This window comes from Trachurus trachurus (assembly GCF_905171665.1).
Source record: "Trachurus trachurus genome assembly, chromosome: 16".
In the NCBI taxonomy this organism is placed as follows: Eukaryota; Metazoa; Chordata; class Actinopteri; order Carangiformes; family Carangidae; genus Trachurus; species Trachurus trachurus.
In genome coordinates this window covers 30,379,494-30,443,614 of record NC_139902.1, presented here as the reverse complement: position 1 = coordinate 30,443,614, position 64,121 = coordinate 30,379,494, and the positions used below count along the sequence as shown (strand labels likewise).

General features: G+C 40.7%; 2 protein-coding genes across 2 annotated transcripts in view; one reads left to right on the top strand and one right to left on the bottom strand.

Moving 5' to 3' along the window:
• Positions 1-9,181: 9,181 nt before the first annotated feature.
• sh3bp5b (SH3-domain binding protein 5b (BTK-associated)) lies at positions 9,182-50,352 on the bottom strand. The gene is made up of 9 exons (XM_083988844.1): positions 49,937-50,352; positions 48,159-48,221; positions 37,504-37,632; positions 17,712-17,876; positions 17,040-17,170; positions 15,855-15,897; positions 15,531-15,750; positions 11,674-12,060; positions 9,182-10,103 (listed from the first exon to the last, which is right to left on the bottom strand). The coding sequence occupies exons 1-9, from the start codon at positions 50,012-50,014 to the stop codon at positions 9,850-9,852; spliced, it is 1,470 nt and encodes a 489-aa protein (XP_083844970.1). The 5' UTR covers positions 50,015-50,352; the 3' UTR covers positions 9,182-9,849.
• Positions 50,353-63,192: 12,840 nt separating this feature from the next.
• The window catches only part of LOC310999067 (uncharacterized protein), a 1,251-nt gene continuing 322 nt past the window's right edge, over positions 63,193-64,121 (top strand). The window contains exons 1-2 of the mRNA XM_083989377.1: positions 63,193-63,317; positions 63,613-63,951. Of these exons, the coding sequence (XP_083845503.1) occupies positions 63,242-63,317; positions 63,613-63,951 (415 nt within the window). The 5' untranslated portion in view covers positions 63,193-63,241. The remainder of the gene's footprint in view (positions 63,318-63,612; positions 63,952-64,121) is intronic.

The window sequence follows — 64,121 nt, the reverse complement described above, 5'->3', positions numbered from 1 at the left end:
AAAACACATGACCACATGGATTGTGTGTGTGAGTGTGTTTGTGTGTTTGTGTATTTAAAGGAGGGTTTAAAACCAACACCTGCGAGCTGCCTGAGAGCGACCGGTTCTGTTCAGGTTTCTGTTTTTGCTGCAATGAGCACCTCGACACGGACGAATGTTACGGTACTTCTTTAGGTTTTATTCTTCCACATAAAAGGTTGGAAATCACTTCTGGTCTGGGATTTATTTTTGGCTCCTAACAAATCTCAATATCTGAATATAGACGAAACTTTTTTTCACATTGAGGCCCCAAAACTTCAACATTTTTGATCAGATTTTGACCCAGTGTTTCTCATCTGATCTAGATATTTCTGACTTAAATGGTTAAAACTCGTGAAAGTTTGTCAATGTGTTCCTCAAAAATGGAAATATCATGAAAATATATAACTAATCTTTTATTTTTTTCTTGGGAAATCGAGGGAGATCCCCAGCAGAAAGTACTCAACTTTCAGAAATGTCTTAGAAAAAGAAGGTAGTTTCCTACTTTACAGCAACATTTCCTGTTTCATCTTAAAGAGAAGTTTTTCCCAGTGTTGTGAACAGGAAGTGGTCTGGTCAGCACTCCAATGTCTCAGTGTCTTTTTTTTTTTGCCAAGTTTTCAATCTTAGTGGATGAAACTGGACCAACGGTTCAAGGACGTCTGACAGCGGAGCCAGCTAACGACCCGCTTCTCCACAGGAAGCCGAAAGTCCAGATGTTAAAGTTGCAGGTTAAATAATCAGAAAGAAACCTGAAGAAACACACGTTGACATCGAATGTCTGAGATGCTCATTACTGCAAAGCTACTTGAATATGAAGCAGCCACGATACAAAAAAACAAAAACAAAAGCCTCATAATAACTTTGCCCAAAGCCTGATCCGATGTCTTGACATTTAGTTCGTCTCCGTGGAGCTGATCAGTCCAGACACTCAATTAATAAATGCTGACAGGTTGAATGGAGAAGAGAGAGAGAGGGTGAAAGTTTCTATGAAGGTCTTTATTTTATTTTTTTTCTTCTTTTGATTGATTTTTATTGTTTGAAACTCTCAGGAGAAGCAGCAGCAGCAGCAGCACAGGGAACCAGTAACGGCAGCAGCTGAATGACGTGTCTTCATGTTGTCTGTGGATGTGATCGGCCTGATCTCAACGACAGGGCTTCACGTCGGCACTCGGCACCGCTCGAGGCAGGTGTCACACACCGAATGTGTTATACCTGAGTGTGTGTTTGAGTGAGTGTGAGTGTGTGTGCATGCAAGTGGAAAGTTTGACTTTCATTCTAAATGTTTTTAAAGTTAAAAAAAAAAAGTATATGTCTTGCCAAGTACACATCCTCTGTTTACTTTAGTATTCCCAAACTGCACTTTTTTCTAAGAAATCATTTCTCTTCCTGTTTATTGTCAAAACACAGTTCATCATCAGTTGTCATCAGTTCACTGAGGCAAAGATGCAAACATGCTACAAATTCATCTGCAAAAAGCTCAAACAGGAAGTGTTTCCAGGGGACACAATAAAGTGACGGACCAAAAGGCTAATGCTGAGCTAACAGTACATATTATCAATAACCTGATATTGACGTTCTAATAAACCAGACTCCACACAAGAAGCAAGAAGCTTTGAACTAAAGCACCCCAGCCTGGTCCGTCACTTGTATTGTGTCCCCCCCAGAAACACTTCCTGTTGTGTTTTCTGAATGTTGACCTCTCTGGGCCACCGTGCCATACTGAACAGTTAAAGGGATAGTTCAACATGTTGGCAAATTGGCCCATTGCCATAATCCCTATAGTCATAGCAGTAGGTTTGTTATCTTTAATTGTCGGTGCAAGCTATTTTTAGAACGGCAGAGCAGAGCCGTGAGCTGCTCAGAGCTACGCTACGGAGGCTCATGGGATTTCTTGGTTTCCCTCAACAAACTCATCAAATACACAATCCAACAACTCCACAACGCTCTGGTGGACAAGTTGTGAGCTGCACATTCACCACGCTATGAGATAAAAACACAACGTTACCAGACAGAGTTGTTTTAGAGGTAAATTCATGCAAAACCGCTGATGTGCGTTGCCTTCAGGGACAGTTTTTCAGCAAGCAGTCTCTGCATTTGCCTTAAACAACTCTGTCTCGTATCGTTCCGTTATTATCCCATAGTGTGGTGAATGTGCAGGTCACAACTTGTCCATCTGCGGCGCAGAATGAAAGTACCAAATCCCATGAGCCTCCGTAGCGTAGCTCTGAGCAGCTCACGGCTCTGCTCCGCCGTTCTAAAAATAGCTTGCACCAACAATTAAAGGTAACGAACCTACTGCTAAAACTATAGGGATTATGGCAATGGGCCAATTTGCGAAAATGTTGAACTATCCCTTTAAACAGTTAAACAGCAGCAGCTCAACCTCAGTTCACCTCCTCATCTTCCAAGTGTGACGTCACCTGGCTGCGGCGCCTCACGTGGAGTTTTGTTTTTCGAACTTCACGACGACTGGAAGCTGAAAGAAAGAACCGGTTTGTTTTGGACCTGGAGCTCAGATTAGTTCGGTCACCTCACATCAGTGTGGCGTCCGTTCAGTCACACACGTGTTTCCATGTTAGTGAGGTGAATGTGGAAACACAAGGTAACGCAGTGTCGAGACTCGTCCTCGTGTCCTCGCACAAACCTGAACCTGAACGCTGCAACCATTGGTTATTGATTTATTTTTAATCCACTATTCAGCTCATAAAATATAAAAATAAATATCTTGAACCAGGACCTGAAAGTTCACAGTGACATAAGCCAACACGTTTCTGAATCTGGAACCATCACAAGACATAAATAAATCAATTTGGATGTTGGCTCTTCTGCATGTGTCCAAAAGCAAAAAACTTAACATGAATAAATTCTGTTAACGACTTTTGGCTTTTGTTTAACAATTGTCGATGTTAATTTAAATAAAAAAGTGAGTATCCAATTATCACCTGTCAATCACTGTTAGGAGTCTTTCACAATAAAACCAGAGCTGACTGTAATGGAACTAACGACGCTGCTGTGCTAAAAGGTTGAAGTGAAAAAATAAATAAAATAAAATACATATAGAGCTACTGTATATCCATCGCCAAACACGTCACATGTCAAATATCCACTTGTTCATCTGTCCATGTTGATGATTCTGACCTGTGTGAGTAACGAGTGATCGATCGTCTCTTTGTGTATGTTTTTTTTTTTTTTAAAACCAACAACAAACCAACTCATGTAAAGACGCAGCAGGACAATCGTGCAGCGGCCTGTTGTATGAACGATGATGTAATGTTTTGCAGAACTTGCACTAAATGTTGGGTGAACTGAAGTGTTCAAACTTTGAATACAGAAAATGCTATAAATGCTGCCCGCCTCTGTCTCTTCTCTTTATTTATTTATTCATATATGGGAGGGGAGAGGACTTTTATTTTCCTTGTACATCTCATTTTTGTCAGTGAACAGAAAAAGTGATTGGGGCAAGTAGATGTAAATATGCTAAGTGGCTAACAACATTCAGACCATACAGGAGAACTGAGGAACTAATTAGCCAATTCATTGATTATCTAATGAATTCATAAGAAAAACAACCATCAGTTCCATTTTGCAAATTGAAAGAGAAAAGATTTTTTGACAAAAATTATTATTATTTACAAAAAATAAGATAAATACTAATAAAGTTATCTGTAAAGATAAAATACTTAATTTTCATGGCAACATTACAGTCATATTCAACACATTTGACTACACACACTAGGTAAAAAAAAACAACAACAACAATAATGTTGCTTTATTTTTATTTAAAAGTTGGAAATAGGAAATAAAAAAGAAAAATTGTATAAAATTACTTTGTAATACTTAAAAATATGGACTAAAAAAGAAAAATATGATAATATTTATTATTTATAATATAAATTGTATGTATTTCTTTTCTTTTACCTTTATTTATTCAGGGAGAGCCAATTCAGAGCAAGCTTCTTCTTTTTTTCCCCAATGACGCCCTGATTACAAAGAATTCATCAATACAATACACATGCAAAGTGTAAACATAAAGCAGTAACACAAAAACCAGCCATTTAAAAAAAGTATTGTACATGTGCATTCAGAATGCATGGAGTCCATGATAATATGCTTGAAATGATTAAAGCAGAAGTGAGTGATATATTTGTGTTAATAAGTCTTAAATAGTTATATCTTCCGATAGCAATCACTTAGAGTGTTTGGACTGAAACACGGGTCTCTCAGTCCCTCTGCTCTGCTCTGAGCCGAAGAGAAAACATTTATCGTATCCTACAGTTTTTATCCAATGAGGAGAGAGAACGGCATGCAGGGCTGTGTGTGCAGCCAAGGAACGCTGTGAATGTGGTGACGTAGCGACGAGGACTGTTATGGTGCGTTCAAGGAAACTCGTATTTTTCCGACCGTGAAGTTGTACCAGTTCGATCTGGTACGAGTTCACCGGTCGGAAGTTACGAGTGGCCGTTATAGTGACTTTCACCGGTAAAACAGGTCGGAAAAACACGAGTGGGTTGCCTGGAACGCTACAAAGTCGTAAGTTGTGACTTGAAGCTGTAATTTACGATTTCAAAAGCCTGCCTGGAACGCAGCATTAGCGAAAACGACCGGATCACTCACTTCTGCTTTAAAGGGAATCAGGGCATCCAGCTGGAGCTGTGACAAAAGATTATTCCATTTAAATGGTGCAAAATACTCCAAGGCAATATTTCCAACATCACTCTTAACATTTGGGATATTAAGAGCCAAGGGATTATGAGCATCGAATACCTTTAAAATAAGCAAGTTTGTTAGATAAACATAGTTTGTGACAAAAATCCCTTTGACATTGAAATAAACAGTCAACAATGATGTTCTCTTCTCAGAACCAAGGAAGTCCAGCCAAATTTCAGAAAATTAGAAAATTCAACATAAGAGTAATACAAGTCACATTGTCAATGTCACACTAATTCTATTTATAGGTTTATACTGTGTCGGCTCATTAGTCGGTGAAGAGGTGAAAGATCAGAGGTCACAGCAGCCAGTTAATTATGAACAGAGAAGCTGTTTCCTAAGATAGAAACTAAACCCAGTCGTCGTCCTCTGGCTCCAAACACTGTGTACAGATGTTTAATCTTTATTTAAATCATTGAACGTGAGAATAGAATTTGTTTTTGACAGAAGATCAATAGACTGAGGCGACTTATTGATGAGGCGTAAAGGTTAATGTGATGTTTGCATCCCCCGGTGACTATAAAGAAAAAAACACAGGAGAGGCTAAAGGGTCGATTTAAAGTGTGTAAGTGTGGAGAGGGTCATGGGAAAACCAGTGAAAGAACAAGTTGTGTAAATGAATCAGTGCTGAGTGTGCTGCTGCTGGAGGCACGTGGACGACAAACAACACAACACACGGTTGCACAACATGATGACAACTTCAACATAACTAAATATCACATTAACTTTTATTTTGTTTCATGTGATTTTTTTTTAAAACATCAAATTGTGCAAATAATTCTGTGTAATCAGACAATAACTCCAAGTATGTGGTAGAGAGAAACATCTGGATTTGACAAAACATGTCACATTTTCTTGAAATCATCTACATATTCTTAGGTCCAAGAATTAAACAACCCTTACAAGATATAGGAAGGATGTAAAGGCTGAGCTGAAACATAAAGATAACACAGAGCTGCAGTTCCTCTTCTGACCACTAGAGTGTGTCTTCAATATGGCAATGTCCCAAAGATTAAGGATGGTTGTAGACTTTAAAACCCTTTTAACGCAGAAAACTACTTTGGTTTAACTAAGGTTTATGAATGTTTGTTAAAGGTGAATATGTGGATTTACTTTTGGCCCTTTTCCACTAGCGCTACTTGACTCAACTCGTTTTTTTTTTAGTTTTTCCACTAGGGGCACTACCTGTTACTTTTTTTGGTACCACCTCACCCGAGCTTCCAAACGTTACGTCAACCGACTGCAGGCCCCTGATTGATGTCCAACACAAGAATCAAACCCGCTATTTTTAAAAACACATCGGAAACAGTGCCTACTGAGCTGTACTGAGACTGCTGTTGCGGAAAACCACAAGTGTGTTTGGACGAGAGGACCCAAAATAGAGCAACTGTAGCAGCCGTGCTTTGTCAGTTGTAATGGGAAATGACGACATCCGAGTTGAGTAGAGCTGTAACTGTGTAGAGGAAAAGGGCCGTTTGAGTACTTCATGGACAATCAACAAATATCACCAGCTAGAAAAGTTCTTGCCGACAGAAATGATCCATTGCAGTGTTTAGATTAGTTTTTGTAGATGGTTCAAAGTAAATATTTTTCGATTATTTTGTTGTTGTTCTGTACAACTTTAGGCTTCTCTCTGTTTCCTCAGTCCAGATCATTCAGACTAGCTTCTCTCTTTAGTTCAAGATAACTCTTAGCTTAGTGTAAACCCTGTTTGTGAAACTGCCTCACAGAGTCTCACCAGTTCCCTGAGCCACAGTTTCAATGTTAGGACTTGTCTCTTTTTCCAAACTAGTACAAAAAGTTTCTTTACATTTGCATTTAGTTTTGGGAGATTTCCCCCCAAATTATTAAAAACTTTGTTTGGGTTGTGTTTGAACCTTCAGGACAAATGACAGAAATACAAAGTCATCCCTCCAGCAACTGTCTTATTTTCTTCTGGTTCTGTCTTTTTTGTTTTCTTGCAGGGATTTCAGTTGAAACAACAAAAGATTTTAGAGTTATTCAGTCGTCTCTCAGTTCAATTGATTTGCTTATTGCTCCGTTCACACAGGGGCATGTTTTTGTATTGTTGCTCCTTGTAGAAACTGTAGGACTCCTGTCCTTTAGATTGAGGATGCATTCAAGTCCAGTTCTGCTGTGTAGGAGTTATGAACCCTGCAACAGCTCAGCAGCTTCTCTCTTATCCGGTCGATAATGTTTAGACAGAAGAGAGAGGAGGAAACATCAGCTCCGGAGGTTTTGGACCAAAACCAAAACCACAAAGAATCATGGCCATTAGTGGCCTCAGTCTCAGTGTAGAGATAGGTAGAAGGATTTTCTTAAGAAAAGTAACTAAATTAAACAGTTGCATCTTTACATTTAAACTATATGCTTTATAAAAATAAGCTTTGTTATGATTTGTGACGAGATGATTATCACATTAACTCAGGAAAACAAAATATCTAGGTATAACCAATAACCAGGTTTTTCAATCTAAGGATAATGCGATAAAAAAATATTTGCAAATATGGCCCTCCTGAGCTTCCGTACACATGTTTCTATGGTCAAGAATTAAGTTAGATGCTCAGTTGAAACGACCCCTTGTCCTTTAAAATTCATGAAATAGATTTAAACAGCAGATTTTAACGATTTTAACTCAATCTGAAGGATATAGAATAAAACCTTATTTACAACCAGTGATATTTCACCTCCACGACAACAGACTCTCTCTCTGTCTGTTGGCGCTTCCTCTTTATTGGGAAAATGTGACGACCATTTCAAACAGTTACAGCTCCTCTCCACGGATCCAGTTGATATTGGTGGAATTCCCATTGGCCGTTAAATCGAGCCAGATAATTAGCTGATAATTGATTGCCTTTCATTCACTGAGCAAAACATCACGCTGGTAATTTAAAGAAACCACCAAAGAAAGTTTCCTGGAGAGAAAGAGCTGCTTCGTCTCTAAACTAATCCGGGATAAGAGTTTAAAAAGCAGCTACAGAGCTTCAAATGGACCAGAAGTTAAGTGAACATCCATTTATTTAAGTCCCAGATCTAAAAAACAAACAAAACCTGCATCAGAGAGTGACATAAAGATACAGAAATATACAAATAATGTCACAAGTTGTTCATACGCATGTAACACTGATAAAAGGCTGAAAACTGATGCCTCCCTACAATACTTGTGTTTCCAGTCACTAATGAAGGATTCCTCCAAATTCATAATACATGGCAAAAAGAAATTTACTTAGTTGATACTGTATCTTGTTGCTAAATTTCTTTTGTGGAGACGGTGCTTTAAATTGTAGCCAAAACACTGAATTTAGATTAAGATAAAAATGAAAAAGTATTAAACAAATTAAGAAATAAAGGAATGAGATGGATAATCCAAGAATATTAAAGGATTAATCAATGTTTCCTTATTTTTCAGATAGCTACAAACAAATTCTGTGACAAAACCCAAAACCAACAATAAACACATTGTTTGTCGAAAGCTTATTCTTCTCAGCTATTAAAAATTACATTCATTGAACCACAGGTCCACACATACAGTCCCTCTGCCTCAATACTCACTAAAGCATCAGACATGGATTCATCCAGAAAATGCAACCTACTGTGACCAAGAAACACATAGTGGTTCAGTTTTTTTCCACAGAATTTGTTCACATCAAAAACAATCATTGTTAATCTTGGGGAATACTATAAATATTTTAAAGGCACAAAAATAGCTAACTAAGTTAAATATATTAAAAACATTCTCAGTGAAAATGTCTTTCCTTTGGCTTTTTAAAGAAACTTGAAGTGTTTCTATATGGAGGACCAGTGATGCCACATTTAATATTGTGTGTTAAAAATGGGGAATGTGCTGTCAGATGTTAAGATACTAAACATTTCCTAATTTAATACCTTTATATTTATCTAAAAACTACAACCAAAAAACGTGTCTTTAGCTAACGTTAGCCACCGTTAGCACAACATGGTCCCACCAGACTTGACCACACTGGTGGTTATAAAGAATTATTTCATTATCAATTAATGTTTCATGTTATTTCTTTAATCTTGCTCCAGTTGTTAGCCACCTAGCCATAATTAGCCACCTTATGTTAGCTACTCTAGGTGGCTAACCAGTTCTAGCAGACCCAGAAAGGTTTACAGCAGCAAAACACCAGAGTGTTGAATTAAATAAGAGTTTTTTTTATTTATTTATTTATTATAAATTTAACATTTAATTTGTAAAAGAAACAATGTTTTTTTTCTTCTTTCTTCGAAAAGTCACACAGCCTCAATTCAAAGCAGAGGACAACATAACAAAAGTTTTCAGCTCAGTGACGACAGGTAACACTTAATATTTAGCATATTTAGCATTTATAAGTTGAATATACTAGTATCTGTCAACAATTATGGATGTTTGACCACATTTTTATTTATCTTTTTAATCAATTATTATTTGTTTACTCATCATTATGGATGACTTCTATTCTACGGCTTCAATTATAATGTGTTTATAAGCTGTTTATAAATGCTAAATAGTGTGACCTGAATTAAAGTGCTACCTACTCACATTCAGCTGTTTCTATATGTACAATGCTACTGCTTCTGATCTGAGACCCAAAACTTAAAAACACAATCGTCACAGTGACAAACACCAGAGTTATTCCAGATGTTCACATATAGTAGATAACACAACATGTTGGTGTAGACCAGTTGTTTATTGAACATTTCCACGTTGAACGCAGCTTTGAACGTCACCTCGCTGTGGTTTTACAAACATGCTCAGCGCCTTTTTTTTTTCAGCAGGAATAAATTCTCAGTATTTTTTTTTTTTTTTTTTTTTTTTTTACAACGACAGAGCATTTTTCACGATGATCCGAGGTCGGTCGGAGGTCGTCTGCAGGCGGCATAGTGTACGTGACAGAAGCTTTAGAAGCCGTTAGTGAGAACAACAATAAAAAATAACATTAATAATATTTTCTAACAATCGTTTCATCGTCCATCACCCGTCCACCCACCCAGCAACAGTGGAGTGCAGTGCAGTGTAGCTTATAAACAGCCCATAATAGTCCCATGACTGGGTCCCAATGGAGTGGAGACAGAGTGTTCAGAGTCTATAACCAGTTCAGTGTTCGTTCGTCTCCGTCCGTCTCACACTCCTTTGACCAGGACGCTCGGCTCGTTCTTCTGGGAGCAGTTGTCCAGTTTTTTGTTGTTGTCGGTTCGCGGGCGCCGAAGGTTCAGGAAGCTGAAGCGAGCCTCCAGGCTGAAGGGTTTCTTCACCGCGGGGACGGAGCCAGAGGTGGAGGTGGAGGTGGAGCTGCTGTTGTTGTTGTTGGAGGTGGAAGTGGAAGTGGAGGTGGGAGCGTTGTCCAGATCTCCCTCTGCACCTTCAGCTCGGTCACCTGCAGCAAAACAGGAAGAGAGACGGTCAATGAAGGGTTAATGTTTACTTCTTTGTTTTTCTTTTTTTTTTTAAAGGTATTAATTATTCAAGAGAAAGTTTTAAGCTTCACTGAACTCATTTTAAAAAGTTTTGATGAAGAAGCAGAAAAAAATGGAGTAAAAGTCCCTGTTCCTGCTCTATACTAATTACTACAGTTTCTTTTCAGATGAATGAAAAATAGTGATTATTTTCAAAATACAGCCATTTATTTCTTTGGATGAAAGTAAATAACACTTCATGGCATTAGATGTTGGTAGATTATATGTTTTATTATTTAAGAGCAGTGGTAACACTTTATAATAACTACACACTATTAGGCATTAGGTAAGCATTAATAAATACTGAATTCCTCATAACGCATGGATACTTATTTGTATGTGGTTTATAAATACAGTTAGTGCTTATCAATGATGAGTAAAGCATTTTTGACTGTGTTTATAAACTTCATACTAATGAGTATTCATGTGTTATAAATGATGAATTCAGTATTTAAAGCTTAACTAATGCTTAATAGTGTGTACTTATTATAAAGTGCTACCCAATAATTCTTAATATTCATTGTGATTAATCCTTAATTTAACACAAATCTGGATGTTCACCACTTATTTGACTTTCCACAAACTATAACACATTTAAAAGGGTGACACTTGTTCCAACAGGTCTGTATAAAGTGTATTTATCTGTGATTTTAGTGAAGAACATGACAGTATAATGAAGCTACAGAAAATTTAGAAGTTCATGAAAACATTGAAGGCCAAAAATTGTTGTTTAAAATTTTTTTTTTTTTTTTTTAAAGTCTGTCTAATGTGCGGTTTGTTCATTGTCATGGATTTATTTAAATTTCAGTTTGTAAACTTGTAACTGTATTCGTGTCAAACATTTAATAAAAATCTATTTCACTATTTATTTCCTGAATATTATTGTAAAGTGAGATGAAGTCTTTCCTTCTTTGTTGTTATTAATGAAAACAGGAGTTTGTTTGTTTTCAAGAGAATAAATCTGTAAAAATTAAAAATAAAAAGATTTTACACTCGTAAAAAAGCTACTTTGTCTGTCTTCTACTGTGTCACGTGATATATATACTGTTATAACCTACTATATTAGATTAGATTATGTTTACATTGCTCTCTGTTATTAATATTATTGCCATAGTCAATTACAGGAAGAAGGGAGGGTGAGGGTACAGTAATTAATTGTTTTCTTTATTAATGAGCACAATCTTTCAATAATTTAATATTATCAACTTTATTATTTAAAAAAAAGCTACTAAAACTCTTATTTCCTAAAGATACTGATGCACAATAAAAATCTATTTTACCCGTAGTTTCCTATTTATTTCCTAAATCTTATTGTAAAGTGAGATGAAGTCTTTCCTTCTTTGTTGTGATTAATGAAAACAGGAGTTTGTTTTCATGAGAATAAAACTCTAAAAATTAAAAATAAAAAGATTTTACACTGATAAAAAAAAAGCTACTTAAACTCTTATTTCCTAAAGATACTGATGCACACATAAAAACTCCACCACCCACCTCTCTCCAGGTCGCACTCGGGCGACGACGCCCCGCTGCACTCGCTGCGCGGGCCGAGCACCGGGGAGATGAGGCTGAAGTCGGACAGCGACACGGTGCTGGGCAGGTCCAGGCTGCAGGGCCGCGAGGGGGGCGCGGGGGAGGAGGAGGACGAGGAGGAGGAGGGGGTCGGCGACGGAGATGGAGACACCGAGGAGGACGTGTACGAGGAAGAGGAGGAGGAGGAGGAGGAGGAGGCGAAGGGGCAGGGGGACATCAGCTCCTGGGGGCTGCTGGGGGTCGAGCCCAGGCTGCAGGTGGAGCGAGTCTCCGAATCTTCTTCTGACATCAGGCTGCCACCGCCGCCGCCGCCGCCACACGGGTCGTCATCGAAACACACCGACGCCACTGCAGGAGAGAGAGAGAGGGAGGGGGGAGGAGTTAGGGTTACCATGGAGAACCACAGGAAGTCGGTCCCTCTAAAAGTGTTGATTGATCGATCTCTGGACAGTTTCACAATGAGCTTCAATAACTTGCATGTATAATAACTAATTTATGTTTATATTGATTATTATTGAGAGGGTGTATTCATATTTTTAAAGGGACAACGAGGAGTTTCTCCATCGGCAGAACGAAAAATTCCGCGACAATAAAAAAGTCTCACGTTAATGTGGATGAATCTACGCTACCACTTGTTAATGGGTCCATTTTCGATAAATATATCGTTTTGTCTCCATCGTTATTTTGTTATTATTAGTGGTGGAAATGCTGGTCGAGCCGACCAGCGTTTCTTTACTTTTGGTTTCGTGGCGAGTCATGAGAATAACACCGCCGAATCGGCGTTTATGGTCGGAACTACGACAGTATCTGATCATCTTTGAACCTCTGACTTTAATTCTTGATGAATGAAAACATGAGTCTGTCTTGCGCCGGTCAAAGAATTTCACGGTGCTGAGGCTCATAAATGTAGTGTGAAAACGCTTCGCTTTTCCAAAACTCCTCGTTGTCCCTTTAATATTGTGAACATGGGCATTATTTTATAATTTTTATTCAAAATGTTTTTCATATTACTGATTTTATTTGTAGATATGAAATGAAGCACTGGTTGGAAAAGATAAATTGTGATTATTATGAAATGTGGAAGGAAGAAAAGAAACAACAAGAAGAAAACCAATGAGAAAAAGAAAGAAAGGGAAGAGATAAAGGAAAAGAGAAGAGAGGAGAGGTGAGAGAGGGAAGGAAAGAGGAGTAAAAAAAGAAGGGAGATGAAACGATAAAGAGAAAGGCAAAACTAGAGGATGGAGATAATAGGAAGGAGTTAAAAAAGAGAAAAGAAACGGATCAGAAGAGGACGAGAGGTGGAGAACAAAGGAATAAAATGACAGAAAGATGGAGGGAGGACAGACAGAGACAGAGACAGAGGGAAGAGAAGATGAAAGGATGGATGGATGAACAATGGAAGAGGGAGAGAAAAGAGGAGTGAGATATAAATAGAGCTGAGCTCCGACTGTCACATCACGTCCAGCTGAGGTGTTTCATTTCTCCCGACTCAAATCAGAGCACACGAACGCACCATCGTCACTGTCTGTGTGTGTGTGTGTGTGTGTGTATATTGTGTTGTGTTCACGTTCCCTCCCTCTCTCCTGAAAATGAGTTGGCAAATAACGTCACCATCATGCCACCGTTTCTCTTTTGACTGCTCCGTGGTTACCATGGTAACGCCACCCTATTAATCCCTCCATCAAGGCCGAGAAAAAAAAAAAAAAAAAAGGTAAGATGTGTTTGTTCAGGTGGACAGATGTGTAAAAAACATCTGTGTCTTTGATGAATAGTCAAAATTAGAGGAGTCTGTGGACGATGTCATGATGCCAACAGCAGCCGAGGATTGTGGGTAATGTAGTGTATGGAGCAACGTAGGAATAAAAAGGGATATAACATGATTTTACAGTAAATATAGAAGATGGATCAGAGATGTAACTCATTATTAATTGGATAATTATTTTCTCAAATTAAATGTCAATTTAATGCCAATGCCAAGAATCTGAAAAGTTATTTTTCTAAAACATGCTATCCTGAGTTCTTCAGACAATCCAGAAAATTTACTTTTTTAGAAAGAGTTTATTAGTTTATTCTAAGGATATTTCTGCATTTGTTTTATATTTATTCGCAGCATTTTCTTCTAATATAGGACAAAACTTTATAAATCCCTAAATAAATTTGCTCCAAATCAAACTAACAAAAGCTGTAAGAGGAAGGAAGTGACAATAGAAATCAAAAAATTTAAGACATATGATAGTAATGTAAATGTACGAGAAGTTACGCATGATTATACATATATAGATATACATATTATTATAAAAAATGATGTTATATAGATAAAACACAGATGTTTAAAGCGACGACGTCTCTCAAACTAAAGTTCATCGAGTTAATTCAGACACACTTTGACTTTTATGTTTCCTGTTTTAACCAATTCCCACACATGAGTTGAATCAGCCCTGGTGTGAAGGTCAAAGCTCGGATGCTCTGCTTACGTTTTAACTGTCCGTCTCTAACTCTGCTCGCGCTCGTTCTTCGCTGTTTTCACTCTCCAGGAATAAAAAACCAACAATTCGGAGAAAAACAGACGATGAAGAAGCAGTCGCCTGTTTGTTTTCACCTCCACCAACAACAGGAGATCTCATTACAGCTGCCCTGACATTTACACTGTCACCTGGTGAGCAGTGGAGCGGCGAGAGGGGGCGGGGCCGACCTTTTCCTAATTGGCCTTTTATCTCATCAGGAGAATCGAACGCCATCGACTCGAGAGCAAAGAGAGAGAAAGAGAGAGTGACGTGTCGTGTTTAGAGCACTGGAAAAGAGAGTAACGACACGCATTGGTCCAATGGAAGCGCCTCCTGGTGGCGGAATATGGGAATTGCAAAAGCGCCCAAGAACTGACATCTCTGCATTGTTGGTGAATGAGCACGTGTGGTATTTTCAATAATTTAAGGACACACAACACATAGGTGAGTAAAAAAAAAAGCAAAAAAAACAAACAAAACAGTTTTCTACATTAATGTTTCAATCTACATTTTGTAATAAACAAATTATAAGTATAATTTGATATGACCAAGACACCTACAGGGTTCCTACAGCTTAAGCCAAGTTAAATTTAAGACTTTAAGACTTTTTTTAAAGCCACTTGAAATGAAATTTAAGACCGACTTCATAATAAACACAAATGCAGGAAAAAGAAGAAAAAAAACACCACATCAATTACATAGGGTTATAGGGACAATTTTACCCATTTTCCTATGTGATCCAAGGTAAAGTGACTGCTACATGAACATTGGATTGTGTCTCTTTCCAGCTGTCCTTTCAAAATAAATGCATAAAAAGTCCGGAAAAAAAACCCACTGACTCGGGAGCTGGTGGTGGTGAGAAATTTAGCGTTGACGGCCGCCACTAACTTCTCTATGTCGGATTGTTACCAATTATTTTGAGATTTGAGACTAATTACAACCATAAAATACAACTTACCATGTGTTAACATTTTTAAGACTTTTGAAAAATTGATTTAAGACATTTTAATGCCAATTAAGGCCTTGTTTTTAGATTAATGAATTCAATGCCTTTTAAGACTTTTTAAGGATCCGTAAGAACCCTGACCTAAAAACAAAAACACGGCCGTTTTCATCGATTTAGAAGCAAGTGGGCAACACACATACTGTATACATTACATTGGAGTGAATGGGTTTTCTGGGCTCTTTTGCAACACCCAAATCCTGCCACTCGGGGCGCAAAACCCTTAAAACCTTACCACGGGAGTCAATGGTGGTGTCGTTACTCTCTTTTCCAGTGCTCTAGTCGTGTCGTGTCGTGGTGTCTGTACTCACTGGATATTCCGTCGGACTCCATCTTGAAGTTCGAGATGTCGTCCCCGGAGACGCTGTCGCCCTCGGCGCCCACGCCGCGCCCCCGGGGGCCCATGGCGGAGCTCCGCCGGCGCTCGTGGATCTCGTCGGAGATCTTCTCCAGGTTCCGGAGCGCCGCCTTGTACTCGGCTTTGGCCTGAGACAGTTTGGCCTGACGCTCGTCCACGTTCTTCTTCAGGTTCTGGAGGAGGAAGAGGAGGAAGAGGAAGAGGATTATGATGATGAAGGTCATGAACAAGCTCCTTATTTCCTGTCTTTTATTTTGAAAGGCATCACGTTACGTACCTCCAGCTGCAGATAATACTTCGCCTTCATCTCAAAGTACGGCCTGTGGAGGAAGAAGAAGAGAACAGATTAGATCAGAGGGGAAAACACTGAGTAACCCAGAAAAGAGTGGTACCCACACTGTCGCCATGGCAACCAGGAGGAAGAGGAGGAGGAGGAGGAGGAGGAGGAGGAGGAGGAGGAGAGGGGATAAAGGAGTTGATGTGATGTCGCTGGAAACGGATTAAACAACCTGCTGAGGCAACGCAAAGCAAGACTGTACCTGAATGATATTATATTATATTATATTATTTTATATTATATTATAGATCGCTGGATAATAATATAAAATTATTATTTCACTGTCACATAAAAGTTAATTCTGACTTTCTTATAAAAAAGAAATTACATACGGGTAAAAAAACACACTTCCTGTTGTGGCACTAATCGTCCTCCGTAGAAAATCCAAGATGGCAGGAAACAACCTGCTTTAACGCTTCAGCTAACACTGTTAGTTCCTCTTTTGACTCAGGAGACTATAAAACATTCCACTTTTCAGACGTCACTTGAACGTCACACGCTCGAGGTCTGAGCGCAGCAGCCGGGTATCGACTCGTGACTTCACGTATGGACCACATCAGGGCTGAACATCTGGATTTGGTTTCACCTGAAACGGCTCCACTTCCTGTTTCTGCACCACAGGACGCTCCATAATAACCCACTGATATTATATAACGAATAACTCTTATTTTGAAAGGCTGAGTGGAGCTGGTTAAAGGACGGAGGAGATGACGGGTTTAAAACGGCTGAATCTTTTTACTAAATACAAAATCGTTTTTTTACTCTTTAAATAATTAAGTAAAACATTGGATTACTAAAGACGACAATGTAATCTACTGTTATTGTGTGATAAAACAGGCTGGAAACTAGAGTTTAATGGAAAAATGTCCACTGTATTTCCTGTATTTCAAGATAAAAATAATATTTTGAAATTTTCTTCATGTGAATAAGTAACTATTTTGCAAGAAAAAGTTGTAATGTTTAGGAATAAAGTTGAAATATTAAGTTTTTTTTCTGTTTCTGCTTTCATTATTTGCAATAACTGTCAAATTCATTTTATTCTGAAAATATTTTCACTTTAATTTAATAACCTCATCAATATGACTGGTTTTCAGAATAAAGGTAAAACCATGTGACTGGACTCACTTGGACTTGTTGATGGTGCGTTTGAGTTTCTTCTCCAGCTGCTTCATGCGACCCGTCGCTGCCGTGTACTTCGCCGCCGTCTCCTTGTGCAGCAGCTCGCTCTTCGTCTTGGTGTGCTCCGCCTCCATCACCTGTGTGACAGCCAATCAGAGCTCACGGTCAGACAACAGGTGATGTTTATTAAAAAAAAACCTGAACTTCAGAGTACTGGTAGTTTTTTTTTTTTTTATTATTCAGAGACTTTTGCAACTGTTTTGTATTATTCCATTATCTATGTGTTGGGGGAGGAGTGGGAGGGAGGGGGAAGAAGCAGGGAAGGGGACGAAAAATGAATGATGAACTGATTGATCGATTGTTTGCCGATGTTCTTTTGTTTTATTTTATTTTCTTTCTCTCCATCATGTGTTTTGTTCTCTCTTATCACAAGCTACCTTAATATATCTACCCCCCCCTTTTTTTTCCTTTTCCTTCTCTCTCTCTTTCCTTTTCTTTCTTCTTTTTCATTAGCTACTCTTAATTGTCTAGTGCTGTGTCATGGCTTGTCTTGTCTTGTCATGTCTTTATGTTTGCTTTATGTCTGTCACTTGAATTAAACAATAAAATTTAAAAAAAAAGAGACTTTTGCAACAAACTGAAATGATTCATATTTCTTTTCTCCTCCCCCCTCCTCACCCGCTGCGTGGCGTGGTTCAGCATCTCCTGCCAGGCCGAGTCAAACTGCCGGTTGTCCTCCTCCAGCAGCCGCTGCTCGGCCAGAGAGATCGTCTCCTTGGCTGCCCTCAGGACCTCGGTGGCTCTCTGGAAGTCCTGCGTGGCCTTCTGGGCTTCGAGCTGAGCCTGAGACAGAGAGAGAGAGAGACACGGTGATCAATATCCGATCAATCAATAACTGTTTGAAACACATTATCAATCTGGACCCTGTTGGTTTGAAGCGTGACACAGCAGCTGACATCACGGTGTTTCGCATTTTGCAGCTGCAGCATTTTTTTTTTTTTTTATCAAAGTGTTTCACACCTCAGGCCAGGAGGAGGATCATGGGACAAATGATTTTCTACATGTGACTCAGCAAAAACAACAATAACGACGACTCATCAATGCAACTGCACAATGACCCTGAACTCACCACCACAGATGTTTACATGTTTCAGCCTTGAAACCAGCTGTCAGGACTTCCTGTGACTTTGTGATGTCACAACAAAGCAGTCACCCTAAGCCCCGCCCACCACCACCTGGACAACACCATTTAAAGGTCCAGTGTGTAATAATTGTCAAGGTTTATTGTTAAAATCTGAATATACTACCTATGTATGTATACGTGTATAATCGCTATAGAATAAAATCTGTTTGGTTTTCATGGCCTTATAATTATTATTTTATACATATAGCAAGGGTCTTGCTTTAGAGAGTGTCGCCAATGTGCCACCATGTTTGTACGGCATCCCAAACGGAAAATCCAGCCAGCCAGAGAGCGCGTTTCAAGAGTTTTGCGCATAAATAAACCAACGAATGAAGGAGACATATCGTAAACATAGTAAACAAGTTTTTTTGTCCTCGGAGGCCACCGTCACTTTGCAGAGCGCTGCAAACTGGAATCTGAATGCAAGATATCACGGTTTTCCCCCTATATTACACACTAGTCCTTTAAAACTTGCAGGATTTGGTGTTTTATTCTGAAATATGCTTCATTATTTTTATTGGATCATTCAGAAAACAGTCAGCCAATCAGAAGAGAGGCTCAGAAACCAATCTACTCATTCTTAATTGATTTGTCAGAAAAGTATTGATCTCTATCTGAAATTTGTAGTTAACCTGAGGTCATACGCCAACAGGAAACAGGTGAACTCATGTTTATATACCATGTTTTAAAAACCATGAAAAACACATAAACACACGAGTAAAGTGTAAAGAAACAGAAACGTTACAGCAACAACCTCCCCGGCATGACGACCGCGCTGCGTTCACTGACGTCACTCAGTCTGGTTCTTAGAGGCCTCAGAGCCGAGGCTTTACACACCGCGGCCACGGACACATGATGAGGCCGAGGAGGATGAATGAGTGTGTTGTTCGTGGCTGCGTGATCGGCACGTGTGTTTTTACCGTGGGGGCGGAGAAGCAGGATGGAGCAGGATGGAGGAGGTCGTGTGTGTGAAATCACTTCATCTCATGCAGCTGCTACACAAAACCACAGCTGGAGTAGATATTGATATAGACTAAACAGTAAGATAATCGATTTTATAAAAGAAAGTACTTCAGTTCATCCTTGACCCTGACGGTGACTCCTCCTCTGATTTTCTCTGGTCAGAAGCGTCATTTATAACCTGATGGACAGTAAACATCACGCAGCCTCTGAGGGGAAACACCAGACGCTCTCTGCAGATTAAAGAAAGCAACACGCTTTAAGACCACAGCTGCAACTGAACAATACTTAACTGTTAACAATGTTCTCAATTATCAATCGACGTGAATATTGCAAAAAAATTATATTATTTATATTATTTCTGTGTCACTGAGAAACTCTATGTAGATTTTTAATCCGTTGGAGAAAAGTTGCAGAGTTTGAGTTGGAAACTCTTCAGTCTCTCTCTTTGTGTCCTGCGGCTACTACTGTCAGTATCCTAAGTCGCTGTCAGCTCCAACATTGCTGCAGGCCAGTGAAGGCAACACACACACACACACACACACAGTCAGAGCTGCTGCAGCCTCGACACTGCAGAGCTCCCATTTCAGTCCAGCTGTTCACAGCTACACAACAGCTGAGTAAAGGTGAGAGGGAGGACGAAGAGACAGGATGAGTCCTGATTTATAAAAGGGAGACGTTTATATTAAAGCTCCTTCAAAATAAAAGGTAGTCGATGTTTGTATTAAAGCTCCATACAGTATAAAGGTAGATGTTTGTGTTAAAGCTCCATACAGTATAAAGGTAGATGTTTGTATTAAAGCTCCATACAGTATAAAGGTAGATGTTTGTGTTAAAGCTCCATACAGTATAAAGGTAGATGTTTGTGTTAAAGCTCCATACAGTATAAAGGTAGATGTTTGTGTTAAAGCTCCATACAGTATAAAGGTAGATGTTTGTGTTAAAGCTCCATACAGTATAAAGGTAGATGTTTGTATTAAAGCTCCATACAGTATAAAGGTAGATGTCCATGTGTAGTGTGATTATAAAGCAGCTCTAGGTTCTATATTAATACTGTGAAAGTATCAAAGCCTCAGTCCACAGAGAAATGCACACAGCCTGTATTCAGAAACTGAGCCTTAAAACCAGCCGTCAGGACTTCCTGTCACTTTGTGATGTCACAACAAAGCAGTCACCACCTGGATGACACCATCCAAATATGGAGAATTTAATCTGTGAGCACACTTCAGTCGTCAGCAGCGTTAAATTAATCCTTTCCTTTCCTGGTTTGATGTGAACAGTGGAGTCGACAGCACTGACGCCAGCCTGAGCTAATGGCTGAGTCAAAGTATGTGTGTGTTTGTGCGTGCGTGTGTGTGTGTTAATACACCAAATGCTGGAAAATGAAAGTGATGAATCATCGGCGACGGCCTGCAGCTCCTCTGACAGAGTCGGAGAATAAACGACTCAAGTTTTTCTGAAGTTTGTCAGGAGAAGAAACAAACTGAGACTCAGAAGAGAAGAGAAGCAGCTGAAAACACTTTGGTGAATATTAAATCAGGAACCGACTCTACTGACCCACTTTATGTCGACTCGGTTACTGTACAGTCTCAGCGAATCAGAGAAGAAAACAAGTCTTAGTGTAAAATGTTTCCTCACAAATTCAGATGCAGATTTCTCTCCCTTGAAAGAGCTCATTTGTTCTGGGTTAAATTAAGATTCATTACATCAATTAATAACTTCAGAGTTGTCAGATTTGTCATCTATCTATCTATCTATCTATCTATCTATCTATCTATCTATCTATCTATCTATCTATCCATCTATGTATCTACTGTATCTATGTATCTATCTATGCATCTATCTACAGTATGTCTGTCTATCTATCTATCTATCTATCTATCTATCTATCTATCTATCTATCTATCTATCTATCTATCTATCTATCTATGTATCTATCTATGTATCTATCCATCTATGTATCTATCTATGTATCTCTATCTATCTATCCATCTATGTATCTCTATCTATCTATGTATCTATGTATCTATGTATCTATCTATCTATCTATCTATCTATCTATCTATCTATCTATCTATCTATCTATCTGGCCCTGATTCGTCTCCGTCCACAGAGACAGTATCTGTCTGTCCTTCCACTTCCTCGCTCCAGCTCTGACATCACCTCCTCATGCTCGCTCTAATTTCATTACGGCTGCTCGTTGTCTTCGTTGTTTTGCCGGCGCAGCAGGATCCAAACAAGTCCGTGCTTGTTGCCGTCATGTGCTCGGCTCGGCTCGGCTCGGCTCGGCTCAGCGTGCCACGCCACGCCGGCCGACTAACCGCCCGGCCGCACGAGTCGCCTGAACGCCACGTTAGCTACAGTCGCTCACGCCAGCGTTCATGAGGAATGTGGACGGACATTAACTTAATTTCTGAAGCAGCAGCAGCAGCTTCATCTCTGCACTGGGAGGATTTGGAAAAGAACAAATACTTTGCTCATTGTCGTCTTCCTCTCTGTCATTGTCGTTTCCAACTGTTGTGCGCTTTCCTCTTGGACTCAAACTTCTCAAACTACAATGAAAAACAACAATATGGCATAAAAACCAAAGAGTCGTCTGCAGCTGTGGATGTTTAAGAAACATCAAGGAGTCGTCAACCAATCAGAAATGTTCAGCACCGAAAAAAACACCTCTCAGAGTTAGATCAATTACCAAAGAACCAAATTTAGACCCTGGTTCCTGCACAAATACTGCAGGAACTGACCAAACCTGCAATCATTTCTCTGCAGCTGCGACCAGGACATTTTATTTCCCTTCAGACTGATGGTTGGAGTCACATTTCCCCAAGTTGCCATCAGCTACGTCATCAGAAACGCTCAGAGGAGGAACTTCAGTAAACAGCGTATAGGAATCTTGAAGTTCATTTTAATACCTTTTTCAGACTTTTTCAAGACCTTCTCAATATTTTTCAATACCTCACCGTCGCTTCAAGCTGTAACCATTTACATCAATGACACTTTTAACATAACAGTTTTAGTTTGTGATAAAGACTCTAGACCACTATGATGCTACAGAATTCAAAATAGGCTGGGATAAGGCAAAGTTTATCAAAAAACAAAACAAAAAAACATTGCTCCACTCTCAAAAAACAAAAATAACAATCTTCTTTTCTTTTTTATGTACCGGTTCATCTTTGTTTTTTAAAAATGAATAAATTCACACACTTTCACAATGTTTTTTAGGACTCAAACTCTTGGACAGCTAATTCAGAAAAAATACCTTCAAAATTTAAGACTTTATAAAGACGGAAAAGACTTTTAAATACTTTTTAAGGGTCTTAATTTTCCCCAAATTGATTTATCACCCTTTAATACTTTTCAAGACCCCGCGGACACCCTGGTAAAGCTTACAATCCAAGATGGCCGCTCGCTGCAACGTGATCATCTGGGATCTTGATGTGATGCAATGACACAACGTCTACCAATCGGACAAGAAGCACATCGATCTGGGTGTCCAATCGATCCTATTGATTTGATACGATCAAAGATTAAAATGAAACCAAAGGACCATGATGTCATAATGCTAGTGATTGGCTTAGAAAATAAAAGAGATTTGTTTGTTTGGTTTTTTAGTTAAAGCAGAACTATGCAACTTGGCCGGAAATAGCTCGCTCCTTCGTTGGTTTCTCTTTTTTTCCCTCTCCGGGGCTCCCCCACAGTTCTGGGAGGCACATGTCACTGTCGTAAAAAAAAAACTCGCCGCCCCACCTCCTCCACCCCCTCCCTACACGTGCTTGTGTTTACTGCTGAAGGTAGAGAGCGGTGTTTGCTAAGCACGGAGCTAATGCTAACACGGAGCTAACGCTAACAGGGAGCTAATGCTAACACGGAGCTAACGCTAATACGGCCACACACAGACAAAGACACAAAGACACAGACATACACACACACATGAATAAAGGTTCCAAAACGCGAAGGCGTGTGTGTGTGTGTGTGTCATGATGTATTACATTATCTTATAAAAGATCCATGGTGTGTGTGTGTCTGTTAGCATTAGCTCCGTGTTAGCCACAAGCCGAACTTCATCAGTACAAACATGTTTCCATGGTTTCCTCCGACTTTCCGAACTCAAACCAATCACGATTCATGACATGCATGACGTCATCTGCGTTCTTATCTCGTACTGCCGTAAGGCAGTTTCTCGCGATAGTTCTTTCCATTGATGAGATTTACACCGAGACGGAGGACTGATCTTGCAAGTGCGGTTTTCAGCCAGTGGGGGGGGTGAGCGCATTGGCCTAGACCCCATTCACCTCATAATAGGCCACTCTACCATCACAGTGACTCTGAGCCACAATAATTACAGCCGAAATCCTGCATAGTTCTGCTTTAAAGTTGGATTCGATGCTTTTATCAGAATCTGAATCTGGTTTATTGACGAGAAGCTTTTTTAACGTACGAGGGATTTTTCTTTAGTGTTTTAGTGAATAGCAACAAACAGGAAGTAAGAATAGAAATATAAACGCAAATAAGCAGCAAATAATTAAGTAGTGCAGGACAGACAGCTTGAATATAAATAGAGCAAATTAATGAAAATAAAACATTAAACAGTGAATAAATGAGCAGCGATGCTCCCTGGATGATCTCAGCCTCTCAGGACCATTGTTACAGTTTCAGTCTTGTTTTCCCTCCTCTTCCTCCTCATCCTCCTCTTCCTCCCCTGTCACGTTGCCCGGAGGATCTCATCCTACACGTGCTCCCCCTCCTCTTCATCCCTCCATCCCCTCCATCCCTCCCGCCGCCTCCTCATTCTGTCAGACAAACATTAAACGCTCTGCTCGGCCTGTTTCCACCGAAAGGAGGGTAAAAATAAAACAAATATTTAAAAAAAAAAACATCAGAAGAGCTATCTATGATGAGCTATCAGGGTCAGTGTATAAAAATTCATCAAATTGAACCAACTTTATTGAGATGTAACTGGTAAACGACACACGGAGAGGAGGAAAAACAACTCAATCAGCGTGAAAGTGAAAGAAGTTGTCGTCTCTCTGTGTGTGTCCTACTTTCTAACCGCGGTGTCAACATGTCAGCCGCAGGCGAGTAAAACATCAGCACCGTCATCTTTTAGTCAGTGTTCAAAGAGCAGCTGTGACAGGAGGGAGGGAGGGAGGGAGGGAGGAAGAGGAGGAGGAGGAGGAGGAGGAGGGAGAGAAAGAGAGAGAGATGGAGGGCGGGAGGGGGAGGAGATGAATAAAGGATGCAGGAGGTGAGAAAACCAGATAAATAAAAGATTAAAAAGACTGTTGTGCGTTGTCGATTTGCAAAAAAACCCACCTGTTAGTCTCTAAGTTACTGCGCTGATGCCAGGAGGAGGCGGAGCTACTTGGCCACTGACTGGACCAGCAACTTCTCCAAGAGCTTAAAGGGATAGTTCAACATTTTGGTAAATTCTCTAAAACCTCTAAAACAACTCTGTCTGGTAACGTTGTGTTATTATCTCATAGCGTGGTGAATGTGCAGGTCACAACTTGTCCACCAGAGCGTTGTGGAGTTGTTGGATTGTATATTTGATGAGTTTGATGAGGGAAACCAAGAAATCCCATTAGCCTCCGTAGCGTAGCTCTGAGCAGCTCACGGCTCTGCTCCACCGTTCTAAAAATAGCTTGCACCGACAATTAAAGGTAACAAATCTACTGCTATGACTATAGGGATTATGGCAATGGGCCAATTTGCCAAAATGTTGAACTATCCCTTTAAAGAGTGAGGCTACAGAACGACCGCCTTCATTACAAACTCAATCCATTTCACCATTTCAAATAAATAAACCTTTATTCCACCGAGCTGTGCGACAACAACAGAGGAGCTTCTCCAAACAATGATGGAGGAACTGAAAGATTTCACTTCACTGCCTAATAAATATAAAAAACTGATGATAAATTAATCGATTTATAATCTTTAAAATGCTTGTATTCACCTACCATAAGGTCTTGTGGTGCCTCTGTTACAGTTTTTACAAGTACATGCTTCAAGTGTTTGTTTTTTAATATAAAATCTAACATACGGTATATACATCTATATAGTGTGTGTTTCTTCTACTTCCTGCTGAGTCGCGACCACAGTTCATCACTTCTCTATTCAGCTGTGTGAGTGCGTGTGAGCTGCTGCTTCACACTTTAACCAACTGTGACAGGAATAAAAATATATATTTAAGTCGTCAGTTTGTGATCTCACTCTTCTTACCCTATTTTCTCTTTACGCTCCTCGGGTTTCATGCCTCTTTTCTCTTCCTCCGTCTCTTTCTTGCCTTCTCCCTCCCTCCTTCCTCGTCACCCTGTCTCTTCCACTCCGTCTTCAACCTCCTCTGTTTTTTTATCTTCACCCATCTGTCTCCTTCCATCCATCCTTTCTTTTCTCTCTCTATCGGCCACTTTATCTCATTTTGCTCACCACATTTCTACCTCTCACTCTGCCCTTTTCTACATCTCACTTGCTTGCTTACATTCTTCTTTAATCCTTCCTTCCCTTCCCTCCATCCCCGTCCTCTTCAGCTTCATATTTTAATCACTGCTCGTGCAGCTTATTGAAATTTTCAGCGTTGAGCCTCCGGAGAGAAGCTGACGTGTGAGTAAAGACGAGCTTCAAACAACGAGCTGCGACTCGCTCTCCGTCCTCGTGTTTGGTTCGACGGGCGCTTCAATTATTCAAGAGGCCGTTAAACAGAGAAAACAAGCTCGGTTAACTCGAGAGAGAAGAATAGAGGGAGGAAGAGGAGCGACGTACATTTAGGATCAAACTGAGTCATGTTTCCATTATGATCGTCACTTATTATCTAATGCTGTTCTCACACAGGGAGTTAAAATAAAATCTTGAGCTTCAGCTTCCTCTGTAACATCGTCACTAAAATACCCTATTATGCAGAAAAATTGTCAAAAAAAGTGCAGGAAGTATTGTTTTAGTATCACTTCTGAAAGTTACAGTATCAGATCATCCAGTTTTGCCCTTCACAATAAGATGCTGGAGGACATTTGTCAGATATTGATGTGGAACTGAATCTGTGGCTGTTTCATTCTGCGTTTCTATTATCTAGCACTTCAAAACGTCCATAATGGCCTTAATGTCGTCTCTATCAGTCAAAGCCCTTCAGGGGGAGGAAGACATAAAGGAAGAGAGATGGGAGGACAGACACAGAGGACGGTTGGACACCACCTCATCAGTCATGGCTGTCGAAAGAAAGACGTTCTGGAGAAATTAGTCTTTACATCATAAAAAAAGACTTTGTATGACCTCCACTTGCCTTCCATTACCGATCCAAACATGTTTGTCCATCACAATTAACACAAGAGAGGACGGAGGGGGAGAAGGAGACGCTATCTGTTTTCAAAGTGACCTGATTTGGCCAATTTTCGAGGAAATTCGATTTAGTTTTAATCTCTGCTCCTCAATCAAGTCTGGCAATTAATTTCCTCCACTGAAGAGAAACAATCTGGAACAATGGAGGCCATTAAGGCCGATGGTTGGAGGCCTTGTAAACACGGCGCCCCCTCGCTGGCCGTGGCCATGCCCGTGCCCGACTAACCCCCCTGAGCCTTCAACCAACCCGAATTTTATGTTGCTGTTTATCAAAGCAGGAGGGGAGGGAGGTGAACGAACGGCGACTGGCCTAGATCTGTGAGCGAGGGAGGAAGACTCAGCTTCACGGTCTTTAATGGGCAAATTAACCCAAATATGTCCAGGAAGAAGAAGAAGAAGAAGTAGGACTCTCCAGTGGTGGTGAGTTCAAGGGACTGTTGCAGCTGGAGACTTGGTTTTTTAGACAAGATGGGTCGGCTGGTGCACGTGTTTTACCTTAAATCAAACAGCTCAAACATGTGTAATCCACAACCCAAGAAGCACAAAAGTCTAAACCTTAGAAAGTTTTCACTGGTGAGAATCCAGACCATCAGGGAGCAGGAAGACAAATGAGAGTCCTGCAACACCACCTGAAGTACTATGTCTTTTACCTGGAGGTAGATGATGGTTGACCCAGATACACCCACCCCTGAATTTGAATGATTAATAATTGTGTCCAGCGTGTACCCCAGGGTTCGACCGGTGGATCTGCTATGGACCGAGTTGGTCTGGTTGGTTTTTGGGGTGATTTTTGGGTGATTATTATGCTAATTTCATGCTCTACCTCCCGTAAATGAAGAATCTCTAAAGTATGATTTAAAGATAGTGCAAATAAGAAACGAAGATCGCGGTTGGGCTATATTTTGTACATTGTTGTGGCACTGATTTCCAGCTTTAACAAAACAGAACAGTGACTAAACGTCCTTTTGGCTTCACAATTGGTTGCCGTCCAAAAAATGCAGAACAGTCACTGCAAATCAACCAACCAACCAACCAACCAACCAACCAACCAACCAACCAACCAACCGGGCTGATTCTTTGATTCAACCAGAGTTCACCACTGCAGTCTGGAATTTAGTTCTGGTGAAGGTTTTGTTTTGGTCCCCTGACTTTTACCTCATGCATCCAAAATTATCCAAATTTTAATCTTTGTTTGAACAGCTAGCGTTCACCATTCACTCCATTTCTATCACTTTTTCTGGATTGATATTGATCATTTGGAAACATTTTGAGCCCAATCCTGCAAAACATCCAATCCAACTATCTATAGCTGGAAGATAAAGTTATGGTTGTCTGGAATCAGCAAACTCATCTTTAGAATTGCTGTATAGACATGTCTTTGAATGTCTTCGCTGCTACCAACCCAGAAAACACTGCATCAACCGGGTGAATTGTAGACAGTCGTTTCCAGACCTGGAATCTTTTCCGCTGTTGGGACATCTAAGGAGTCTCTGGCAAAGCAGAGATGAGACAGAACACAAACCTGGCTCTGGCTCGACATCAACCTACTGACAAAATTAACATTAATCAGCAGCAGATGGTTCGACCTGCCAACAGCAATGTTTGTCATTTGAACCGGTGAAAGCAACAGTCGGCACAAACTGAGGAGCAGAAGCTGCTGAGTGTCTCGCACATCATAATAGAAGAATATAAATCTACATATTCAGCTCAGACTGCAGAGATTTAAAGGAGAGAGCAGCAACACACAGGATGGCTCAGAGAAGAAAGGATCAGATACTGATCCAATAATCTATCACCTCTCTGGTGCTCAAGTCTGATTTAATGTCAGGAACCAAGTCAACGATTATTTACTACAGATTATACACAATAAAGCTCACAGAATTTGCAGAGCTGCATTAAACATGAGTCACAGTTTGTTGGTGGGAAGCCAGTAAGGGATCATGGCCTTATTACTAAAGGAGGTGGGCACTAGATCTTGTAAATTAGGAGAAAACTGGAGTAAAATTGGCAAAATAAACAAAAACATAAATAATTGTGTGGCTTGTGGAATGAAAAAGCTAAAAAAAAGTGTGTCGTGTCTTTTTTCACGTACCACAGATCTGATTAATTCAAGCTTGAAGATTGTTACTCTTTTGTTGAAGGCCTTAAACACACAAACACATGTTATCACACTTGAGTGAACGTTTGTACTGAGTCATCGAGTCAAAACACAAAAGGAAACTCACACCCAAAACACAAAACACACTGTGTCACACGTCGCAGTTATTATGCAACATCATATTATGAACTGGTGGCAATACAATACAAAACACACACAGGCACACAATGGCATCCCGGGTGGCCAAAACAAAACCAGATGGCGTTGACCTTGCAGCAGCAGCTTCCTCTGGCCCCTCCATCCATTCCCCACCGCCCCCCCGAGTCCATAATCCCTCCATCTTTCAATCCATCCATTTCAGTTCATCCATCAGCACCGTTCCCTGTGGCTAAAGTCTGATGTGACGTGCGTCGACTGCCAAAAAATCCTCACTCCAGGGAGGGAGGGGGGATAAACAGAGACAGAAAGAGGGAGAATAGGGAATAGACTCATAATAAAGAGGGAGGATTGATGAGAATTAACAGTCAAATCTTTATAGCCTATCCTCACGGGAGTGGACGTGAGGCTGCAGGTTTTGAAGCCCAAACAGCCACGTCCACCATTACAGTAAGTGAAGCGTCTCTTCTCTCACAGCTTCCTACTCCAGCTGCATCAAATCCTCCCTCTCCAAATCGACCGTATCATCGTCTCGCTGTAGCCGAGGATTTGCTCGCTGCCCGCCACCCTGACTAATCCCCTGACATCTGCTCAAACGCAGGCAGGCCACCGTCATGGCCACTGGAAACATCCTCACACATCCCAACGCCTGATGATGACGGGCAGGAGTTTAACGTCAACAACACAACACATTATCACTGTATGGTAGAAGCAATGTTACACTAATAAAAAAATGTAGCATCTTCTTCTTAATACTTACTATTTAAGTAGGTTAAGTTATAATAAGGGTGCAAATAATGTGAGAAGAACTCTATACCTTTAAGACAGGACATCCAACTTAAAGCAGCAATTAAACATAATACACCTTTAAACTCACAAATTGCACCCTTAAACCAATCTAACATACCTTTAAACTAATCAAATACATTTTAACCAACTTAATGCAACTTTAAACTGATCTGATAGACCTATAACCTGACCTAACACCATAAACTGCCTTCAATGCCTCAATACCAACATCTATATTGTATCTGTTTAAGTTCACAAACTTGTCTCAGCCTGTCAGTAATGTAGCCATTAACCCTACTACTGTAAAGTAGCTCCACCAGTCTTACTTGACATAAAATTGCTATTCTGTTGAGTCATCACTGATACAAAGAGCAGGATGTATGGGCCTTATATCTGTCTGGTATATGCTCTTTGCCCTACCTCTATAGGTTGATCTATAGAGATTATGCTGGTCTGAAACCCAAGAATTCACCCGGTGTTCACACTTCTTCCTCCACTGGTTTTGCACATCACTGCATCAGACTCATCATCACAACAACTCTTTGTTAGATCGCCATCGGCCTCTCGCCTCCTTGATCTTAAGTCCTGTTATGTGAATTCCCGTCTTGAAACTCAATCAGCCCTCCAGTCTCTCAGACCATAACACCGACCTGCAGACTTTAGAGTGCTGCTGCTGCTGCAGGTTGCTGCAGTCAACACACTGACGAGGAAACACTGAGTCATCCTCCCGACCGGTGGATTCACTGCAGCTCTGACCCTCGTACTGACAGAATAACCTGCAGGGCCCCGACAAATTACCATCACTTCCCCCGAGTGGATTCGAGGAAGGTCGTCAAATGTTTGCTGCTTTTGAAGAATTTCATTTCCTCTGCAGCGAGAGGGTATGCAATAGCAAGTATGCTGGGAAACCTGACTCCTGCATTTCCATCTCCAACTGTAGCGTTGAGAGGGGAAGTGGGATAAAAAGAGAGAGCTCAATGCATATTTCATGACATTAAAAAAAAACCTTGTGCTGAAAGTTTAACTCCAGATACGGCGGCCTCGCTCCATCCCACCGGAGTCAGCACTTAAAAACGTGCGTCTCTGAAGCGGCGTGCGCTCGAGCGATCGCTTCGCAAACTTTTCAGCCTCGTCACCCTGACCCACTTCCTCAGGTAACGTTCAGGTCCTCAGTGAGTGCAGCTACCCTTTTTACCCCATCAGCTGACAACCCTTCCTCTGGGAATCAGAGGGAAAAGGAGGAGATCAAAGACGTTCAAGTTAACAAGACGCTGTTCCCCCACTCAAAGATCGTAAGTTTGATTCATGCAACTGTTGACGTGTCCTTGAGGAAACGAGCACCAACTGTAAAGTGCTGGGTCAGACTGTGAAATGTAATCATTCAGCACAATCACCACAATGACTGGATTTTTAGAGTCGAAGTCTAGAATGAGGAACTATTAGTACACACAGCTACTGTGTCTCAACTCACACTTGATCTTTTGAGTCCACAAGTGTTGTCACATTGTCACGTTGAGGAAAAGAGGGTTTTTTATCTGCACATCACAGTTTTTAGGTGCAGGGCCATACAAAAATGCCAGAACACAGAAAAAGGAGAGGGTATGCCCACACAGTTGCTGGTAGCCACGGAAGATTTCTTTATTCGACCAACTGATCTTCTTCAGGTGCTATTATTAGGAACCATGGGAAACATATAAACGTGAGCCACCAATAGGCTTTCAAGTGTATTAATGTGTTGTCCAATGGCAAGGGGCACATTATTAGGTTTAAGATTGCCTCCTTGTGCGTGAAGATCAACAGAAATATTTAACGAAACATTGTCCCGTTGATGCATGCAGTGCAGTCAAGACAGTCAAAAAGATAAAGTCCAAAATGATGGACACCTCACATCCTCAACAGGCGCCATCCTGGCGACGTAGCAGGAGAGAAGGAAACATTGTGGTCATGTCGTCATTTCATCTAAGACGACACTACCCTGGTGAAATCCACACACTGTACCTGTGAGTATGATGTGTACACATGGGAATGTACTGACTGAAGACGCAGGACGTAACTCATGTCATTGAGCTTCCTGTATTACTTCAATTCAAAACTTTTCTCTGACACCCGACCTCTGTCCCACTGGTTTAAGATCAAGGACTCTCCAGATCATTCAAAGACATGATGATGATTAAAAACAAACCAAAGCTTTTTCTTTTATTCACAGCTTGTACCTAAAAGCTTTTAAATCCACTTTCAAGGACATATATTTCACAAAAACAAGCTTTGTTTTGTTTTCTAAGTCACATAATTTCCTGGATTTTCCCGCCTCAGTGGAACGACTCGCGCTGTTCTGCTCAGTGACTCACTCATGAATCATTAGCTGTCAACTGCACGTCTGATATGCAAATATAGATTATCCAACACTCTCAAGAGTTACAGGTTCTCCATTTTATCTTCCATCTGGAGCCAAGGTCAAACCGAGTCGTTTGTCTCCGCCTGCCACCACCGCTGCGACCGCCGCCGCTCCCAGGGCGCAGCCCGCTGCTTATCTGCTACTGCAAATACTGTGTTTTTAATCAAAACGAGTGGGCGACCGACGAGGAGCAACAGAGAACAAAGAAAGGGAACGTCAATGCACAGTATAATGATGGAGAGAGGGCAAAAAAGTGAATGGGGGAAGAGATGGAAGAAAAGAAGATTAACTAGAAAAGAGAAGAGTGACAGGGGAGACAAGAGGAGGCGAAACACAAGTCAACAGAAAGATGAAAAAGCAAAAAATAACAACAACAAGAAGAGGCTGAAGGGAGGGGGCGAAGAAAAAAGAGGAAAGATGAAAAGATGAAGAGCAAAAATGAAACGGAGAGAAATTAGAAAAGGGGAGAAAAAGGGAGTTGCAGAACAGAAAAACAAGGTAAAACACTCACTGGGCGCTCAGAGGTCAATAACAAACCAAGACGTAATGAAAACTCTGATGACATAATGAGAAGCAGCCAAACATCACACTCGCTGAACGGTGCCGTGAGCCAGGTCCACGGCGAGCGATGGAAGACGACAAAGAGACTCAGTGTGTCTTCAGTTGGAGATATTTTTAGTTGGCAAGTCTCTAAAGTCAGTGACATCAAAGACGTCAGTGTGAGTTCTGCCTAATTGTGGAAAGAGCTTTTTTTTTCCAAGAGTCTGACAAACACAGCTTTGTTCGAGACAAACAACTGCTTTTTCTTGACTTAGTTGGGCTTGTTTCTATTTTCAGTTCCAACCAACTGTTCAGATGGTCCAAATAAAAATAACACAGTGCCACAGAAGTCTACGAAGCTGCAGGAGGTGAATGGCTGGAATCTGGGGCAGTCCGTTTACAGAAAGATGAGATATAAAAAAGACAATACCAATCGATTCTAAAGGCCATTGAAGGATTTGGGGCCAGTGACATTCGCTCATTCATTCATTCATTCATTAGCCACAGTGTTTATTCTTAAAGGGTTGCAGGAAGCCGATCCCAGCTGACGTTGGGCGAGGACAGGACACACCCTGGATAGGCCGGGACAAACAATCTTTTAAAATGTCTTTAGGATTGAGGGAGGAAGCCGGAGTACAAAGAGAAAACCCACACAGGTAAACAGAAAGGTCCAACCAGGTCCAACCCCAGAACCAGAGGTCTGAAAGGTACCTGGCCTTCCTGCATTCATGCAAATACAAAGTTACCTTCACAGGTGATTCCTGCTGCCAAAGACTAAAGACAGTTCTAGACATCCAGGGGGAGTATTTTGGACTTATTTGGTAAAATTCATGAAAGACCAGGGTGTAGAGTAGTTGGATAATCAGCAAAGTGACTGAGACCCATCCTCTGGAGACAATGGATGTCTGTAGAAAGTTTGAACTCGATCCATTGATTAGTTGTTGAGTGGTCTACTGCCCAACAACACTGTACCACTACCAAGTCCTGATGCCCCTCGATCCGGCAGCCCTGCCGTTTTAGAGCTGTAGGAACTTGTATCAGATCCTGCTCGCCTCACTTACTCCATTTTACCACCATTGTAATGATGTGATACTAAATCTTTCTGTTAAGGTTTATATCTACAGCTACAAAAAAAGTGCAGCGTCATCATTATACAGCGAGTCCATTGCTGGGACTTCATACAGGAAAAAAAAGGAGGTTTATCACCGACTCCAAATCTTTTAAACCAACAACTTGCCTGCTGCCAGTTGGCGGAACATTATTAGGTTTGGACACTTCTGCTTTAACGAGTGTTAATATAAACAGTGGGTAAGCTCTAAATGGAGATTAGATTAATTAACCAGTGGTTTATCAAATCAGTAAATGTTGGTTCCAGCTTTAGCAAAGTGATGATGTGCAGCTCTGGGAATTAATATCTTGGTCTGATACAAGTGAAGACACGACCTTGGCCTCTTTGTGATAGAAGGACCAGAGGTTATTCAATGTTAAACAACCAGTATAGCACTTAAACCAAAACAACACCTCATCCAGAACATTCCTTTGCAGCCTTGAAGCTTTAAATGCCTGGTCGCTGGACTAGTGCAGCGAATTAGAGCAGAGATCTGATAAAAAACTCTGCTGCAGTCTGTAGCCGACAGAGAGGAGGAGAAGACAAAGAGACCGAGGGAGGAGGGACGCCCGATGAAAAGGTCTGAGAGCAGAACAAGTCTGGCTTACAAAACCGACGTTTATCCTTCTCTGTTGATACAAGGCACAACAGAGGCTCAATTTGCCCCGCGAGGCATTTGGATAGCGAGCGCAGACAGATACAGCAGATGGATAATGTTTATGTAGGCCGGCGGACCGAGCTGTGAGGAGGTGAGAGAAGCTGGCTGTGATTTTAAAGTCACCAGGTTAAAGCTTCAGACGCGGACGTGGGAGATAAATGAGCAACACGTCCAAGAACAAGATGTTGAAAGCACAAACATGTTCAGATTAAAGCATCAGCAGAGTAGATGAACAAGTGTAAAAAAGAAAAAAAAATCATATTAGTACAATTTTCATCTGGTTATCAGAAACCATATTTATTTTAATGACTTGTGAACAAAGCCGGAGGCCTTCAGACTGACAGCAGGTAATGACTCAGCCCATTGAGAGTCTTATTCTGTGGTCCAGAGAAAATTGGAGAACAGTTGGATGCAGCAACACGAGATATGTTACTGAACACAGAGCTGGGTCAAGGTCTGAGTTTCCACTTTGAGTTTATGTAAGGCTGTACATGTGAATACTGTATACGTGATGCAATAGTCTCTTTGAGGTTTCTGTAACTTGGTGATTAGATAAAGGAGGAAATTTGAGGAGGAAAATCTGTTTTCGTACCAAATTATTAACATGTGTTTGAACATGGGTGTCTATTGGGGACCTACTCTGTTGGAGACTCAGTCTAGTGGTCAGGAGAGGAACTACAGCTTTCGGACATTAACCCATGGTTGCTGCTTGATCTCCACCCAACATAGCTGAGGTCGCCTTCAACTCCAAACCTTGATCCCATTGGAGGTCATGGCAGATTTTAATCCTCATTTTAGAGCAAGTCTTTTTGTTTTATCCAAAGTGTCAGCTCTCCTATCAGAGCTAATTTAACATGATTAATGACTATCACTGAATCTAATGTCTGTTTCTCATCTCATCATTCAAAGTCAAGGGAGGGTCAGGGATGATTAAAAAATACTTGATCTAATGTGGTTTCTAATTCACCCTCCAATGGCTAGAGAAACTCAACCTTTCCCATTAAATACAAGTGTCAAGTATACGGTGAGGTCAAACTCCTCCAACTTTTCCTGACAAGTCTTCACAGTCAACATTTAATCACGTCCCACAGGAATCTTGAACCTCTCCAGTCTGAAGGTTGATCAATAAACTGAAGAGAACTGAAGCTGAGATCGACTTCAGAACTGGAGTTTTACGGCTCGTAGGTGTATTCCTTGAGGACCTTTAAGCAGGGAAGATGTTTCACAACGCAAGGACGACTTTCCTTGTTCCAGTTACAGCAGAGTGTCTCTAACTTGGCAAAGTTGGTAAAAGTGGGTCGTCTGCATGAGGGGACGAGCAGCGATCTGACTTCTTCCTGTCAAACCAATGTCGAGCTAAATTAGTCAGGCTAGTCACGCAGAGAGGGACGGTGCAGTGCAACAAGAAGGAACTACACAAATGTATTCAGCAGGAACTCATTCGAATGGCTTCTCTTACAGAGCAACAGAGAGCGTGCGAGTACAAACTGTAAAATGTTTTGTCTCCCTGGAGGAAATCATGAACTCCACCTCAACTCAGAGCATCATCTCTGATTCTCCTCAACTCGTCCTTTCCCCTCCGTCATCTTTTTGATCCCCAGCTCTGACTCCATAACACAATTCTGCACTTTTCTACCAAAACCAACCCTTCTAGGTACACAGGAAAAAAAAATCCAGCTGAAATCTTGCTGTTCCAGATACATGCTCGAGAAGTAAATGCAAAAGTCTAGACGAGACAGAAATAAAAGCAGGTGAGCTGACAGGTGAAGGGAAGTACAACTATCACATGCTGTACATCCTCATCTCAGTTCCCCAGAAACCAACACAGTCCAACAACAGGCAACAAATGTTTATCACCATCATTTCACAATGTATAAGATATTTCTTCATGGTCTTGAGTCATAATTGATCAGTAGATTTGTGTTGATTTTAACACACTGTAAGCCGGATTTCTCCCATGGAAGGCTTGGTATCAATTCAAGGTTTATTTAACGTATTGTCTGATGATGACTGTGTCACCAGACAGCATTCATGCTAACGAGATTGGTTAGTTGATCCACTTTTAAAACCCCAAATGCCACAGATGCTTTCAGATAAGATGATCTATTTAACTTTAAGTATTTGGGTTTTGTGATAGGTCTCGTTGGGTTAAAGGCAAAAAAACAAGATAACAACAGGCTGGATGATATAAGTTCCTTCAAGGATTTTGTTTAATCTTTGGCCACAAATTGAGTTAATGCCCCACTGAACATCCCCATGTGATCGTCGTTTAAATGGGATAAAACCGACATTAAGTTGAAGAAGGGGAAGTCCGACTGCAGCGTCACTCAGAAACTCTTTCACCACCACCTGTTTTTCTGCACAAAAACTGAAAATTGCAGCTAATACTGATGGGGAATGTTTATGTCCAAGTGGAAACGTGAAGACAGTAGATAGCTCCTCTACATCATGAGGCAGGGAGGAGATAAACCTAAACAATGAAGCCTTTTGACTGAGCCCGTACAGCTGCGTGGGCTCTTATCGAGATGTGCAGGTGGCTACTTCCCTCTTTATTTACACACACACACATCACACACAAACACTTTGCTGAAAAGGGAAGCGAGACTGTGGTCTGAAATGATTGTGTAGTTCCCCTCATTACCATTTTAAGCTATGTCTAATTTCTGCACTTACTGATCAGCCACACCGACAACAATTAAAGTCTATGCATGGGAATCGTGTTTTCACCTCTAAAGGCCTCATCTAAGAGTCGGACAAGGGTTTTCACAAAAGAGGGACACTAATGAGACAGAATCTGAAGACGACTGAAAATTAAAATCAGTAAAACACCAGCAGGTAAACTAAAAAAAAGACTAAAAGGCCAAACTCAACTGTGTTCAACAGTACTAGCTGAAAGAATATCCATCCACCCAAAACTGCTAAAGAAATACCTCTCTACTAACCTGACAGAAAAAATGACCAACTCTCAACTAAAAAAAAACAAATGAGACAGTAACCTGGTCATACAAAACACATGTTTACAGCTTAATATAAAATGGGGACTCCAGATTTGAAAGAAAAAAGGTCAGTTTCTGTCCTTTCAGTGATCAGCCTTCCCACTCCCAAGGTGGACTTTTCTGAGACTTGGGGTCATCACAAGTTGAAAACATTGAACCCAAGTCACAACTGTGGACCCAGACCAACTTGAGACCTGCCATGAAGAGTTCTATATGTTTCAACCATCCATCCATCCATCTCTGCATTGGGACACTGACCTGTCTGGCCAACCGGCGGGCCTCCCAGTAAGGCTTGGACTCCTCAACGGCCTTTCCGATCTTCTTCACCAGTTCGTCCAGCTTCACCGTGGCCTCCACCAGCACTGATCGGAACTTCTGCCTTGCATCCTGATCAAAAGACAGAAAAGAGAGAAAACTTTCAGTCACAAACAAACAAGAGGGAAATATTTGAGAATACTATCATTCCCTCCAGATCTGCAACAAACACACCTAATGAAATCTTAAAATGAATTGGGCGATTCAAGGTCTGTGCCAAGTCCCTCAATCACATCAGAGCCTCTGAGATGAAAGGATGGAGTTATGTAAAGGGTTTTGCATGATGGACTGACAAAAACTCTACAGAGACAGTGTTGGATTTCATAACTGTTTCACAACTGAGTTTAAATCCAATTTTGTTTCTCCAACTCTTTTGTGCTTGATTTCACTTTGCACTGAACACTCTGTTGACAGGGCGTTGTACCTCTTGACCCTTCATCTCCATCCTAGTTGCTGCTTGTAAAGTCGTAACTTGAGGAAATGAAACTTGCTCCATTTGCTGCCTGCAATCAGCAACAGCCATTATGGACTGAAGTTTCTACTGTAAAGAACTCCAAGATAACACTCAATAATAGGTAAGTCTAAATGATGATATCATCTAATCAGTTTTCCCAGAAACATGAGTGTCCCAGTAAACACTAGGAAGCAGACTCCAGCCAATCTGTTTGTGGTTGCCTGTAAGAAATTAATGTCTGATATAATGTCCGATATAATGATGTTAACTGGTACGAAGCAAACTTTGTTCCATCTTTGAGAGCTTTGTTCCTTTATCTGTGCTTGTCAAGGGGAATTTCTCAAGACTGATTCGGCTCTTAAATTCCATCACGGACTTGTAATTGGCATGACGGGCACAGAACTTTCTAAGCATAAGAACAAAAACACTAAGTGGAAAAACAAGCCAGGAACGTCATGAATCTGTGCAGGGGAAGGTCCTTATTAATTCGTCTCCTCATTGAGCGGGGTTAGTTATACAAGTAAGGGTGAGGATGTTTGGCAGCAATGGGCTCGATCTTTTCTGAAACTTCGCTGTCCCCAAACTTACCCTCAAGTTTAAGGAAAAAACTGTTGTCTTAACACAGTCTGTATTCATATAGAAGACAAAAGGCAGGACAACCAACTTCTTGTGGCATCCTTGCTACTGCAGCTATGATCCCTGCAACAATCCGGTTGCAAGGTTGATGCAACCATTCAAAAGGCACCAAATAACTACAGAGATGGGCTGGATGTTGTCCTCAACCTCCCAAAGAGTTTGTTCGATAGAGTTTGTGATCCTCAATCAGGATAACAGAGGGGTTTTAAGAAGTATGACTGCAACAGGTCATTGGATTTGCCATTTCAGATGCTGACAATGTTCCTCGTCCAACAGGTCGCTTAAACTTTTTAGGGATTGGCACAACCTCTACATATCATAACCATCTGGTTTGTTGGTTTAAGGAGATTGTTGTTGACATTTTATGTTGAGATAAGGTCAAATGTGACACTTACTGTAAAGTCACGATAAGCAATCGATCTCTAACCCAGTGGCTTTAAAGTGTACCAAAGTGACTGTTGGGTAAAGCAAACAGGCTACTGGCAAAGCCAAATCCTCAAATTCCTTCCTTCAATCAAGGAAAACCAACTTTCTTATTAAGGCGAGGTGTTGTGTTTTCATTGCAGAAACAACTGACCAATCACAGCTCAGTAAACAGACTGCATTAGGGTGGGTCGTCTTCTTGTTTATCTACCTACCTGAGACACCGCAATAACAGAAAAATGTCCACAAAACTGGCAACAAGCATGTACAAGATCAGTGCAGCTATTATTAGTGGATTCACACACAAGTATTGAAATTTGCATATTTCTTCAACCAATGGGAAAACGACTCATCGCTTCACCTAGCAACAGCAACTTAAGACGGACGTGTTGCTCATGACTGTGGCTCGTTAGGGCAAAACAAAACAAAGCAAATAACCAACTACCGGCCCCCGCCTCGTCTCTCTCCGGCTGCTGATTGCTGCTGCTTGCACCGTGCAGATACAAGCATGAATCTTAAGTGTGGGGGACTGTTTTGAAATCTGTCAAAATGAGAAAAGAGGAAACAAGCTCGTGTTGCAAATTGCTTCTTGTATGTTGTAAATTCTAGGGCTGAGCGGAGCAGCCTGTCCCTGCACACGGAGCTCAGGGCTGCTGGAAACCAGTAAAGCAGCTCTAATGCCGGCGTTTCTGGATGAGCTCTCGTATAATCTTGTAATGAATAAAAACATTTTTACAGACATTGGTTTCTGTGATGAATAATGAGCAGTGTCTGCTTTGTTTCCAGTGAAGACAGAGTTCCTTTGAGCTTATAAGCTGTGCTACAACAAATTCCCTTTCACTGATTCAGAGCTGTGCTGCTACTGTGAGATCATCACATAAGAGCTGCTCAGAACAACCACTGCACACATGATGAGGGGTTTTAAGTTTGTAGTTTGGTTTATTTTCTCAAGCTGCTGGGTTTCTCCCTTAAACACTGTACAGTCTCACACTGTACGTTATGACTTGGCACAAGTAAAACAAAGGTCCACAAAGTCACGTACAGAGTGAACTTCCCCAAAATGTACTCTACATTTTGACTTCATTAGCACCTCTAGTGTGTTTGACAGCAACAGCTCAGGAATAAGGTGGAATAAAAGGTTTACATCTTCAAATTAAGAGCGAGCAGAAGCAAAAGCTCCAAGGTGAGAAACAACCAGAACGAAGGACGCTGCTGAAGTTTCTGCAGATAAGAAGCTCATGCATAATGGAACAGTGCTGGTAAATAAACAGAAAAGGCAGGAACATGTTGTGGAGGTGGAAGAATAAATAAAGCAGACCTGGACGCAGCTGCAGTGCTTCAAGTTGTTACAGAAAACAAGACACTTGTTTATTCTTCTCAGACTGAGAGAGACACGCTGAAAATAACCTTTAGGTCAACTTTCAGTTTGACTGTGAATCTACAGAAGGTGATTTTCGTCTCACGTCTTCGTCCACAAAGACCAGGTCAATACTTTTACTCCAGTCTGTTAATGTTTCTCAGTGGAGCATTAAATAACCACTGGAATGACTCACTGCTGTGCCACGCTTTCCTCCCCGCAGATAAAACATCTGGGTTACTGGGTCTGACGACCTCTGGAAGCTGTAGTTCATCCTCATTAAAACGTGGTGGAGGATGAAAGAGATTCCACTGAGGTCCAGATAAGAAAAAAACTTTATGCATGTTCCTTCAAGACTACATGAACTTAACAACTAATTAATGTAATTAATGAGCAGAGAAATCGACCCTCTAATCACAGCTGAACATTGAACTAGACATGGCAGGTCAGTCAAGCTTTGAATTTCTCAGCTGATGAGCTGATGGGACCCTGGCACTGGCTGGTTGTGCATAAAACATCTTTCTAAATTAAAATGACAGGAAAAAGAAGAAGGGAAGACTGAGTAACCTCTGTGTTTATCTGCCACAATTACCACAGATCTTATTATTGAATATTAAATAACTACATTATTATGAGGCGTCTCAGGTTCCACTGGTTGGATGTGGCTGCCAGAATTAAGTCCAACGTCAGCAGCTCTGTCCTTTCAGGGACTGAGCTGAACTCATTAATCCAAACTCATGTTTGTCCTCAGCCTCTGGTCACTTTCTTATAGGGAAGTGGAAAATATTGTTTTAAAACACAAAAAGAAAAGAAAAACCCTACCCTCTTATACTAATCCAGATAACTGTTCTGTTTTTAGCCTCTATAGTCAACGGTGTTGGGTTTTTGCCATAGAACAGTAGGTTTAACTATCTGTGCTATGATACAAGACCTGTCTTTGTTCCACATACCCGACAGGGATTCTGACTTTTACCTTTTGTCTCTGTCTTTTTTATATGTAGACAAAAACTGAATCTGTATGACCTTGTGTGCACAGCCATCAAATTAATTTTCAATAACCTTTTGCAGTTTGAAGCTGCCTTTTCAACCACCCAATGCAGCTGATGTTAATTTCCCAGCCTGGTAGAGCCGATAGAGAAAAACTCCCTGCAGCAACTCAGGCTCAAAAGGAGAAGCAGCTTTTCTCTGCTTCTGTCTGATGTGAGGAAGCCGTTGTTTCAGACTCTCAGAGTGTCAGATCGGCCAGTGGTATCAATGCAAACTCTACATGTGTGTGTTGCTGTAGCACTAAAGCCATGGCAGCCAAGTTCTGGTCTGAACTGGATCGGAGGCTGAATTCAATTTCAGCTGCTCAACAACAATGATTCAAAGTTAATTTGTCGACCTTTAAAAACTCATGACATTTGTCTCTAAAGAAAACTCTGCCTTATTTATCCCTCCATGCTCAAAAACACACCAATAACGGGATCACATTGGTTCATTAAGATACTGTATGAATCGGCTCTCATCGGCCCCTTAATCATTGGTCCAAAAGAACCCACTCAGAACCAGCTAACAAGCGTTCATCTGCATCCACACCCAGGTCACATGACTCTGCAGCAGATAACAGTTTGAATCGAGAATAGAGAACCCTCAGATTATTTATTTCTGCAGGTTAATTGAAAATGGCCGATATAATAGAACTTCAGACCTTAAAAATAATGTTTAAAGCAAAGAACAGATCATTACAAAACTTGTTCAAACTGGAGGGAGGGGACAACAGACTGAAGCTTGATTTTAAACATACATTTGCAAGGCTAAGCTTAAAACAAATGTGTATTTCTGTTGCAGGTGTAAAATTATGGCATTCACAAAGCAAGGAATTTAAAAATTGTACAAGTATGTCTCAGTTTAAGAAAATGTTTAAAAAAGAAAAGATAAGCGTCTACAAAAAAGAAGGAGAAAGAGAAAAAGATAGATTCACGAGTGGTGTTTTGTTTGTTTTCTTGTCACAACTATGTTTCATCATCTTTAGTAGTCTTCTTTCATCTAGTCATCTTTAGAGTATAATATTGGTGTTGAAGTAAGCCAATGTAATTATAACAACAGAGAGGGGCAGGTATTATACGTTTTCTTTATCCTGCTCCTTTTCATTCATGGTGACAATGTGTACATTATGTAATTTTGTGCAACCTTGTGAAGAATGTATACCATGAATGGAATAAACCAAAAATGAAATGAAATGAAATGGGCATCGACTTCCATGTCAACACTTGGGTGAACCCACTAATTATCCTACTATATCAATTAGACAATTTTGGGACTGATTATTCTCTCATCTCCAAGATATCAAATAAGAGATACCAAACATTTTTGATACCTGAGATTCCAGTTCAGCGGCTTCCGACGGAAATTCTAGCAATACATGGAAAAGGCTCGGGCAAAAAATATATTTTTGCAGTGGAGGATCTGATGCGTCTTCGTGACCTTTACCTCAGAGCTGAGTGGTGACTGATGTGTCTCACCAGCTCGCTCTTCCTCCTCCTCCTTCAGCACTGAACCAAACTTCCCTCGAGGACACAAAGAAAGAAGGAAGCCACACAGTTGGGAGGTTAAAGTGCTGACGCTCAGATTTTAAGGTGAAAAGTCGTGACACTTTTTGACCCTTGGTGAGTGACCGGCGCAGTTTCCACACACTCAGTCGGATGTGGGTGTGAAGGCTCTCGAATAAAAACCTGGAAGTCATGGTTTCATTTCAGTGAAACAAACACTGACGGAGGAGAAATGTAAAGAGGTTATAAAGGGCCTGTCCCAATTCTCCCCCTAGCCCTAAATATTTGCCCTAACCCTATATTTTGCGCGTTCACGTGTAGGGGTAGGGTGTCCCATTACTCTAGGGAGCAAGGGGAAGTGCGATTTTGCCCTTAACTCATTGAGTGCCATTGACGTCTATAGACGTCAAATGCACTTTTCTGCGGCTGGTAAATGGGGACGCTCTCGCGCACACTGTGAGTAATTTTGGGGCTTCTGGGATGTGTAGAACGAAGAAGACTGTAGATCAGAGCAAGAAGTGAAGAAGGAGGAGAAGACGAGCGCAATCAGTACAGAGATAACAATGTCGGAAAAAGTTTCTATTTCTAGAGAAAAACGACGGGCAGAGCCTGGAACAAGTGTAACGTGGAGCTGGAGGAAGCTTAGCCACGGTGCTATTAGCATAGCTTCAGCATGAAGTGATCGGAGGAGGCAGGAAAGGTAAACTCATCTAGATGATCAGCACCAAAATGCCGAAGCGAAAGCGGATCGCGGAGTTTCACCAGTTGCTGTAAACCGACGTCGTGACGACGAACCGAGAGATCAGCGCGGTGCGTCGCTGCCGCGGCCGCGTCCAGCACAGAGGCTGAAGACGCCATGACGTCTCCCTCCCTCCTTCAGAGACGATGCAGCAGGAGGAGAAGCAGGAGGAGGAGAGGGGAGGGGAGGGGGTGGAGGGGGGCGTAGGAGAGGCTGAGGGGGCAGCAACTGCCACACGAGTGTTGTATTTTAGTTGTTGTTGTTTTGTCTTTTTGTGTGTGTGTGTGTGTGTGGGGGGGGGGGGGGGGGGGGGGGGGTGAAAAAACATGTGAAATGAAATTTTCAGACGTCTTACATGTTTTTGAAGCCAAAATTAAAACGGATAAATCACTATTTTTCTTGAGAGACTCTCTTTCACAAAATTGCACTTTTCTCAGCTTTCTAGAAAAAAAGTGTTTTTTTTTGGTGCAACCAGGCTCTATTCAACTTAAGATATATCAAGAATGGAACAAGGTACAAACAAATGGTTTTTCCCTAGTTAAATAGAGAGTCTCCTCTTTCCTTTGAGCTGTTTGGTGTTTTCAGAGTCATAGTACAAAATATTCTCTGGGTCTTGACATATTACTCAAAATGCCCCAAAACGCTGGCACATGGCACTGACCATTTTATAAAAGGTCTGGCACTCAATGAGTTAAAATCAGCCCTTTAGACAAATCTGAAATGCTTGAAGAAACATTACTATTTCTCTGTGTGTGTGTTTTGTGTCGCTATGTGTGGTATTTATTGGGGGAATCACGGTGTCGCATCAGTGCCGTTAGCTGACTGGGACAGCTAACGGCAGCAGCAAAGCTAACGGCGGCAGCTATGTCACACAGAGATAAATAGTAATCTTTCTTCAAGCATTTCAGATTTGTCTAAACGGCGATCGAGCGTGACAACGGGTAATTTCATTTTCCACTTCGTTTTAAGCCCGCATCGGACCTCACTACATTTTGAGGGCTGATTTTAAGGGCAAGATCGCACTTCCCCTTGCTCCCTAAAGTAATGGGACACCCTAACCCTACACGTGAACGCGCAAAATATAGGTAGGAAGGTGCAATTGGGTCACTTCACGAGGACTAAACCCAAAGAAACAACTGGAGCACTCGATATAATGCAGATATTTAATAATAATACAGGTGCACAACACCTAACGTTTCGACGCAATGCGTCTTCATCAGAGGTACCCAAGACCCAATTGCACCTTCCTACCTACTGGTCCTGTCTGAGAGCACCGATTTACCTGGCTGAAGCGCAAGAGCATCCTTTCTTTTGCGCAAAATACAGGGTTAGGGCAAATATTTAGGGCTAGGGGGAGAATTGGGACAGGCCCAAAGTCTCCATCCTCAGCTCGGTCTCTGTGATGCTGCTGACTGCAGGGCTGGATGTTCACACCGAGCTGCTTCACCTTGTCAACACGTCCGAACCCCCGAGGCGTCACTCACGTCTATTAAATTAAATCTCGTCCACTCCTCTGTCGTGGAGGTGGTGAGTTTGTCATAACATGCGCCTCATTATTACTCTGGTCTCAGTCTGAATGTGGCGATCAAACAGCTGCTTGTTGTTTCCATCTGTCAACAGGACGCTCACACAGAGCTGCTCATCTCTCAAACGCTCGAGTGGAAGAATCTGGAAACGTTTCTAAAAAGGTAAATATTCACTCTGGCAGAGACCGAGGCAGGATTTGAACACTTTGCATGTTTACGCGACGAGCAGAGGGAAAACAGACGATTACAGGAATTATCTGCCATCAAAGTACTGAGACGATGAGGAGCATCTGTGTCTGTGTCTCTTTCCTCCTTCTGAGGACTAAAGTAAATAAATATCACTCCCATCATCGATTAGTCTGATAATCATTTAGTTTATGTTAAAGTCCAACAGCATCAAAGCAAATATTCACAGCTGAGATTTTTTTTTTTTGCATCTTTATAATATTTTCCACTTTAATTACTGCTCAGCTGATTAGTCTAGGTTATGAACTAAGAGCTGAAGGAGGCCAAATGGAAAATGTCATAATGTGTCATTATTCTTATCAGCAATGACTGATTGTTGAAGTCAAGGTCACGTTAAGGGCCATAAAGACTTGGTCTGTGTTGTGCTGTTAGTTGAGCTGCAACTAATGATCATTTCAGTCATATATAAAGTCGCCAATTAAATTCTACATTCATCAACTTGCCTAAAAATACTCATTGTAATTTTGCAATAATAATATTTAGATTTGATGAGGTGGAAACAGCAGTTTTTGCCATTTCTGCTTCGACTTCTGATTTTATTCTGCTTTTTCTTGATACTTATTCATTCATGATTATTTTTTCTATCAGTTTGAGCTTGAGCAGTTGATTCATGATGTAAATTTTACCCACTGAGGGATTAATAGAGTCTTATCTTATCTAAAAGTGCTCGTAGGTGTGAATGTGAGCGTGTGATGTTGTGTGAACCCCGCCCTCGCCTTCTATTAACCCCGTCACAACCCTGCAGAAATAAGCGCTGCAGCCGTCGGACGGATCATTAATCACTTCATCATCTTGAAGTTTCAGCTCCAAACTAGAGACTGAATCTTTTCTCCAATTCTGTATCTAACGTTTGGAACGAATCCTTCTGTAAGCAAGCACACAGCTGTGATACCAGGGGATTTCCCTGCGTTGTTGAGTGACGACAAACAGTCATCAATCAGGAGATAACGATCTGCTCTGATCCTCAACACTCAATCACGACTCCCCTCAAAAAGTTCAGGAGAAACATCAACCATCTGATGTTTTGTTCCTCTGACAGGAGGCGTCTTTGTCCGACGTGAAAACAACAACAACAACATGACCCGATTTTCAGCAAAAACACAAAAATCAGTCAAGGTTCAAGAATCAACACAGAGTCGATGTTGATGTGGCATCGGGGCACGAGGTTGTGAACCGACAGGAGAGATGCAAACAGGTTCAACAGAACCAGGGTCAGTGATGCTGATCAAACTGCTGCTCAGATCAGTGACCACGATGGTTTTCAATGGGGAGTCTGGGTTTATGTCTAAAAAGGACGACTGAGGGAAGTGAGGGGGAACTGGTCACGATGCTGCCAACATCATCCACCTGTGATGTGGTTATGGGTAAAATAAAATGAGCCTCATTTACTGTAACTTGGTTTTTTTCTGCTTTCACATCTCATTTCCTGCTGCTGCTGCTGCTGCTGCTGCTGCTGCTGCTGCTGCTGCTGCTGCTGCTGGTGTCAACAGTTCTGCTAAACATAGAAAATCACAGCAGGGAACTGATCTCAGATCATCTGACTTCACATCTCTCATCTCACCTGATATTTTTAGACAGCGACGGTGAGTTCAAGGATTTTTAACTTGTTTTTTAAGGCTTTACACAGACTTACGTCTAACGGATCTCATATCCAAGTCCATCCTCAGATCTCTGAGACCCTCGGACCAGCTGCTGGAGGAAACGCTGACTGGACATTCGCTTATAGAAAAGCTTTAGAAGAGTCTAATCTCTTAATGAAGACTTCGGCTGCAGAAAGCCAACTCTCCTGACCTCCACCTACTCTGTTGACGTCAGTCCGATGGTCCAGTTTTCAGTTTTTGTTTGTTGTTGATCAGCTCTTCCCTGTCCTGTTCTGTTCTGCTTTCAGAGGAAGGGAGGGTTGATTGTGTTGCTGGTCACAAGGTTGAGTCAAATATTTTGCTGTTTTTGACACAAAAAAAGACAAACATTGCAGCAAATGACAGAGTCTGTCACAAATCATTTAAGCTGTGACGATGGGAATGAAACCCGGCTTCATTTGGGCCGGTCCGACTGAGACAGACGTCTCAACTCATCAGGACGTCATACCAGTAGAGTAGCGTGCAAGTTCCCCTGAGACCTGAGTTTACACCAAGTGTGTTTGGTGCATTCAAATGCACAGAAACAAAGTGGGTAACAGTGATCCTTAAAGACAAAACCCTTCAAACTGAACTCGTTCACCTCTGATCTCTCTGACAGTTTGGACTTCCACCTCCATAAAGCTGCACACATGTTTCTGACCTACATTCATGTGAGCCATCAGCTTTTTTACTGCACTTTAATGGGTCTCAAAGATCAGTTATGCAATGAGCAGGCGATGATCTTGTCTCTGCAGAGCATCGCCGCCGTGGTGACGCCCCAAAGGTTCAGCGTCCACTCCAGCTGCACATTCCTCCGGATACAGCCGTCAGTAAAACTCAAGTAGCACAAAACCTCCTGCTGATGGAGCAAAATGTGAACTTAATAAAAAAAAAACAGTTTGACCTGAAGACGGAGCAAAGGTGGAACTGTGACCCGGTGAGAGAAGAACTGCTGCATGTGCACAGTGGCTGACAGCGTTTACACAAGACTGATTACACACTCGGAAGCCCGAAATCCTGCACGAGCGCACACACAGAACCTGCAAACAGACCGAGCCCAGACTCACCTCCAGCTCCGTCTCACATCTGTTGATGTCGTCGGTCGATTGGTTGAGTTTCTCCAGCTCGCCCTGGAGGAGAGGAGAGGAGGGAGAGAGGAAGAAACACTTTTTTTAATTTCTTATTTTTCACATCAATGAATTACTATAATTTTTTCTAAATGAATTTAAGGAGCTTTTAACTCTTGTTTCTGAGAATTAACTCTTTGAAAGCAGCTGCACTGATGTGCTGCTTTTAGGGGTTAGGGTTTCCTTCTCTGACAAACACAGCTTGTGTCCAATAGGATTTTAGGAAAAAAAAAGAAAAAAAAGATCAGACCTGAAAGTAACGAGTACTTTTCAGCCTTCCTAGGAATTAACTCGAGTAAAAAGTAAAAATATTTGTCTTGGAAATGTATTCAAGTAAGAGTAAGAAGTACCAAAGAAATCTAATACTCAAGTAAAGTACAAATCCTCTGGATATGTACTTAAGTACAGCACTCAAGTAAATTTACTCCGTTACTGTCCACCACTGGACTTAACTTGTTAGTCAAATCCACTAATTCTCCACACTGTTAAACACAAGCATCCTAAATTGTTGCATTGCACACACATCCAGTGGTGTAATCCTCCTCAGATGCTCCTTTCATACCCAATCATCTCCCTGACCCGTTGCCAGGTAACCCAATTAACTGTGCGATGCTCCACCAGCAGTTTAACATCTGCTCCAGCCTTTTGTTGCCACTGTTCCAACAACAACAACATTTGATATTTTGTCTTCGTGCCATTTTCAATTAAACTCAGGTTTTAAATCTTTTGCAAATCATTGTGTTCTGTTTCTTTTTAAAGTTTTTAGTTACGCCCAAAACTGCCAAAAAACATTCAGTTACTGTCATGAAAAAGGTCTCGTCTGACAGGCTGGAGTCAGAGAGCGTTGGGTTATTATTCTTCCATGAAAAGACTAATCAATTAATAGACTAAAAAAGAAACTCCTACTGACCAACAACCAGTGTTTTAAAATAGCCACAAGAAAGAAAAGAGGGAAACACCCAGACACAGAAAAACTAGTTAACAGATATTGGAAATAATGTAATTGATTATCAGCATGAAGAAATCAGGTTTCTAGTCTAAGTTGAGTGGCGTGACATTGACTGTTTACAATGAAGTTAATAGTGGAGCCACTGCAAGAAAACTTCTTAACAGCTGTTTACTGTGCATCAGCATTATTGATTATTGACCACTCAAGATGGAAAATGAATCTGCAAGTATTTTTGCTCATCTTTAAACCATCTTTGAAGCAAACAGATCAAATGTGAAGCAGCTTTATCGCATTTGCTTTTAATGTTGCAATAAGAAACTGCATAATTTGACTGCACCTTCTGCAGATCAAATACCGTAATTAATTGATTAACTGAGAAAGTAACCTTTAACGCTTAATCAATGGACTGAACATCAGATGCAGCTGGTTAAATTCCACTATTGATCATTTTCACTGTTGATTTGGCTCATTATTTCTGACGAAACACTGGAAAAACTTTACTTTAATCTCTGCATTTCTTTCCAATGCATCTCTTAATAAATCGTTTTTATAAATTGCACCATCATTTGACATTTCTTTGTTCATAAATTGTAAATACAATTGTAAAGTGAACTTGTAGTCTATTGAGGGCCACGCAGCAGCTGCAGCACTTTGTTCCCTGCTGTTGCTGCTCCTGCAGACTCGTCGGCAGCTCCACAATGAAAACGTTATCGATTAAAAAAAACAAAACACAGATCGATACCAGCAGCAACAAGCATCGGTTACCTACCTGGACTCTGGGGTCCACCTCCTCGTCCTCGTACTCCGGCTCGTCGTCAGACCGGTGCTCCCTCTCCGGATGCTCCATGGTGCAGCTGGTGGTGTCGGTGGTGTTGACGGACTTGGAGGATGTCACCGCGGAACAAAGACGCACTAACCTACAGACCGAGACCGAGCGGGCGCATCTGTCTCCGCCGGACACCTCGCTGCTTCAGCCGCTGGGTTCACGGAGCAAGAGCAGACGCCTGTTTTGTTTGTTCTGTTTCCACCACCTTAAATTAGGCTAATTCACGACTTTTATTTATTATTTTAAAAGCAGAGGGACATCCTGTTTTGTTCGTTTGTTTCTTTCTTTGTATGTATGTATCCATCCACCGGGCCCGACCGAGCAGCAGCAGCAGCACCGTGTGTGTGTCCTCTCTCCGAGCTCCCTCCGCTCTGAGGCAGCAGCTCCAATGACCGGAGCTCTGCTGCCTCTCACCGGGAACGCCCCCTCCAGGAGGCTGCGGCCGCTACGGAGGCCGAGGAGTGCCGTGCAGCGGCGGAGCTACGTAGTACTGAATGACTTAGGTTTTTTATTTTTTTGGTTGATTGTCTTTATGAATGACAATCAATCAATCATCAATGACAAAAGAAAGGATAAATAAATAAATAAGAATATGGATAGAAATTGATAGTTGAATGTCTAAATAGACCTAAATGCACAATAAATTGATTATACAAAGTGATGAAAAATATTACTTCTATGCAACTATGCAATAATCCATGGAGCGGTGGATAATGTTATTTGTGTCACAGTGCCAGAGAGACAAGAGCTGGGATACCACCGGGTCTTCTTTGATCTTACAAGGTTGGTTTTCCCTCTGTAGTTGCAAGTCATTTATTTAAACCATAAACCATCACAAATCCTCCGAAGCTGTTTAATTAAAGCAGAAGTAGGCTAAGCGATCCGGTCTTTTTGGCTAACTTCTTGTCAGCCTATGGAGTTAGCAGTCCCCTTTATGCCGTTCTCTCTCCTCATTGGATAAAGGTTGTAGGATACAAGGAAAGTTTTCTCCTCGGCTTACAGCAGAGCAGAGTGACTGACAGACCCGTGTTTCAGACCAAACACTCTATATAAGTGATTGCTGTCGGAAGATATAACTATTTAAGACTTATATTACTGTAACACAAATATTCCGCTTACTTCTGCTTTAAATAGACCTAAATGCACAATAAGTTGATATAGTGATGAAAAATATTACTTCTATTTAAGGGGGAACTATGCAATCCATGGAGCGGTGGATAATGTTATTTGTGTCGCGGTGCCGCAGAGACGAGAGCTGATCTTACAGGGTTGGTTTTCTCTCTGTAAGAAGTTGCAAGTCATTTATTTAACCATCACAAATACTCCGAAGCTGTTTATTTAAGGTAAAAAATGTAGCATAGCTAAGGTAAAAATCCTGCATATTTCATTATTTAATATATTTATCTATTCATTTCTGCTTATACGAGTCCCCAAACATCTGGCTGAAGCGGGATTGGTCGGATGAGTGAACCAAACGGAGGCAAATGATTTTACCCAAGCTAGCAAAGCTTTGACCTAACCCCAATGTTTTATTATAAACATCAATTTTTGCTGGAAGACACCCTCCTCTATTCTGATTGGCTGACACCGACCTGTTGTTTTACTAGAGCTCCAGAGAGAAGATGGAAACTACACTGAGATGTTTTTTAGGTCTTAGTCCATGGATTCATGCTGTTGATGCCAAATTCTGACCTCGACCTTTAGTTTAATACGTAGATTTATCTCATATCTACTCTTTTATTTATCTCTTGTGAAGTACTAGCTTCTGTTTTGATGTCCAGAGTTGGGATGTTCTCCATTCTGATACATAACACTATCTAAATATTCACCATGATAGTCAACAGGATCCATACTATCACTATACTATCACTACTACCACAGTGCCACACATTCATTCATTTCTCAGCACTGACTTTCCAAGAAAATTCCTTATTCTCTCAGACTCTCTAAAAATATCATCCTGCTGCCTAATGATCGACACAAAGAACATTTTATTGAATTAGATGTAATATAATTATGGTAGATGAGCTCATTATAGACTTTAACGTGTATGTATGTCAAACGTGCATGTATGTAGCTTACATGTCGAGGAGGAAAGAGTTTTATTTAATGTCTAAGTGCCACATAGATGAAACATGACTGTGTAGTTTTATCTTCATTAAAACAGATTTCATAAACACATGAGATCTGTTAAAGTAAGATACAGATTCTGACATTTGACCCTTGTAATTTAGGATCTTTAGTCTCTTTATGTTTCCCAGAATAATTTCTATTTCAACAAAACCTCGTCTGTTCTCCATGAAATGCTTGAAGAGAAAGTTTCTCTGAACTGGGACCAGTTAGGTTTGTAAACCCGTTGCCCTCTCCTGTTATTCCTACAACTCTGCATATTCATCTTTTTTTTTTTTCCTTTCGTCAGCAATATCAGTGACATTCGAGATAACACTATTTCCACTGTTGAACTGTTTTATAAGGGGAAAAAAATGCACATTTACAATCTTGGCACATGAAATTGAACCTATTTGCACTGCAGACACCACACGGCCTCTGTTGACAGACAGATCTTCACCCTCTGTGAAATATACCGGAGTTTGGATCCTGTGTAGTTGCCAACAAACCCAAATTCAATTTCAGACTTAAAAAAAACACCGGAGAACTGCGGTGAAATGCAACACAATCCATTCCCATCACTCAACGCAGTTCAGATACACAGAGTGACGCGGGGTTTCTGCAGAGAGAGCGGCTGGCATCTCCACTTCCATCTTTTGTTTTCATTCCCCCTGCTCAGCAGAGGAGAAAGTACTGAGACTGAAAACACTGAGGCCTGAGGTGACATTACACAGGTTATATAACCGGTACAGTGTGGCTGCCTGGCTGCTGCTTATACCTCAAGGATGGAGGCTGACGGAGCGCTGAGGAAGGATGAAAACGATCGTCTGCGCGAAAAGAAATAACCTTCAGTCACTTTGTCAGCAGCTGTACCTGAGGAAGACATCGGGATAAAGATGGAAACATCTGTCTGAGTGAAGAAATGGAAACCTAAATGTACTCAAGCATCTTTATGAGACAGTATAACACATATTTATATTTGTCAAAACTAAAAGTCTGTGTTTTTAATGCACATGGAATAAAACATTTGATATGTATTTAAATTCTTGTTGAATTTATATTGCAGTACATATTTAAGTTGGGTGTTCTAGTAGTTATAGACTTGTATGTTTTAATGTTGTTTATTCCGTGCTGTGTGTTTTGTTTTGGTATTGTTTATTGATGATTTATTCTGTGTTTTTGATGATTTTAACTGCTGTAAAGTGTCCTTGAGTGGCATGAAAGGCGCTTCTAAATAAAATTTATTATTATTATTATTATGTACAGGATTTGACACCAACTGAACTTAATTGAATTGGTTCTGTTGGAGTTTTTTCCTCTTCCTTTGTTGGTAGTGTTGGGTTTCTCTCAATAATAAAGTTAAAGGCCTTGACCTGTTAAAAGTCTTGAGATAATGTGTATTATGGATTGGAGACCATACAATCAGGGCAGGCAGGGATCACTGCCAAATCAATGCAGGTGAGTAATAAATACTCTGCATGCCCTGTTTCCTGTTCCCCTGACTTCAAGAACTGTCACAGGTATGAAACGTTTCTGCCTTCTTTGGTTCCCTTGTTTATTTTCTTTATCAATATTATCCTGGTAAAGACTTGGCTGAGTCTAGGTTTGGACACAAAGTCCACCAGTTCACAACTAGCTGGAGTTGCACAAGCACCAGATTGAACCCATTAAAAACAAAACAAAAATGCTGCAAAGTGGCAGATATGATGACATTTTAATGCACGAGTAACCACGGAAACAACACAGGAAATCACCTTGTGTTTAGCCCCTTCCTGTTGACCCTCAGTTTGGAGGATGATGTGAGAAAAGCTGATAACTAGATGAGTTCAAACATTACATCCGATACTGAAATCTGCATGTTAAATATAAATGCAATATAAATATAAAAAATAAAATAAATATAAAAAAATAAATATATTTAAAATATAAAATAAATATGGTACAGTATGGTGCCCAAGGACCCTTTGGCATTTCACCCATGGCTCTTTGAAGATGCTCGCCAACATTTGCATTAGTCTCCTGCCAAACACTGATAATTGATTAATTGGGGCCATCACTGGCCGGTGGTTGAGCCCAGGGGCGTAGCACCAAATTCTGGGCCCTGTACACTCGTAATGTCAGTGGGCCCCTATCCATGCCAGTGCACGAAGCGCAGAGTTGTTTTTGGCGCGTTTCCGTTGTGGGCAGTTTTTCGGCAAGCAATCTCTTTTCGGCACTATACTGGCTTTGCATTTACCTCGAAAACAACTCGTAACGTTCCGTTATTATCTCATATCATATCTCCGCCGATCTAAAAGTAGCTTGCACCAACAATTAAAGGAAACAAATCTACTCCTAAAACTATAGGGATTATGGCATTGGACCAATTTGCCAAAATGTTGAACTATCCCTTTAACAGTTGCTTCCCCTAATTCTGCCTTCTTTCTTTTTCTTTCCACTCTTTCTTTTGCTGATACCCCGATTTATGTTTTTTGGGTGGCATGATGAAAGCTAGCCTCATTCAATCTGGGCTCACTGACGTTACACTTTTCGCTGGTCGCTGTCCATGGGCGGACTAAACCATCTTACACCTCCAAGAGGGGGCCTCCAGAATGTCCAATATGTTGGGAGGACTTTGACAAGGAGTTCATTCTCTTGTGATGTTATCAGTATATTTGAAATAAATTATTGCACCAATTAATTGGGGGGCCCAATTCATTCGAAATAAAAACATCACACCAAAAAATAATAATTTCAGGATTTTCATGGGCCCTCTCCCTACTCGGGCCCTGGGTAGTCAGGTCCCCTTTTCCCCCCACTACCATGCCCATGGTCGAGCCCCTCGGCGTAGCTGCCAAAGAACAGGTTAAGCTTCGTTCGTACCGACACTGAAGGTGAAGACACAGATTTGCTGACACAGTAGGTCGCCCACTTTCCTCCTGCTGAACCAGGCCACTGCCGCCCCGTCCAGCCTGAAGGATATCCACAGTCTTGTCAGCATGTTCCCTGTCTCCTTGGGCTGCAGGTGATTTATCTGAATAACAGGATGTGTCAAACCCCCTATTTTTTTTTTTTTTAAAAGAGGAAGAACACTGTAGCGTCCTCTCCCTGCTCTTAACCTCGGTCACTACTCTGACACACTGACCTCTGCATGTGTGTGTGTGTGTGTGTGTGTGTGTGTGTGTGTGTGTGTGTGTGTGTGTGTGTGTTCATTAGGTAACCGTCATCATGATGTATTGCTGTACATCCATGCTGGAGGGGAATCTGCCTTCAGGAAGTCATTTGGCATTGAGATGACGACTGGGGACATAATCCATCTGAAACCTTCATTTTCAAACACAATGAAAACATGAATGAAAAGTATAAAGCATAATATGACACTGTAGTTAAGACGTTCATGGGAGCCTTTTATTTAACTCATACACAATGTCTGGTGGACGTTTTCCAAGAAAAACTGTGAGCCACAAAAGATGTGGAGCACTGCACTTTTTCTTTTTTCATTATTTTGAATAAAAGCTTCTGTCAGCAGGAAATTGCACAGACACAGAAACTGCTTGAATTCATCAGTTGAACCAGTTTCAAGTAAAGTGGATGAGAGCAAATATTCACAAGACACTGGTGGAAATTGATTATGTCTTTTCCAAAAAACCACAGCACTATGAAGATGGAAAAGAAAGAAATGAGGATAATACATTTTTCACTGGTCTGACCGCTTCAAGGCCAACGAAACAAGCAAGATTGAAAAAAGTTAGCAAACAACAAACATTAGCATTAATTTGGGGTTATTTTTTGCTGCAAATGATTAATCCATCTCCTTAGCAAACTACACGTAACTCCTAAAAGCTGATGGTTGTTGTTCCAACAGCGAGATGCTAACCTCTGCTGTTTGTGGTTAGCCATACTGCTAACCCTATAGTCACACCAAATGAATAGCCTAAATATAGGCCTAATACTTAAGTCATGTTGTAGCTCATATTAAATGAGATAAATCAAATATCAACTTAGTGGATTTTATTTTTGAGATGATGAATTTGCAGCCAATCCTACATAGTAGTTGTAGCAGAAAAAACTGTCTGACATTCCACATATTCTAACGTTTTTTCCTATTTAATTTCTTGTGATTATGTGTTGCTTTATCCCAACCCTAACACCCTGACCCTATGTGTCATAAAACCAAACTTTGTGGCTAACTGAACTAAAAACATTCATTACAGTTATTTATATGTGATTAGATATGGTATAAAAACGTTTCACATCATTAAATCTATGCATTAGCTTGTGTTACAGTAGTTGAGTTTATTATAAAAGAAGTTGATTTAAATGCGAACATTTGAAAATACCTCAGATTCTACTGAGATGGTCTACTCTACTCTATAACATTTGTATCACAGAATGTTCTTTCTAATCATGTCCCTGTTATGTAGTTTTTTTTCAAATATTCAAAATATTCCAGCCCTCATGTGGACTTGCTGGGACAGGACGTTGTCAGCAGATTCCTAATCTGAAGAACATGGAGTTTAGTTTGTCTTGATAAAAAAAAAAGAACATACTTTTCTGATTTCATTCCCAGCTTTCACTCTGCTATCTCCTCATTTGATTTGCCTGTACGCACTGATGTTTGCTTTGTTATGTCAGAGATCTAAGAAATAAAACTCACTCCTGCTCTCGCTCTCAGTTGTGAGTAACTCTGGATAACAGTGTCAGCTAAATTGCTAAACTGTGAATGTAACTCAATGTGGACCGTTAACAGTGCGCTGTGTGTTGTCACACAGAGGTTGTATTCACACAGAGAGCGAAGCAGATTGTATCTGTTTTAATTTTCTTCAATTCACTCTGTGAGGCCACTCGTTGTGAGTGGCTGTGGATAAGAGTGTCAGCTAAATGCCTAGATAGTTGAGAGGGAAACGTGCCAAGTTTCATAGTAGAGGAGGAAAGACGCTAAAGAATTTAACCCCTGAGCATTTGGTGTTTCACAGACAGTTGGCTTTACTTGTAAGAAAAAATATGTCATCATCCTACACAACTAGTATTGATTCAGTTCTTAACTAATTCCATATTGTAGTTTGACAATAAGGGAATTATCAAAATTAATTTTGGTATAAATTATTCATCATATTCTCATAAATTGACCGAATGAGAACAGTACTGGGCAGATGACTATAAACTTTGGTGAGAATTACTTTAATGATTAATGAATGAATTCCTTACCAAAATGTTTAATCATCTGCAAATGTATAAGTAGTAGGAGCTTGATAAAAAAAAAAAACAGAGTGAGCCCATTCATTTTCCCTTGAGGATGGACCTCTTTTCTCTAGTGCCACACGTCATCAGGTCAAATGTCAACACTGAATTCACTTTTTCCGACAACTTGAAATGACCCATATGTGCCTTTTCTAATCCCCCATCCTCAGGAACATACTATATTTTATATTTCTATATTCCATATCAAACAAACAACGAATGCTCCTACTATCTGCACTGTGTCATTAAAAATACATCAGTGAGCCACACTCTTGCACCAGGTGATATTTCTTCATGCGCATGAACACGCACACATTTTGTTGTTAATTTTGACTCAACCACACACACTCACACCATCCTGCTGCCCCACATGCTCACTAGAGCACTAAATGGGGATAAATCCACAACAGAATATACAATTTACCATTTTGTTCTGTTGATAATGTTTGCAAAACATGACAATTGTCCAACTATAAGACAACTGTAATTTGGTAAAAATATAACTTGTATATTTTTCACTAATGGCCAGTAGAAACCAATGTTGATGCTGTTGGGACATCAAAGCATCAGCAGGGACCGGGATGACTTCTGCCATGTGCACCACAGAGTTTGGGTTATGGTAATCAGGGTGTGCCCTGCTCAGGAAGTTACATAACAGCGTGGAGTCAGAGGTAGTTGTCAGAGACCTTGATGTGAGGCCCGGCACCGGACCTCTTTGGACCTTTTCTCTTTGACTTCCCTCTCTGCTTCCTGACGGCAGGATGAGGAACTGGGACGTGCTGTTCTTTTCAGGGACAGCTCACGAACTCAGGATGCAACGATGCTCCACTACGCTCACTATCTAAATTCATGAACTTACATTGATTCGCACTAAGCACTGCACTTTGCACTTATACTGTACATGATGTCGCTGGGTACTGTCCTTTGTAATTTGTAATTTGTAATTTATGCTGTCCCCTGCTTGTATTTTTCATTTGGTGTTTGTATTGTATACTTAGAGCGCAAACCAAGACAAATTCCTTGTCACTTATTGACATGGCAATACATTTTCTGACTCTGACTCTTTAGTCAGGAGCGACTAATCCAGGGAGACTAGCAGCACATCGAGAAGCTTTACTGTTTAAAATAAGTTAGAGATCATCACACTTTACAATGATGATGTATGACATGAGGGTGGAAAATTAGAGTATGACAGAGGTAGAATTCAGATTTATGGTGGAATTGTGGAGAATACATTAAAATTGAGTTATCCTTGGACTCAAGGATATAGATCTATATGCATATAGATGTTTGTCCTGTTTGCTTATGTGTAGTTTTTGTTTTAGCAAATAATTTATTGACATTTTCTTTACTGTATGGCAATAAGCGTCACCCTCCACTTAGTAAAAAAAAACCCCAATAGACGTGCCATTGCCTTCACATTTATTTATCATATAATTACAGCAATAATTTTTTTGTATACATGACAGACACTGCTGTCTCCTGAGAGAAAAAGAAGCAGTAAACCTACAAAATGACAACAATTACAACCTACACAGGCAATGTACTGCAAACTCAAAGCTTTATTGCCATGCTTCTATAGAAGTTGAACTCTTTGGAAAAATACTTTGGGAAGATGCATTAAATGTTAAGTAAATTGAATGCTTGCTGCAAAGCATTTGTGAATTCCTGCCTTCGTTATCTTAGGAATACATTTCACTGACACCAGAGGTAAAAAAAAAAAATCAAAATAAGATTCTCTAACACCCTCTTGTGGTCACTGGGTGTCAGTACATTTTGTGTTTCACTATTAGCAGGTCCACATGAAGTCATGAAACTGAAACTGTCATGAAACTGTGTCATAATAATAAAATCATTCAAATCAACAATCAATAAATAAAATATTACAGTACATGTTTGTAATCAGAGTCTTTCTGAGATCAGTTAAATAACTAAACTTTCTTCTCACACATCCATCTGTAATGTTCCTGACAGTTCTCAACGTTCCAAGTGTTTGAGTATGGATTGCTACCGTCAACATATGCACACATGCAACTTCTGGTCCAACACACACGCTCCAGTTTCCAGTTCCTACAAACAACACAGAACATATTCTGTTAGATTGTGTGAGTGTGGATTAGATCAGTGCAAAATAGTTCTTCTGAGTTGACTGTGTGTGTATGAATACATGTGTTTGTGTATGTGTGTTAGCCTGTCCAGGGTGTAAAACTGTGGAAACAGTGCATTGCCTTTCAGGAGATAGCTCGTATTCATCCACCCATATCCATGTCCACGCCCATGTCCATTTTGAATAATGGCGATACAATCCCATCCACATTTTGACAGCTCCAAAATTACGTACAACTTCCTGTTGAGAAATGATTGCGGGGGGAGATGGTTTATCCATTATGGATAAAGACAGCTGAGTTCATACTGACAGGATAACGCCAGACATGGGGAAAGAGAGGACTGAACAAGCTCACATTTAAACACCATGTTAGATTTGCGTTAGGAAAATCACAAGTACCTCTTCCTCGTGATCATTAAAAATCACCAAATGAGCTCCTTTCCCCTCACAGTCTTGTTTGGCGTTTTCCCAGGTGTCTGACCTAGAGGAAAGTTGGTAACAGCTGGACTTGTATGCCCCCCATCCCTGGGGACATTTGGGGGGAATTTCTAAGGAACAGTCACAAGTCAGGACACATTGGAATGACATGGGATGCTATAGAACAAGACAGAATGGGATAAGATGAGTCTTGTATTACTGACAAACTGAGACATCCCTAGAGTGGGACTGTTGGTTTGGCAAAAAAAACACATGAATTAATAAGGGTTAAAAAACGTACTCACCTGGTTCTGGCTTTAGTATACTATCTATGTGATTCTGTAGTTGGATGACCTTCTCTTGTAAGTTTCTGTTCGTTAGTTGTTGTTGTTGGTTCTCTTGATTCAGTTGTTTTTTGTCTTGATTCAGTTGTTGGTTCTCTTGGTTCAGTTGTTTTTTGTTTTTAAGAAGTTGTTGGTTTTCTTGAACAAGTTGGTATTTATCTTGAAGAAGGTTTTTTCTGTCCTGAAGAAGTTGTTGTTTGTCTTGCACCAGGTTGTTTTTATCTTGAAGAAGTTGTTGGTTCTCTTGATTCAGTTGGTCTACAAGTTGATTTAGTTGGTCTCCCTCTGAATGCATGACGTCTTCAGCCGACTTGTTACCAACCCCAACTAGAAAGGGAAAAGGAGATGTTTGTATTTTAGTTTCTGTTTCACACACGCTGAAATCTGTAATGTTACTTTTTTCACAGTGCCTTGTTGAAGGCGGTGGATGATACTCACCAGCCTGTAGCCGAAAAGAAACATTGAGAGTGGACTGTATGATGCACAGCAGGCCAAAACTGACTCCAACCAGTCTGTACATTTTTGACGCCCCTGTAGATGAGTGAAAAACATGCATTGTATTTACCATAATTCCGTTATCATTAGAAAAAAAATGCTGTTTTGCATGCAGGCCATTGCTGTATTTTTCTTTTGCAACGCTTTTACCTTAACTTAAAGAGGGAAGAAAGAAGTACTATAAATGTGTATATTCACTTTAGACAGAGGCGTTATACGTTTCTATAAACATACTAAACAGAAAATAACTCAATAATGAGCCAGAGATTCTCCACACTATCACACATCACACTAACACACCTGATTACATTGAAAGTGCTTTTAAACATAAGAAAAACATGAGCTTGAATTGTTAAATAAAATTAATTTGCAAATAAATAAATAAAATAAATGAAATAATAGTGAAATATTTAATTCTGAAGTTTAACCTACCTGACTGGGAATCCCGTCTCCTCTCTGCTCCTTCCGTCCTGTCAACATTTGGATAATTGATATAGTGTCTTCCCTCCATTCTCTCTGCTCTGCAGCAACAGCGATGTTGGTTGAATATTCTCGGCAATTTAGTCACTTCTCCAGTGGTGACGTGTGGGCGTGAAAGATCATTGCTTCCCATGTACATCGAGATACAGTATGTCACTTAGCACAAATAATGAAAAAAAAAATCTGATGACTACGACAGACATTATGACCATAAATGGATGTATGTGCCAACTTCTTGATTTCCACATTATATGAGTTTTCTCTCTTTCTTTGAAATAATAACAGAACACCCTTGCAGGAAGTTACAATGTGTAATATGTAATCATAGACTCAAATATCAATTAAAGTTACTTAGAAGTTTCCAATTTTCCAATTTTATACAAATAGGGGAAAGTTTTTATTGCATAGTTTTATTTGATTCTCCATTTTCTTCACAATTCTATTTATAAAAGAAACAACGAGCCGCTAAATATGATGCAGGCAAGCAGAAAGTTTAGGGCTACACACTTTAAATCCTCTGTAATTTCCTTTTCATTCATGATTCTCACGCACATCGGCCTGCCGCCTGTAATCACAAATTCCAGATTCTTGGAGTCGCTCCTTCCACATTTCACCTGTATTAAAAAAAGAAGCAATTTTACTGGTTGCACATGCACAAGTAGATGAAAAATTTACTTACACTGTCCCAAATTTTAGGGGCAAAATGTCCCCATTTAGGGGCAGTCTGGAGCCCTACCCACCTACCTACCTATCTTCCTCTTTTCAAAAGTATGAGGTACTTTTGGTAGCGTGCATTTGAGGACGCAGCCATGTACAGTCATGCCACAATGATTTCACGTCCTGTATGTGTGGTACTTCAACTATTTTTGTGCCACCACACAGGCGACAGTCTGAGCCAGTCTGTCTGTCTGTCTATCTTCCTGTCCAGTTCTAATGGAAACGATTAGGGATGTCACGATTACTTGATTTCACAATTAATCGTGGTATTAAACACCACAATTATTTAATCGTAAAGGTTCCTAAATATCTTCATTTCCCAAAATAGATTATGTCGGAACCATATCGGCAGATGTGCTCCAAAATGAAGGTAAATGCACCAATAATGGTCCATTTATTTAACGTAACATTGAATTGGTAGAAATTTAAATGTTAGTGTGTCATTTGTATTTAAAAAAACACACAAAATAAAACAAAAAACTATTAAAATAAACATAACATTTGGTATAGATGACAATTTATGACCTGAATATTTTAAACGCTTCCCCTGGGGGGTTAATAGTTGGTCATATAAAATAGATACTTGAAATATTTTGTGTAAACAATGAGTAATGTAACTATATTTTGACTATCTTTGATTTTACACATTTATAGTGTTGTGAAATGAATTAATCCATAATAATCGTGAGAACCGTAGTACCGTGATTATTTCTTTGACAATAATCGTACCAAGAAAATGTATGATCGTGACATCCCTAGACACGATATCTTGGTAACAACGTTAAGGAACTTCTGATAAAACTCTGGTATAATCATTCACTCAGGGAAGAAGTGATCAGACTTTGATGGTCAAAGTTTTTCAAGGTCACAGCGGCCTTAAAAAGAATCATGATTTTAGCCTTGTGAATGCAGAATCTTCAGAACCCCTCATGGGAATCGCTTTAGGTTTTGCACAAATAATCTCTAAAGGTCAAGGAGGAACTGCTTAGACTTTTCGAAAAAATGGAGAGTGAAATGTAGAGTGAAAATCAAGGTTGAAGCAGCAACCAAAAATAATTCAATACAGACTCACTCAGGCACCCCACTGCAGATGCCAGAAACTGCTTGAATGACTAAAATTGCACTTTGTTCAAGAGATCAAGAGAGAGTGGCGAGTGTCTAGTTTTCATAGACAACGGAAACACACACACACACTGTACAACAAAGTGAAGATGTGCAGCCTCCGCCCACACATCAGCAGACACACTGACACTTGCAACAACTGAGTGCATGAGATACTTTCAATTTAACCACTGCCATTTTTACCTCGTGTCGTGGTCCTTCAGCTTTAGTGTTATCTTCCACTGTGTCTCTTGGAGAATGACTTGGCTCACTGGACCTATGGTGCTGCTGATGCTACTGCAGCTGGTGACTATGAGTGTGTCACAGGAAAGAGGTTGGTAAACATTTTCTGTTTTATCAGCTTCTTTCACGTATTTGTTTTCTCCTTTCTTCTACTAGAAGACACAAGTAGCCGTTAACTTCTGTTCCAATGGTACGGTAGACCACGGTATATACCGATGTCAACAACTGTCATCCGAGAAAAATGACAAGAAACTAAATATAGTAAATTAAAAGTTTCTGAAAGAATAGAAAAGTTTAAGTAATTTCTTTCAGCAGTGAATCTATAAGATGAAACATGACTGAAACGTTTAGTTTTTTTCTTTCTCCTTGTTCCCTTTGTGCTCTAGAGTCTGTCGAGGTCCATACACAGAAAGAAAGAAACTTAACTCCAACCAGAGGTTCTTCAGTGAAACTATCCTGCGCGGCTGTGTATGACTTGGAGCGATGCGGGCATGTGCACGTCGTATGGAATGATGCTACTGCAAATGCTCCACTGACTGACCCCAGGAAATACCTGACGACAGTGAGTGAGACCGAGTTTGACTTCACCATGAGACGCAGACAGGTCGAGATGGAGATCCTAGACCTGAACAAAGAGGACACTGGGGGATATCAGTGCAAGGCTGAATGTGACGAAGGAGACAAAGAGAGTGCGATTGGACATGTCATCAGGATCAGAGTCAGAGGTATTCTCATTTTGACAGAGCACTTTTTGTACCTAAACTTCTACAATTCCAAGGTTTAAGCACCAACAATGATTGATTTGAATTTGATATTCAAGATCCCCAGAGGATGCACCCTGATGCCTGTACTGTTTCAATGACCTGCAGCATTTTTTTTTCCTGAACTGTAGTCT

Coding starts and splice junctions, on each gene's coding strand:
- sh3bp5b (XM_083988844.1), bottom strand. CDS start 50,014: ATGGAGCATCCGGAGAGGGAGCACCGGTCTGACGACGAGCCGGAGTAC. Junction 48,222..49,936: donor AGGTGGACCCCAGAGTCCAG/GTAGGTAACCGA, acceptor CCTCTCCTCCAG/GGCGAGCTGGAGAAACTCAA. Junction 12,061..15,530: donor GGAGTCCGACGGAATATCCA/GTGAGTACAGAC, acceptor TCTCTCCTGCAG/TGGCGTCGGTGTGTTTCGAT.